This window comes from Mytilus trossulus, chromosome 6 (assembly GCF_036588685.1).
Source record: "Mytilus trossulus isolate FHL-02 chromosome 6, PNRI_Mtr1.1.1.hap1, whole genome shotgun sequence".
Taxonomy (NCBI): domain Eukaryota; kingdom Metazoa; phylum Mollusca; class Bivalvia; order Mytilida; family Mytilidae; genus Mytilus; species Mytilus trossulus.
The window spans coordinates 75,895,235-75,956,182 of record NC_086378.1 but is presented as its reverse complement, the minus strand read 5'-3'; the positions used below and the strand labels follow the sequence as shown (position 1 = coordinate 75,956,182).

The 60,948-nt window shown below is 31.8% G+C and overlaps 4 protein-coding genes across 7 annotated transcripts; 1 reads left to right on the top strand and 3 right to left on the bottom strand.

Annotated features, from left to right (window-relative positions):
* Positions 1-1,749: 1,749 nt before the first annotated feature.
* On the bottom strand, positions 1,750-6,408 carry LOC134721857 (uncharacterized). 2 transcript variants are annotated; one of them, XM_063585114.1, is made up of 2 exons: positions 3,951-4,318; positions 1,750-3,031 (listed from the first exon to the last, which is right to left on the bottom strand). In XM_063585114.1, the coding sequence occupies exon 2, from the start codon at positions 2,947-2,949 to the stop codon at positions 2,161-2,163; it is 789 nt and encodes a 262-aa protein (XP_063441184.1). In that variant the 5' UTR covers positions 2,950-3,031; positions 3,951-4,318; the 3' UTR covers positions 1,750-2,160. The 2 variants fall into 2 exon arrangements, with proteins under 2 accessions (XP_063441184.1, XP_063441183.1); XM_063585113.1 differs by lacking the exon at positions 3,951-4,318 and adding an exon at positions 6,075-6,408 and having other exon boundaries at positions 1,751-3,031.
* A 2,675-nt stretch (positions 6,409-9,083) lies between these two features.
* On the top strand, positions 9,084-13,446 carry LOC134723751 (uncharacterized). The gene is made up of 3 exons (XM_063587297.1): positions 9,084-9,201; positions 11,360-11,487; positions 12,685-13,446. Exons 2-3 carry the CDS (start codon positions 11,404-11,406, stop codon positions 13,402-13,404), a joined length of 804 nt encoding a protein of 267 aa, XP_063443367.1. The 5' UTR covers positions 9,084-9,201; positions 11,360-11,403; the 3' UTR covers positions 13,405-13,446.
* Positions 13,447-21,771: 8,325 nt separating this feature from the next.
* Positions 21,772-26,732, bottom strand: LOC134721856 (uncharacterized). The gene is made up of 6 exons (XM_063585112.1): positions 26,434-26,732; positions 25,918-26,182; positions 24,482-24,672; positions 23,251-23,343; positions 22,536-22,649; positions 21,772-22,026 (listed from the first exon to the last, which is right to left on the bottom strand). The coding sequence occupies exons 1-6, from the start codon at positions 26,679-26,681 to the stop codon at positions 21,885-21,887; spliced, it is 1,053 nt and encodes a 350-aa protein (XP_063441182.1). The 5' UTR covers positions 26,682-26,732; the 3' UTR covers positions 21,772-21,884.
* A 6,688-nt stretch (positions 26,733-33,420) lies between these two features.
* Positions 33,421-54,364, bottom strand: LOC134721851 (phosphoenolpyruvate carboxykinase [GTP]-like). 3 transcript variants are annotated; one of them, XM_063585104.1, is made up of 13 exons: positions 54,267-54,364; positions 46,804-46,971; positions 46,155-46,276; positions 43,843-44,027; positions 43,491-43,694; positions 42,828-43,015; positions 42,249-42,378; positions 39,156-39,367; positions 38,582-38,762; positions 36,783-36,878; positions 36,426-36,529; positions 35,354-35,519; positions 33,421-34,732 (listed from the first exon to the last, which is right to left on the bottom strand). In XM_063585104.1, the coding sequence occupies exons 2-13, from the start codon at positions 46,942-46,944 to the stop codon at positions 34,545-34,547; spliced, it is 1,917 nt and encodes a 638-aa protein (XP_063441174.1). In that variant the 5' UTR covers positions 46,945-46,971; positions 54,267-54,364; the 3' UTR covers positions 33,421-34,544. The 3 variants fall into 3 exon arrangements, with proteins under 3 accessions (XP_063441174.1, XP_063441175.1, XP_063441173.1); XM_063585105.1 differs by lacking the exon at positions 54,267-54,364 and adding an exon at positions 53,868-53,912; XM_063585103.1 differs by lacking the exon at positions 54,267-54,364 and adding an exon at positions 49,344-49,568.
* Between the last annotated feature and the right edge of the window lie 6,584 nt (positions 54,365-60,948).

The following is a 60,948-nucleotide window of genomic DNA, read 5'->3' as shown; positions in this document are numbered from 1 at the left end:
AATGTGATGATTTTTTTCTTAGTCGAAACCTACTATATGAGTATACTTTACATGATATTTTACTCTATAGTATACTTTACTTTACTGTATAGTATACTTTACTTTACTGTATAGTATACTTTACTTTACTATATAGTATACTTTACTTTACTATATAGTATACTTTACTTTACTGTATAGTATACTTTACTTTACTATATAGTATACTTTACTTTACTATATAGTATACTTTACTTTACTGTATAGTATACTTTACTTTACTATATAGTATACTTTACTTTACTATATAGTAGACTTTACTTTACTATATAGTAGACTTTACTTTACTATATAGTAGACTTTACTTTACTATATAGTATACTTTACTTTACTATATAGTAGACTTTACTTTACTATATAGTAGACTTTACTTTACTATATAGTAGACTTTACTTTACTATATAGTAGACTTTACTTTACTATATAGTAGACTTTACTTTACTATATAGTATACTTTACTTTACTATATAGTATACTTTACTTTACTATATAGTATACTTTACTTTACTATATAGTAGACTTTACTTTACTATATAGTAGACTTTACTTTACTATATAGTATACTTTACTTTACTATATAGTAGACTTTACTTTACTATATAGTAGACTTTACTTTACTATATAGTATACTTTACTTTACTATATAGTAGACTTTACTATATAGTATACTTTACATGATATTTTACTCTATAGTATAATTTACTTTACTATATAGTATACTTTACTTTACTGTATAGTATACTTTACTTTACTATATAGTATACTTTACTTTACTATATAATAGACTTTACTTTACTATATAGTAGACTTTACTTTACTATATAGTATACTTTACTTTACTATATAGTAGACTTTACTATATAGTATACTTTACTTTACTATATAGTAGACTTTACTTTACTGTATAGTAGACTTTACTTTACTGTATAGTATACTTTACTTTACTATTTAGTATACTTTACTTTACTGTATAGTATACTTTACTTTACTATATAGTAGACTTTACTTTACTGTATAGTATACTTTACTTTACTATATAGTAGACTTTACTTTACTATATAGTATACTTTACTTTACTATATAGTAGACTTTACTTTACTGTATAGTAGACTTTACTTTACTGTATAGTATACTTTACTTTACTATATAGTAGACTTTACTTTACTATATAGTAGACTTTACTGTATAGTATACTTTACTTTACTATATAGTATACTTTACTTTACTATATAGTATACTTTACTTTACTATATAGTAGACTTTACTATATAGTATACTTTACTTTACTATATAGTAGACTTTACTCTATAGTAGACTTTACTTTACTATATAGTAGACTTTACTTTACTATATAGTATACTTTACTTTACTATATAGTAGACTTTACTATATAGTATACTTTACATGATATTTGAGAATGATTTTCGGATATTATTTTATGATAATCTAGACGTGCATAGAACAACAGCTGCGGCTCAGTAATTCTAGCATTAGTCGATTTTAGTGTAATTCGGATTTCAGTTGGGGTTACTTTGTAAAAATCAATTAAAATATCGGCATAGGAAATCCTAATAAAAAAGTAATTCCATAATTGTGTTATGACACATGCGACTACTACTGTGTTATATGTGTTATAGTAGTCTCAGATGACAAATATAAAAAGATTTTCGCAATTATTTGCAGTAGTTAACAAATTTAATATAATAAATATTCAACAAATAAAACAATGACAAACAGTTTGATCAGTACCCTGCAGTTATATTACTGGCAAATATAAAAATATTTTAAAGCTAAAAATTCGAATCATCCAACGTCATCGATTGACGGATAAACAATCAAACGGATACAGTCAACAGTAGCCCTTTGGCTATTGAGGCGAATCCATCCATCTTTTCGTATGCAGCTACATAATTAGAATGTATATTGCAAGTTCACGACTATAAGATCAAGTTTTTACAAGAAACTGTACTTTTCCGAAACTAATATTAAGTACTCAGTTAACATCCTACGAATTCATCCATCTGTGTATATGCAACAGTTTCTTCATAATTAGACCGTAGATACATATTGCAAATTAGTGAACTTAGATCAAGTTTTTGCAATAAAATATTTAGTAAACTACTAGTACAGAACCTCTTCTACCGAGTTAAATATTGAACGAAAGTTTTCTTCCATGTTGTATTCTGTCCTTGGCGCTAACGGGGTTTCCCATTGATTTACATCGTTAAACTGACCTATGTCCATTTCATTATCAGGATAATTTTCTTCTAGTAACGACACTTTTTCCTCTGGTGCGGACGTCAAACTTGACGCACGCGTAAACGGTACTCTTTGTAAGATACTTTCAGTTTTATCTTTGGTTACTGCTTCAGAATTTGCAAATTTAGAAAAATAAATATCATTGTGTAAGCTAGAGAAATAATCTTCAATCTTTTGTCCTTCAAGTGCTGTAGATGTGTATAAATTTTGCATTGTTTTTGGAACATATCCATACATACTTTCAACATTATTTATGTCACTATGGGGTCTCTTAGGACGGTTATTGTCAATAAATAGACTAGGTACTTTCATGTGTGTGAAATTATCACTATGTTTATGATCATATGGATCTAAAGATGTGTGTTCACTGTCGCGAAGTGCCGGAGAATGTGGATCTGTATTGAAAATGTCCTGTATACGCCTTCTTTTGTTAGGAACATTATTTTGGGGCGGTTTCTCCGCAGGTTGTGTCGCTTCGTGGGCAGTGACGGATTGTGTATCTTGAAAATTTCCAGTATCGTCCAGTAACTTCCGCCTTTGTAACGTCACAACATTCCCTTTGTTACGCCGTCTTTGTCTTTGTTTGTTTTTAGATTGTCCAGAAGAGAATCTTCTTCGGGGAAAGCAAATCATGTTCCAGAAAGAAGACATCTTATGAGTTAACCTGGATTTTCACCGACAATTTCTTAAATCCAACTTTCAGAAACTTTATTTCAGCTGTTCCGTGCTCAACCTATTAATAAAATATATGAAATGTTTTAATAACAAACTAAAATAAAATCTGATATCGAAAAGATGACATTTATGTTATATACGGGTAAATATACATGCCATGCTTAATATTTAAACAAACCATGATATATAAAATGACTTTTAGGTTGTTGGGTTTTTTTTCTCTTTTTTTCGCGGTCCCGATTTCGTTTAACACACCTTTCCTTTTCTTCACCAAGGCCGTTTAAGTTGACATATGTATTGAATGACCTATGAATGTTTTTTTAGTTCTGCATGAGGGATGATTTGTAGTCAGCTGTCGGGTATGTGTTACATATAGGCAAAAAGACGTTAAGATATTCACTTTTTTCACAAAATATTTTTCTGACATATTAGTAGAAGGGTTTTCTTACTGGCAATCATACCACCGCTTCTTATCTTTATAGTATGTATATATTTGGAACCTATTGTATAAATAAAACAAATTCAAAGGAAAAAGGGATCAAATTTTGATCAAATCAAATTACATACAACAGAACTAAAAATAACACTGTTTGTTGTATTTTTATCACTGCACTTAGTTCATTGAACCCGGTATCCCCTTAATTTATTGTTATAACATTTTCTTTTTCTTTATTTGTATCTATGTTATAATTATTCGCTTTTTTACAAAACATGGTTATATTTTTTTCTCATATTCGTAATATCTTTCAAGAAACGTAATGCCTCTTCCACTTTATTGTTTACCGTATCTATGTAAAATTATAATATCATAATATATCATAAACCATAAATTAGCAGAAATGACGACTGTTTGTGAATCGAATATTCATCTCATGATCACCCGTACTAAAAAAAATAGTCCATTTAGCAGTGTGACTAAATTTTACTAGGTTTTTTTAACACAGCAACAAAAACAAAACCAAAGAATTCTGGCTTACCTTGTTTTACCTGATGAAATCCGCCATTTTGATGCTGATTTCAAGAGACAAATATCATGATCAACCGAAACATTATCGGAAAAGTGTTGTGTTGAATTATTAATTACTTGGCGCTCAATATTTCATACATCAATACACAAAAGTTGACAATAAATTCTATTTTATATCAATAATGTAAATATTCTGGAAATGAATTACTGATTGAGGTTTACATACCTATACCTGATACCAGGTATTGAATACTAATACACTGATATACATGTTATATAGACTATATGTTTATCAAAGATTTGATTCTTTTGTAGGCTCAAGGACTTTAGGATAAATAGACATTTAATTTTAAATATAAAGAAAAAAATACATAAAAATCCTTTCAAATATATTTGTATTTCTGATCGGCTCCTTTACGTCTACTTAATTGTTCGAATCAATTTTTAAGTGCTCCTTAGATCCTTATAATTCAATGACCGTTATATACTTTGTTCGTGGATTCTAATATCGAGCTTTTCAATGGACCAAACTATGCACAGTCTAACCCAAAAAACATCTATATTTGAGTTATGAAATACGAAATAGTGTTTTGGTCGATCATGATGATTGAAAATAGTGAGACAATTATCCACCAGAGACCAAAGACATAGACCTACCAAAGATGTAGAAGTTATTAAACAACTATTGGTCGTCGTTCGGTCAACAACCAAAACCCACACCGCCATAGTCAGAGCTATAAAAGGCCTAGAAATGACAAATGTAAGATAATCCAAACGAGAAAACTAACAGCCTGATTATTGTAAAAAAACTTCACAAGAGAAATGAATACGATATACAGCAACAAACAACATCCACGGAATTACTACTGAATCACACCCCTCCCCCTTTTCCTTACCAGTTACGAAGCAGTACATCATTAGAGAAAACTATAAAAATCAGTTGAAAATGCATAACTCATCGGAGTAAACGTTTATTTCAAGGCAATACTTCTGTAAAAAAAAATCTCACTAGCCCGATCTTATTTTGATAGACATGTCCTTAGTAAGGCTAGCACAGACTATAAGAGTTATGAATTGTTATAAAATCCGAAAAATGGGGGAAACAAATGATTGCTGTGTTTCCTTTAAGTCTTAATAAATTGTTATTTTAAAGAGAGGTGAAAATACCTAATTCTATCTCATACATCGAAATAAACTGAAAATGCCACGGTAAAAAACAAAAAGACACACACAAAAAAACAACAGTAAACAAAACATGCAAGTCCATAGAAAACTAAAAACTGACCAACAAGAACTACTAGTTCAGTTATTTACATTTTTTTTTAACTGATGTTAAATTGCTGTCCCATTAATATTTTATAAATAAAACGGGAAGATATCAAACAAACGACACTGTATGTCACCATTAACTGACCTCGTACGGGTCATCATACATAAAACAAGACTCATACAATTTGTTCAACTCTGTATAAAACTTACCCAAATATAGAAAATTTGTGAATAAAATAAAAAAATAACTGAAATTACCCAAAACAAACTATGACTAGAAATAAAGCAAACTAAGCCTTTGTCGTGTTGGTTTCCAAATTAATTATAATATATACTATGTTATTTTCATATACTATTACGGGGGCGTTTAACTACTACCCATGGGGGACTTGCGTGGACTGCTATGTTATTCACCTTTTTATTTAAAAAAAAAAAAATCAAAAGTTTCACACATTTTTTCGATCGGTCCCCAAGGCTGATAGATCAAATGAAGTTTTAATTTGTAGTTTGAAAAAATGTTACTGCTGCTTGATAACATTAATTAATTTTGAGAGATAAAATCAATTACAATGAGGTATAGGGTAAAAATGGTTTGTAGTTAAATACTTTATACGTATACTATTAATGAGAATTCTATAACTCATTCAATTTTTAGTAATACAAATTATTTGTTGTACATGTATATAAATTTTGACTTATTTTATCTATTCTGGTCGTAATTTAGGTATTTGTAAATATGAAATTCCCTTTTTTAATGTTTACACGTATATCCCTTTATTCGTTCAATAAAAACTCTGAAATGGTCAGTTTTTTAACCAATACTGGAAAAAATGAATATTTACCTATAGTTTGTAGAAAGACTCACCTTAATATTCAAACGACTGAATTTACTTTTAAAATATCCTTGTAAACATTTGGAATAAGATCGGTATAGCTTTTCTTAAATTTACAAATAATCAAAATGACGTCCTTCCAAGTAAACAGAATGTGTATCAAGATTTGATTGTTGATATAATACAGCTATATTTCTACACAAAGTTTGTATTATGACGACATTTTTATTCATGGATATTTATTAAATGTCTCGAGGGTTTCTATTCTTTTGAATAAATTCATTGATCCGTACCACACATAAAGAGGATTTAACTAGAAGTTATTTTGGTCATTGAAATTGTTTTTAACTTCATGGATCATGTTTCCTTTTTTTTAATTTATTTATATCACTTGTATATTGTGACGTCATATAACGGATTAACAATTTTTTGTGTTTTCGTCAAATCGTACTAAACAAAAAGTATATATATATATGACATAATTTAAAGTTTCATCTCTTAATGCTTCGATAACATTAACAACTGTGTGATTCTAAGCTGCTTAAAAATACAGTTAAATGATGAAGATTTATGTACATATATATCACCGCATTAAGTAACCGGGTTTAAAAAAGAAATATTTATATATGCATTTCAAAAAAAGGACAATTTACAGTCTTTAAATGTCTACTTGAATTACAGTATTGCAGCTTTATATGTGAACTTATTCGTTTTCTTACCTGATCGTATCGTCTGACTCTCAGTATGTCTGAATGTGTCTGTCTTTTTCCTTTTCTCCCCCTCTTTTTTTCTCTTCCGTTAACTTAAGGTTTTATTTATAATCTAACCAGAAAATTTCCTGGCTATCAAATAAAATTTCAAGTCGATATAAAGTTAAACTAATTTGATAAACGCTCCAACAAGATGATTTAAAAGATGTTATAATATTTGTGGCCGGTGTTGACGCACATTTTCAAAAACTGACTATAAATTATTTTAAAGTACAAATAAAACGTAATAATAAAATTAACATGTTGCTAGGGATTAAGTCATTAATATCCATTGTCATTAATTGTCGTTGACACGTAGCATGGAAACGAAATCAATTATTGGATTAGTAAAACATACATTTTTAAACCAAAAGACAATTAAATTGAAAACGAGTCTGTTTTATCATTGATAATTTATAACGCAGAGAACGTACATATTAATGGCCCCTTGTATAACCCCCTGTACAATAATGTGCATAAAATTGCACTAGGAACTGTTCCTTAAACTCTCTTTCTCCCTGTACAATAATGTGCATAAAATTGCACTATGAACTGTTCTTTAATCTCTCTTTATCTTTTCCAGATGGAATCAAGTGTAGATTCATCCTTATTTCTTATTTTGATGTAAGTTGTTGTTTGCCATACTATGAAAGCATCCATGATAGTCCTGGTCTTTCATAGATATAGGAAGATGTGGTATGAGTGTCAATGAGACACCTCTCCATACAAATAACTATTCAGTATATATTCTGTCTATCTTTTAACGGTACTGAGCCATCACATATTAGACTTGTCTTTTCTCTGTTTGTTTTAACAGCATTTATTTCCACGATTAACTAAAAATGTAAATGCAAACAACTTTAAACCTTTAGCTAGCATAAATTACTGTTCATTGTTATAGAATGGTTAGTTTTTAATTTCATTGTCATTTGGTCTCATGTAGAGAGTTATCCTATTTTTTATTTAAGTATATTATTCAACCAAGCAGGTTTTCGCTAAAAAGGGATATCGAAATTCAAAATGCGGGCGAACGAAGTAATACTGCTCTACAATGGATTCTAGTATCTGCGCTGAATTTTTCTCTTTTAGTTCATTTCCCCCCCTGCTAAAATGTCCAGCACCAGAGAGATGATTGTGACTAATCCAAATAATTGGCATATTTTTCGTATGATCATAGTACCAATACATCGACACGGGTGGATGTCGTAAACTTGATGCTAAATGCTCACCAAGAAACAGCAACAATTTGCGGTCTACAACGCATTCATTTATTTGGACGATATGTTGTATTTTTCACCTGGTTCACCATTTCGAATAATGTATAATAAACAATAAAACGATGTCACTAACCCTATCATTATTTTACATCATTCAAACGATGTTTTTTGTACCAACAACATATAGATTTTCAAATTAAATCTATATGTTTGAAATTTGCTGATTTAAAGACAACTTTTATAACGTTTTTCGCAGATTTGATATACTATGATCTATTTTAACAGAACTCGATTCACTGAGTATTTCTTTAGAAAAAAAATAGAAAATTATTTTTCTATTTTCAGTTAAAGTTCAACAAGGCAAGAAAATTTGTGGCTAAGTCCATTTACTGTAACCAGAGACATATATTATATGTTTCTGCTGTAACTTGACCGTAAACTAAAATGAGTTGAAATAATGATAAAAACAAAAAATGATTGTAAAAATGACTATGATCTTTCTGTTGCTATGAGAACATGTTTCAATTTTGTATCAGATACAGATATAATACTTCAATGATTGTAACAAATTCATGTTAGTTTTGTACTTGTTTCATAAATCAAAACATAAATTGCATTGACTTATATGATAAAGAAACAGAACCTGTTCCCGGCTTTTTGGATTTTGACACTATTCTTCGCCGGCGAAGCGGACTACTTTATACTGACATATATGTGCAATAACCAATCACACAAAGACTTGTATCCCACAAATCGAAAATCAATTTAAATGTGTGATAATTGAGACAATCACAAACAAAATGAGAATTGTTTCTACATTTTCACACCACATGAATGGAACAGAATAAACAATAGCAATTAACGGCTGGCAGTTAGAAATTTGTTGTATAAAAAAATACATGTCAAAGACATGATTTTTTGCCTTAAGGTAAATTATTTGTACCGGAAATATAATGACAAGTATTGAATTAGTGACACACTAATTGGTGAATCGATTGTAATTTTTTGGAATCTAAATTATTTGAAACACTGATTTGTATTCGGGACTTGGCAGGTTCGCGTTCAGTATTTTAGCATTCTCAATAAAACTGGTATCCTGTCTTCATACTATTTACCAGTTACAACCTTGTCCATGCGAAATTTATAAAAATATCTCACTGATTTTCTGTGATAACTCAGTTATTGCAACTAAGGTACTTAAAATAGAAATAGTTGTTTTCCCCTTATGATTGATGTACAAGACACACAAGATCTCTTGATTTAGTACCACTTATTTCAGGTTCAGTGTATTTTCAAATTTGAAGCGATTCAGTTTTTCCTTTCGTAGGTAGGTGGTTTTCTCAGTGCTCTTCGGCTTCCTCCGCCAATAAAAACTGGCCACCACGAAAAAGTCTTTATTAGTCTGGGTTCTACCATTCCTCAATAATATCAAATTGGAATATGGGATATTCTTTCAATTTTAAGGTTAAAGAAACATGGATAAAAACTGGGTCTCACTAATTAGCGACAACAAGCGTCAAGAAGCGACAACAAGCGTCAACAAGCGACAACAAGCGACAACAAGAATTATTTTAGCGACAACAAGCGACAAGAAGACTATTTAGCGACAAGAAAACTTTTTTTTTTATTAGATATAAAGAAATTTGTATTTTTAATTTTTTTTTGAATTTACGAGCAGATATGTCTTATTATATAGATAGACGAAGAAAAGAAACATTTGCGAGGAAGAAAGAGATTGTGAAGTCTATATTAGTATATTGGTAGATAAAGAAATTAAACATTTGTAAAGAAGAAATTTAAGAGATTGAGCTTCTTTTTTTAATTTTTAAATATGAAGTAATCTCATAATACAATAATTAAACGTAATACTGGCTGTTATACATAATAGATGATAAAATAAATATGTAAAATATAATGTTTCATTTTTTTCTACCAATTTTAACTTTCTTGTCACTAGAATTATTTTCTTTTGCATATTCTTTTAATATTTATTGCAATAATTAATTTTAATTAAAAAAGATATGTTTTCTTGTCGCTAAATAGTTTCTTGTCGCTTGTTGTCGCTAAAATAATTCTTGTTGTCGCTTCTTGTCGCTTGTTGTCGCTAAAATTCTTGTTGTCGCTAATTAGTGAGACCGTAAAAACTAATCCATGCATGTTTCATATTATTTATATTTTATTTATCTGTAAAGAGAAAGATTAAAGTTCGTGAAATGAATACACAGACAGGACTGTCCCCTTGCGATGGCCAGTACTTGATTTGTCAAAAGTTGGTGAAACAGAGAAATGAATAGGCAGACAGGACTGCCCCCTTCAGAAGATCAGTACTTGATTTGTCAGTCTACTAATCATTTTTGGATTGTACTAATGAAGTTATATGCAACACTCAGACTCTGTTCACAAAAATAGTTTACTAGAATTATTCCTTCTTTACCTTCAGTGTCGCTTTTCCTTTTTCTACAAGAGCCTGTTTTAAACTAGAGATCCATGATGATTATATCTTACCAGGTTGTTGTAATCGAGAAACATCACCTGTGGAGATGCTGAGTTATATCCAGGAAGAATAGTTTAAAAGGAATAATGACAAGTTATAGAAATAAAGGTTGAGACAGAACAACAAATGGCTATTATATTTATTTATTGGTCGTCCCACTGTCTATATCACTCTGTTCAGCTCTTAATATTATTCCGTATCATGTCTTTGTGACGTCAAATACGTTGACCCGGCCTTAATAACTTTGACCCGGACATATCAGCGACGTCATAATGTTTGAACCGACGTTAATAACTTTGACCCGAACTTATCAAGTCATCTTTTGTGTGCTTGTGAAACAAAGAAAACACTTCTGAATCACGCAAATAGAGCCCGATAAATCGATTATCAGATTATCTGCATATTGATATTGTAAAATATCAGCTGCTTGACATTATATGAAGGCTTTTTGATCTCGTTCGCTACGCTCACTCGACAAAAAGCTTCATATTATGTCTCGCAGCTGATATTTTACGATATCAACATGCTGATAACCTGATAATCGGTACATAATAAAGGAATAATGACAAGTTATAGAAATAAAGGTTGAGACAGAACAACAAATGGCTATTATATTTATATATATGTATAAAAAAAAAAATCTGTGTCGAAATTTTAGTGAGGCAATTGCCTCACTTGCCTCAAGGGTAGTTACGGCCTTGGCAATACCAGCAGAATTGTGTTTATTGACCCTAAAGAACTAAACTTAACCTTGACCATTCCTGTGGTGTTACTTTTGAAGATTGTCTTGATGATGTTAGGGAAATACAATATCTTTTCTTTCATTACATGTACATGTATGTATGTTCTTGTTTTAGGTATAAAAAATATAAAGAAGATATGGTATAATACTACAACCAATATGTCTGTGTCCCTGTTAAAGTGTATGAACAGATTGGGACCATTCAGATGGTGTGGCTACAATGGAAAACCAGCCCAAGCATTGGTATGTAAGGTCTATATATTTGCCTTTGTATTTATCTACAATCTAATAGTAAGCTGTTTCATACACAGCACAAACTTGAACCTGAATCTCTAACTGAGTTATCCATCCTAGATCTAATATGTTTCTTTCATAGCACACAAAGATGAACATAAATCTTAGGTGGTTTCACAGCAGCACAAAACATGAAAATGAATTTCAGACAGTTGTTTCTGAATTTTGTTCTGACACCTATAAAAGTTTCTAGGTACCAGGTATACTAAATTCAGAGACAACTGCCTCTAAGAGCGTAATCTATTTTTAAAGGTGTTTCATCTGCAGCACACACAAACATGAACCTGAATCATAGGTGTTTTATCCAGAGCACAAAAACATAAATCAAAGGCGTTTCATTTAAACATGAAACTGAATCTATGGCGTTTCAATTACAGCACAGAAACTTGAATCTAAGGTGTTTCGTTTACAGCACACAAACTTGAACCTGAATCTCAGGTATTTCTACCAAAATCTTAATTTAAACTGCTTCTTCTAAAGCTTATCAACATGAACCTTAATATGAGCTTGCACATACACATTAACTTAAATCATACACAAATGCATTACCTGAAATCTTTTTCTTGAAGCATATCAATACCAAGTCTGACAACAGTCATAGAGATATAGAATAGAATAGAATAGAATATTTTTATTTCCCAAATTACAGGGCCTATAAAGGGCATAAAATTAGATACAGATACAATTGATTGACATAATTGGCAACAACAACAACAACAATAATAGTCACATGTAAATATATATATTTAGTTTATTAGCATTGGTCAGAATCAGAGTCACAGATATATATATACATGTATTATATAATATTTTGAAAAAAATACATATGGACCAAATCAGCATGGAGTATAATGAATGATATAAAGATTAAAAAAAGATTTGTCAGTTATATTTATTGATCTATTGTAGTTTTCAAATACTGGTACTAATGAAATTCAAAATTTATAATCGTCTAAGTAGAAATGTTATATTATTTGCAAAAAAACCTCCCTAGATTAATCTGGTCTGAAAACCTGTTTTGGGGACTTAATCATGAACATTCTAATTTTCCACAAAACCGGTGGTTAATGTCAAAGAAATTTTATCACAATCAGACAATATCTTAAATAGAAAATTTATAAGAAATTGTCTTTTTTTCTTCTTCAGAAAACAATCAAGTGGCATCCTGTTCAGACAGTTACAGTGGTTCCGGGAAAACAATATGTAACCTTCAGGAATAAAATTCTATGTGAAAAAGACAAAATACTACTAATTAATTGTAAACATTTACATGTAATACCTGATGAACCAAGATCTAAGGGTCGTCAAGAAAAAGACAAGGTACCACATGACTTTGTTTTTATATTTCAAAGCTCTTATGAAAATTATATAAAGATAATTGGATTCATTGTACCATTATTGTCATATTTAGTAGGTATAACAATTTTTGATATTCAAAGTCGTTTTACTGATCCAGAAAAAGAAAAAGAAAAAGTATTCATTGACAAAAAGAATATTCCGTTCGTTATTGGATGTTCAGCTTTCACCATTATTTTGCTTACTTGCCTTACTAAAGTCTACAGATTTACAATGTTCAGAATGTATAAGCATATAGATTCTGATTTATTTATTGGTGTTGTTCCAAGATGGTTTCTTTGGACGAAGAACTTTACATTTCGTGCCGCAGATATAAAACGCTTCCCACCTTCAGGATATAGACGTTTTGTTAGAGGAGATGTACAGATTAAAGGAAGACCTTTTGTTTTAGACTTCGCTGAATTTGGACTACCAAAATATTATAATGAGATGCTAGGATATGATGTGGAGGCTAGTGGTAGAAAATTTGAAGAAGATGTAATAATTGAAAAATTTAAACGGAGAAAATAAACTTAAAAACATTTGAAAGTCTTTTGATTTTTGTTTGCCATGTGATGTTAATCATTGAATATGAATATATATCTAATGATTTTCAAATTCTATGCTGATATTTATTTGTTTTTACTATTATATAGATATAAGAAGAGGTGGTATGAGTGCCAATGAGACAACTATCCATCCAAGTCTCAATTTATAAAAGCAAATCATTAGAATTTAGAGGTCAATATATGGTTTCAACATCTAACAGCAAGCTATAAGGCAGCAACCATTTGATTTTCTGGGGGGGGGGGGGGCTATGGTTTTTTGTTTTTTTTGGAAAAGAAAGTGTGTTTCCAGTTTTTGGAGAAAAAAAATAATTTGTTTTTGATTCTGAGAAAAAAAAATTGTTTGTTTCACCCTCAGCTGCCACTATATGTAATGCTAAAATTGAAAGAAAAAAATTGTTTTCAACTTTTCGCGAAAAAAATAGATTGTTTTTCGCCACAGGCAGAAAAAAAAAGTTTGTCCAAGAAAAAAAAACAAAGCCCCCCCCAGAAAATCAAATGGTTGCTGCCTAAAGTGATTTTAAAATGACTAGTGGAAAACCCATTCAAACAGGGAAACCAACGGTCTAATCTATATGAAAAAATGAGAAACACTTATGAATCACACCAACAACTACAACGACTGGGTTAGGACAGGTGCAAACAAATGCAGAGGTCCAGATTCTTGGGGTATTAAAAAAAGGGGTAGGACCAATTTCCCCTGAATTTATTTCAAATTAGAGCCATTTCCAAAAAATCTCTATGAACTTAACTTGAATACACATTAGAAAGCTCCTGTGTGTATTTATAGGTTTTAACAGTATCATGGCCTTCCTAATAAGTATAACAATTTACAAAAAATGATAGCCTGAATCCAAGATTATAACAGATTTTGGCAATTTGGGGTATTTATACCAAATACTTAAAGATGGACATAGATATAAGAAGATGTGGTATGAGCCAATGACACAGCTTTCCATCCTAGTCAAAATTTATATAAAGTTATCCATTATAGATCAAAGTACAGCCTTCAACACAGAGCCTTGACTCAATCAAACAGCAAGCTATTTTGGGCCCAAAAAAATTACTAGTGGAAAACTATTCAAACAGGAAAAACTATATGAAAAACAAGAAATACTTATGTACCACATCAACAAACAGGTTACCGACATAGGACAACAAACAAATGTAAATACATTGTTATTAACCAAAACCAAATGCCTTTCCAGTATGACTTAAGGTGGATCATCAGTATAGCTTTCCTGTGATAGTATTTTCTAATACTAGTACATTTTCAAGATATAGATTTTACCGTGTCTTTTTCAAAAATATTATAAAAAGTAAAGTGAGGTGCTCATATTTGCCAGGGACACAATTTCGCCGTTTTATGATTTTTGAGGAGTAAAAAGTTCAAAGGGTGGGTGAAAAGGAAGAAATAAGCCGGTAAATTATATAATAACAAAAATGTATAACAAATATGATTATTTTTTTACCTTAGACAAAATTTAAGTGCTGCAAAGATCCGAAATACTGACAACGATTTCGGACAATTTCCTGCATGAAAAAATGATTTCAATGAGGTATTTCTTAGTAAAGCTTTGACTGATTGTCCTTAATTTTAGTTACACCTTTGAAATGTCTGCTCTTCATCTATAATGAAATTGATTTGATAAATATTGTTTAAAGCTGCAGTTATTTGGTTTTGAATAGATGTGAAAAACGGCAAATATGTGTCCCCCTTTGACAAAACATTAGGTAATTTCAAATATCCTTTAATCTAACTTTTCAGAACTTTTTTTTCCCGAAAACAGGTGGAAAGTTATGGCGAAAATGAGCACACCACTCTATGGGTCACCATGCTAATTTTTAAGCTACAAGTCTTGCCAAATTGCCCAAATTGCCCAAATTTGCATAGTTTTTTCATGAAAAAAACTCTTGTTTGTGAATAAGAAAGGAATCTAGACTTTGTCTATGAGAAAGATTGAACAAGATACAGGATGCAAAAAAGAGACTTCTCAATTTGTAAATCGTAGTGAAATCAGTTTTATATTTTTAATTGTGTAATGGAATACATTTAAATCACGTGTACTAGAAGATTACCTTTTGCCACAAAGAACATTTTATAACTTTTTCTGGCTTTTTTATCTTATTATTGTGCTGGTTTAATTTTACAGTTGTTGGCTTTTTTGAGTAAACTCATTGTATAAGTTACAGGCATTTGTTTCTATCCATGCATGCATGGGAAGGTCGACTATCTAGATTTTTATGGATAGTATACTTAGTTAGTGTAATTAGAATTAGATCGCCACAGTTGCTCCTAGTTCTCATTTTGTGGTTTTGAGATGTGAATTGAATTCGTTGGTTGTAAACATCCTTATGTCATATTAAAAGACAGCACGACCTTTGCTGCTTTTATAAATTTAAGACATATGTAAATCCATTTGAATCAAAATCTTTTGTCAGAATAAACTTGAAAAATCTATTCAATATTTAGTTTTTCTGATATTTAGTATTGCATGAGTATCAACCTGAGTTTTTTAGTCCAATTAATTCCAGCCTGGTACACAATGCTTCGAAACCAAAGACTTGAGAATTAATATTTGCTGCTTTTTCTCGGAGGACGTGGCATTACGGAGTAAGAGTAAAGACTGGTTTGCCTAGGCTACGAACTGTTACTTTGTAAATAGTATGTTTAAAGTTAAGCTCAGGGTGCCGGTCTTGTACAAAACAAGGTTAATACTTATATAGCAGTAATAGATTCTCGTCTTGAAATGCTTTAATTTGCCGCTGGACGTTAATTATGACGTTACGCACGTTATTGCGTCAATACCGTGTAATCAACCAGTCCACACTTATAAACAGATTTTCTATAAAATCATGACAGTTAAGTTATATAAAACATATATATCCATAGACTAGGCAGGTAAATACTATTCCGAAAAAAAGAACAAATTGTTTTGTCATATTTTACTTTAGTCTAAAATAAGGACAACATATTGACAAAACGTCAAAAATATGCGTGTCAGACGTAACAGTCCATACGCATAATCACTTTAGCAGGGGTGTTTGTGTTCTTCAAAATAGTGTTATATCCAAAAATTGGAATGAATGATATGCTTCATATATAAAGTATAACAATATCATGCCAAGAAATCCTCGCTAAAAATTCCGGTCGACCCCCTACGGCAGTCATTAGTAGATAAAGATTTGATTTCATTCAAGAAATTAATTTATGATCTTCATGTACGTGTCGCTCAGAACACGGCCATATACCAAATGGTCAATATTAATCATCCATGTAACTTTCTCTATGGTGTGTTTGCAGAATTTCAACGGAGGCAATTTCTTGGCATGACTGGATATGTGTTTCTGATACGACCAACGCTATTTTTTGGAGAAAAAAAAATAGTGTTCATATTGGTCAGATTTTGGAAGATGTTAAGTTATCAAAATTTATAGGTTTTAAAATATAAGATCATATGATATTTCGTTTGTGTAAATTCGGGTCACATATGTGCATACATAGACCATATCAAAATCGAATTTTGGAGCACTCACACTACATATAAAAATGCAACGGCTTCTCGCAAATGTCTTGCAAGAATTTGATGTCCAATGTCGGATTTCGCCTTTTTTTACAAATAAATTGTCATTTGCGACGTTATTTATTGAAAATTTAGATTAGTTGCATGCTAAATAGTGCTGTTCCTTAGTTGTGCTTTAACTTTACAAAACAGCTACACACTTTTTGATAACTTGCGTAGTCAAAACGACTTCGTTTTCAAAGAAATAAAATGTCTTGCAAGTTTGTCCACTGGACGATTTTCGTACGTTTTTAACGTTGTCGATTCGGGGTACGCTATTTATGGTGGATCATCTGTATATACTAGTTCCTCAGATAGAATTTTCTTGATATTCAAATACTATCAACAAGACCACAAAGTATCATAAAAAAATCCGTTGACTGGGTTTGTTCGTTTAGATGAGGTTCTTAAATTTTGAAAAAGTTTTGTATCACAAGAGGATAACAAATCATCTTTATCAAATTTTCAAATTTGGGAAGCGTGAGCTGACTGCGATTTTTTTGTATTTCTCTGCAATAAGATTCATGTGTATAGAATTGAAAGTGAAAATAAAATTGGGCATCAAGCGTGGCTATATACCTCTCCACATCATACAAAGCTTGTAAACATATGAGATGAATTATAATTTTTTTTTTCTTTTTTTTTTGGATGAATTATAATTAACCTTTTTTTTCTGACAATCATTTCATTTCATAATCTAATTGAACCGCTATTAAAGAAAGTATTGTGAATTTTAGAAGCAAGACCCGTTTAACTTGTTATTCTCGACAAACTTTTTATATTAAAGCAAAATATATATCCTCCTCCTTTTCGGATCTAAATGGGAAAACATTGCACTTTAATACGTTTTATGTCAATTGATCTCTGGTAGAGAGTTGTCTCATTGGCACTCAACATTAAGTGATCATCATCTTATCCATACCTTATTCTACAACTAGCTTTAACCCATTCTAAAATAAAACATAATTATAAACCATAGAGAACACTGAACTATAACTCTAAGTAAGGGGCCAATGAAGCATTGAAAGCCTAACTATTTTGACTTTATGACCTTATTCGGTTTGGCCTTCTAGCTGTTTCGATCCGAGAGCTACTGATAAATTGTATGTCATAGAAATTCGCAAAAAAATAAAATTCTGATTTCGTTGAATAGCTTTACCAGAGATGTATATATGTCTCTGGTTTTACTCGTCAGCACGAAAGACATATCACACTAATGACTTTAATATTATATTTTATTGATTGACCGACTAGTCTTAAGTTTATTTAAATGCACACTACATGGCAGCCATCTTTGATTGTGGTCAATTCAGTTTGTAAATTGAATACTAACGTTTAAATATAGATCGGCCGTATTTCGTTTTTTGAATACGTACAATAATCAGTTCCCAATGGAGAACCTCCAAGGTGTATATCCATGGTAGTTTCCGGGCTCATTCAAATCAAAGACTGCCCCCCCATTGTTTTCATCAACCTTTTCTATTGTAGTCAGTCTGCGAGCCGCTCGGAACATAAACTGTAAATCGTCAGGTATATTTATATAATGACAACAGACAAGTCGCAACTTCGTTATGTGAGAAAACACATCCTTGTTTTTCCGAAGAAAAGTTATTATTTCACTACATTCCGAAACAACCAAATCCTTCTCTACTTTAGATTTCCATTCTACTGAATTACTCAGATGGCAATGTGGATAACAAGGGTCTTCGAACGTTTCTCTCTTTATCGAAGTAAAACTGCTGTCGTATTTGTGAGCAATAAGTTCCTGCTTCAGTGGCGCACAATTTCTGTCGTATAGTAATATTGTCAAGGTCACAACATTTTCCAGGACTAAGTTGTTCCGTAACTTCCATACTATTTTGTTTACGTTACTTTTGGGGTTTTCCGTCTCTCTAGCAACATTTCCACACACAAAGGAAATGGACACACCAGTGCCTATCTCAGAACTAGTATCACACGGTAAAAGGTGGACAAAACTTCCATTCATCATTTTGAAAATATCTTTAGTTCAAAGTTTGTTTTCTGTGCAATGCCAAGACGTCGAAACGACGTCACAGTTCTACAATCATACCAGAATTTGGAATAACAAGCAAGCCATGTACAACCGTGACAACTAGGGTCTACTTGTATTTTAAGTAAAACATTTTTGGGTTAAGATTACATGAAATATTATCAAAACCTGATGGCACTGACTTCATATCTAAATCTTCCAAGGTTTCGTCCAAAAAGGGGGGGGGGGTTCAAACCCAGGACCCCCTTCTGGATCCGCGCCTGGGCAGATGTTCGATTTTGATAATTTTCTTCTCAATTTCTTGTTAACGATTTAAAACTTGGGATATTAGTAAATTATACCTGTCTCTTGTTGACGTTTTTATGTTGCACACAACATAGAATCATATTCAAAACAGTGTGGTCCTGGCCATTGATTGACGACCTAAATTGTCCCATCGACTGGGACAGATTAGATGAACGTTTGTCGGTAACAATCACTGCTCACTATGTACTTGTAAAAGACACTGAATCTGTGGGGTCACCAAAGGTTCTCAACACCTAAAAAAAGCAATTCGAAAAACGAATCCGGAATAATACGATGTGTTGATTTATATCAATAATATAAATCAAAACATAAAGGTTATTCCTGAAAATTTTTTCGAATTATTTTATTATTAAAGGCGTTAAGAACCTTTGGTGATCCCACAGTTTAAATTCTATAATAAGTAAGAAGTGTGCAATGGTCGTTACAGACAAACGTTCACCTAATCTGTCCCAGTCAATGGGATAATTTAGGTCGTCAATCAATGGCCAAGACCACACTGTTTTGAATATGATTCTATCTTTTTGTTACTAATATTTTTTTTCCGTTGCAGTCTCACCAACATTATATACCCCATATCTTTGTATCCATCCTGAAATCAGTTCACTTAACCATCAAATTTTAACCGTAAAGGGGAACTGCGCAATCAGAAATTCTGTTCTTTGAAAGTTATTCAGCGAGAGACTAGTATGTTTTTATTAGTACAAATGAAGATTGTCTTTAATGCTTACTACTGTTTATAAATAATTGCTACTATTAAGAGACACACCACCATCATTGTGACTCAGCTGCGGCATGTTCGGTAGTTAGGATATAAAACAAGAAAAAATTAAGGTCACGATTGTAAACTTTTAAATTTTAAATTTTAAATAGCAATGACCTTCTTAATACTACACAGTCAGGTTTCAGACCTAAGCATTCGTGTACTACTGCACTTACTAAATTAGTAGATGAATGGTTAGCAAATATAGATAATGGAGAGATAAACGGAGTTATATTTTTAGATTTAAAGAAAGCTTTTGATCTGGTTAATCATATAATTTTATTGAAAAAACTTGAATATTATAATGTTTCAAGTAGTACACTAGACTGGTTTAAGTCATACTTGTTTGAACGAAATCAACAAGTTAAGGTCAATAACGTCATGTCTAATACTAAATGCATAAAAACGGGTGTACCACAAGGTTCTATCCTGGGCCCTCTGTTATTTATTTTATATATCAATGATTTACCACTTAATATAGAACATTCATTAATAGATTTATATGCAGACGATTCTACATTACATTGTAGAGGTAATGATGTAATTCAGATAGCTTCTAACCTTCAAAATGATATTCATGTTATTGAAAACTGGTGTTTGCAAAATTGTATGAAATTAAATGCCAAAAAGTCAACGGTAAATCAATGATTATTGGTTCAAAACAAAGGCTTTGTTTAACTGGAAACAGTTTAGATATAAATATTTCAAATGAACAAATAGAAAATGTAGATTGTGAAAAACTACTTGGTTTATATATTGACAAAAACTTAAATTGGAATCAGCAAATAGATAAAATGTCAATTACTATATCAAATAGAATCAACTTATTACAAAAAATAAGAAAATATTTACCTATGCATATACGTATTATCTATTTTAATGCTTATATTCTGCCATTATTTGATTATTGTTGCAATATATGGGGAAGTTGTTGTGAAAGTGGAATAAATAAACTTAATAAATTATTAAAGAAATCTGCTAGGGTTATAGTAGAAGCTGACATAATGACATCATCCAGTTTATTGTTTAAAAGTTTACACTGGTTAAATGTTGAAAAACGAATTCAATACCAAAAGGCAATACTTGTATTTAAATCAGTTAATGGCATGGTTCCTAACTATTTAGAAGAAAATTTTCATTTTACTAATAATCAAAACTATAACTTACGTTCAGCTGATGAAAAACTATTAAATCTTCCAAAACCAAAAACAAATTTTTTAAAGAAAACATTTACATATTCAGGTTCTCAAATATGGAACAGTTTACCAAATGAAATCAAAATGAGTGATACACTTGTATCTTTTAAAACAAAATGTTACAAATTTTTCATCAATTGTGCAAATTAATATGCATTTTCATTATTATTTCAATACAATGGTATATTGTGTATAATATAACTTTATTATACTGTTTGTACTTATAACTATGTTATTATTATTTTGAGGACTCTCAGGAAGATTAGTTTTAACTAATGGGATCATCCTCTTGAAATAAAGATTATTTATTTATTTATTTATTTATTTTAAACTAATTGCAGTTTCTTTATTTTTAAGTTGTACTATATAAAATGTATAAAGAACCCCTGACTTAGCGTACACCTAACCAATAAATTAAGTAGTGCATATAGTCAATACTTTTGTTTTAAATGAAAAAAGAATAATAGAAACTAAATATAAAGAAAATAAGTCAATATAACATTTATGAATTTAATGTAACACAATACTTTGGAACTTTGTCAATAAATGGAAATGAATGATTTTTTTTCTGTATTTATTTTCGTTTTTACACTCCGCCATCATATATAATCATGGTTGGTATGATTTCACTAACACTGGTTCACACGTGACTTTGTTGAATGGATTGAACGGATAAGTAAGTGTAACAGTCTTAGACATTGGTCCTTTCCTCGCAAAATTCTGTGGTCTATACTCCTTACCAGGCAATTCTCTGCAAGAAAATAAATTACATGTTTTACACGTAGCTGTTAATTTTTTCGTCATATAATTGATATTTATTTAACACAGCAGTATATAACGAAAGACTTGTATATCTAGGATAGCATTCAAATGTATCAGTTTAAATTATCGATGCAGATTTTGTTTTTCCCCTTCTGATTTAGGGAGGGGATTTGCATGTTTTGTAATTAAATTTTTTGACGGACGATCATACCGTGTTTGTGATTTTGATCCAAGCCTACTTCGCATTGCTTTCGATTCGAAACTCTAAACTGTAAACATCTATAATTATATATATTAACACTATCTCCTAAATTAACCAGAAGCTGCCTTTGATAAGAACTAATCAATCAGCTATCATGCATGTGATCGTCCTGAATATGCATGAAATATTTGCCACTGGACTTAAAGTAAAAAAATCAATCAATTATGCCAAGGACGATAATCCACGTGTCTAAATAGTGCCTAATATTTCAATATCTTTTAAAAGAAGATACGAACCTATACGAAGCCTTCATGACACTGGTCATATGTGTCCGCTCTGGTTCCCGTTCCATTTCTATTTTAGGTGGCTGTCGAGGAACAAAACCAGCATATCCAGGACATTGACGCACGCTGCAATTTTCAAAACAAAAAAACCAATTGATACTTAGTTGCCAATTCGGATATCAGTTTACAAACCCAGAATTTTGTTTACTTATATGTCTGATTAAATGCTTATATATGTACGTATAAAGTTCAGTATTCTACCTTAATTACAGCAAAATGCATTGAGTGTAAAATTGAGAATGGAAATGGGGAATGTGTCAAAGAGACAACAACCCGAACATAGTGTGTATGTTAAGGTCTTGCTTATTAGCTGAACCGTGAAGTTATCAATCAAAGATTAGGTATACTACCCTCCTTTAAGTGTAGACTTGGTCGATATATAACTAATCTATCTGTCTGTCTATAGGACTAGAACGATCGGAATGGAGGGTAGTATAGCTAACCTTCGCTAAGCTAGAAGGCAAGCAAACAAAATATATTACTTTTACCTACACACTCAATGCATGTTGGTGTAATTTGGTTCGAAGTAAAGTTATCATTGAAAGTGTTCTTTGACCATGTTTGCACATTTGAATTCCTGTTAACTAAGTTGATAGTTTTTGGTGAAATTGTGGACATATGTTACACAGTGATTCCACAGTGTGTATGTTGTGTGGTTTATACTTACTAGATTTTGTGAATTTTGTTATCTTCTAAAAGTTTCCTAATTTTTGGAGAATTAATTCTTGGTCTTTTCTCTGCAAGTTTCCCTTCGTTTATCCTAAAATGAAATGATGAATTATGGATCGCGCCTAACATCGAAATAAACCACAAGGTTTTTTTTAATTTTTATTTATGTCGTTCAGTTGCTGTCTCATTGACGGCCATTCGTCTATTATTCATATACAACATTTGAGTAAATATGTTATAAAATAAAACTATTATACAATGTGGATTCATTTATTTTCGTTCGGACCAATTTTCGTAAATTAAGGAAAACTTGCATGCTCGTGGATATTTAATTTCGTGGTTTTGCTAAAGTCTGAATACAACCCCATAGTAAAGTTGTAATTCTTTAAACATTAATTTGGTGGTTCATCTGTACCCACTAAATCCACGAAAACTGATATCCGCCGAATAATAGCGAATCCACAGTATAAGAAATCTAAATATATCACTAACCTGGAATACATGCTAAATTTTCCCTAAAATCAAAATATAAACACGCGTAAATTGTATCTTTAAATGTTTGATATACTAAAATTCCACTTGACAAGGTCAGTAGTTAAATGTACAACTTTTAAATAGCATAATACGACCTGACCTTCTTTAATCTCAAACCTTAAATACTACAATCTGTATTAATTATGATTAAATTTTAAAATGATTAGTATGTGTAATATCTTGATTCGAGTTTTGGAAAGCACCCAGTCTGGGTCAAAAGACAAAATGCAAAAGGTCCGCTACATATATTGTAAACGTCCATCAATCATACCTGCAATAAAAAAAAGTTTCAAAATATGTTATTAATGATACGAAATGTGTTCTCTTGAAATTGTAAAACTTTAAAAAGCGCTTTATAGCTTGCTGTTCGGTGTGAGCTAAGGCTCCCTGTTGAAGGCTGCACTTTGAGCTATAATTGTTTGCTTTTTCCAAATTGTAACTTGGATGGAAGGTTATCTCATTGGTACTCGTACTACATCTTATTATTCATATATAGACTGGTGAAAATTGTCTAATGGGTTACTCTAGATCTGGTATATGAAAAAAGAATTTCTAACAAAGCAAAGGTTTCTACCACATAGAACTGATAATGTATTGATTTTGCCACCTTAAGTTTTCCAAGTTGCAACAAAACGATTTTTATTTTCTAAGGTCTGAAAATCAGGGTCACGTTATTTATTAAATCAGTTTTTTACCTTTTCAGTAAGATTTTTTCTGGCATACCAATTGACTTCTCCTTAAGATCTGCATGAAGCACATGACCTCTCAGTTGTATCCTGTCCCACAACACAGCATTTTGCCAGTCTCCGACTGACGACTCGTATCGCTGTCCACTCAGACGTATCATATCTGCCTTCTTCTCTATAACAGACGTAGGCGGGGCAACCTGTATAACAAGAAACAGTTGTGACTTGTCTTGCATTAACTATGCCCCATTTATGGGCAGTATCTTTTTTTTCGGTTTGTGCGTCCGTTCGCCAGTCAGTCTGTCCCGCTTTAGGTTATTTTTTTGTCCTTGAAGTTAAAGTTTTGAGTCGAGGTAGCTTTCGATAAGTTGAAGTCCAATCAACTTGAAACTTAGTACACATACAACTCAGTTATTAAAACAATATTTTTAAAAAACTAAACAAAAGCAACACAAATCCACTATAAACCACCGATGTGACTTCTCCGGTGTTTAAGATCAACGGGTGACAAATGTCATGTTCCCCAATCAATTAAGCGCAAATTTCCAATATATTTTGTAAAGTTATATTTTAACAATTTATGAAGAGGAAACAGGGAAACTAGTGTTGCATAGAAAATAAACTTAAAATATGTTGTAAATTCAGAAATTATAGCGAGGATTTTATTATTGCGAAAAATGCGACAGAGTTGTAAACGCAATAATGTAAACTCGCATTTTGAAATATTTAATATGAATCAGTAAACAGGATTTTTCTCAAAATCATAAATTTTTATTCGCATTTAAGTCAAAATTGACAAAATCGCAATAAGAAATGCATGCAATAATTTCTGAATTTACAAAAAGGGGGGGGGGGTGTCTTGACAGTATTCGTTTATTATATTTTACAAGGACACGATGACGCCAGTAAGCTTTCAAAGGTTAACTTTTGAAAAAAATGGTTGAGTACATGAAGCGTATAGCATGATGAAAGATATAATTTTATCTGATTGGATGCAAACGTCGGGAATACTCACTCAATCAACTGCAAGACTGAAAGTCTACCACGAAAACAAGTGTATTTTCAGTAATTTTTATAAGACTCCCGTAATGTAGAAGCGTTTTTAAAACAAAATAGCTTGTTTTAGACCATTGATGTGCTGATATGGGAGGCAAGTGAGCATAGTCCTAATACTAATAGTATTAAAATAGCTTTCTAGATGTATAACAGTTGAACTGCTAGAAATTGATGAGCAGCTTAAAATGTGCAGAGGAAACGAAGTATTTTGCCTTTATTATTGAAAGTCACTTAGTTTATACTTTGTTCCTCTCCTTATGCATTGATTGATTTTCCGTAATATATATCAGAACAACGCTTTGCATACTTGATATTGTAACATTTGACATTTCATTTTGTTTTATTTATTAGTTTGTTTTGTCACTAAAACTGATTTTTAAGACGCTTACTTTTGTGACTGGTAGACAAGCTTCTCCGTTAGCTTGTTTGGTGGCAGACGTCCATTGATACTTGTGCAGCAGTGAATTAACATAATTAGAATCCAAATGACCAAAGTTTGTTTGAAAAAGACTTGTTTTCTTTGAACCAGCTGTAGTTAACCTCTCATTACGAATTTTTCTGCCATTTTGTTTTGTTTTGTCAGAGCTTTTTGGTCTGACTGAAGATATGTTCTGTGGTGCAGGAGTTTGTGTTATAGTTTTCGGTTCTAAATATCTACAAATACAATAGAAAAAAATTAATTCGTTGACATGACAGTATACCGATATCTGTAATTAAATCAGCATGAAATGTTTTCAGTTTATGAATTGCGGCTTTTTTTGGAGTAGTCAAAAACACATTAGTTGCATTTTCTTTAAAGTAAAACAAAAAGAAAAGATCGAGACCAACAGTTACCTACAAAGTTGATTAAAAGAAAGCCATAAAAAGTACTCATCCGAACGGCAAAGATGCTTCAGAATCCTTACTGTTGTGTATTTGAACCCTTCGTTCCTAATCCCAGAGCTGGTCCTTTTTCATCCTGAAGAATTCTATGTGGTGTAATTGGTTCTATAGGGAAGTGTCTCGGTGGTTGTTGTCTAGCATACCGATGAACGATAGACTTAAGCTGGTAGTACTTAATTGGTGGTAGAGTTTTTTTGTCGCCTTTATAACTATATCTGTACGTTGATGTCGGAATCTGATGAAGAGTTTCCACTACCGTGGACTCCACCATCGTACTGCTCCTATCCGACGTCGCCGTTTCTAGGGTGTACTATGACGTGTTCCCACTAACGTTGCAATCATAATCAGTATGAATACACTAATGTAAGTTATTCAATATTTGATTAAAATAGTTGTACTCAGTCTTTTTCATCTAGTTCTCAAAGACAGATGTTTTACTGGTCGACTGCAAATCTTTTTATCCTCTTTGTTAATAAAAAAAATGTCCATCAACACCGAAAAGTAGAAACTATTGCTCAGTATTAATTTTGTCTCCGTTATGAACCATATTCGAAAATGTGTAATCAGATTGCTTTTAATGCTTATGTTATTTAAAAAAAAATGCTTTATCAAAATAAAAGAAATTTAAATAAAACATCTCGTTCGGATTTTATTTAAACAGAACTGCATGTACTGATCACCACTGACAGTCGTATGTGTTTTATGTAGTCTTCATATAAAGTAATTTCGATAAATTTGAAATAATTATATTTGACATCTTTCACTTTTATTGCAAGAGATTAGTTAAACAAATATTTAAGGTTAAGTTGAACACATTTCATTTGAAAGATAAATATGTATGACAGTTGTACTATCTGCAACTCTATATACCGAGTTATTTATGAACAATCTATAATACCAAACGGGAACGAATTTGTCGGATTTTCAAGAAAACGTCAAATTGAATAAATATAGGAAGATGTGGTGTGAGTGTCAATGAGACAACACTCCATCCAAATAACAATTTATAAAAGTAATCCATTATAGGCCAATGTACGGCCTTCAACACGGAGTCTTGTCTCACACCGAACAACAAGCTATAAAGGGCCCCAAAATTACTAGTGTAAAACCATTCAAACGGGAAACCAACGGGCTAATTTATATTAAAAAAAAACGAGAAACGAGAAACATGTATAAATTACATAAACAAACGACAAAAACTGTACACCAGATTCCTGACTTAGGACTGGTGCAAACATTTGCAGCGGGGTTAAACGTTTTAATGGTACTGAACCTTCTCCCCTTTTCTGTAGCATAACATCACAACATAGAAAAACACACGATAAAATATCAATTAGCAGGCTTAACTCAATCAAAAAACGTAAATTAACACACTATGATCGAGTAAATTTGATCTGCGATATCTGAATGGAAATGCTCAGTTAATAAAATATTAAGGACATACATTGAAGGCCAAAAAGCAAACAAACATATCCAAACAAATCCATGGCAAGACAAAACTGCGAAATATTCATGACTTAGGACAGGTGCAAACATTTGCAGCGGGGTTAAACGTTTTAATGGTACTGAACCTTCTCCCCTTTTCTGTAGCATAACATCACAACATAGAAAAACACACGATAAAATATCAATTAGCAGGCTTAACTCAATCAAAAAACGTAAATTAACACACTATGAACGAGTAAATTTGATCTGCGATATCTGAATGGAAATGCTCAGTTAATAAAATATTAAGGACAAACATCATGTGAAGGCCAAAAAGCAAACAAACATATCCAAACAAAGCCATGGCAAGACAAAACTGCGAAATATTTTACCCTTCGAAAATAATCACTTTTGAAAAAAAACGGTTCTAATAATACAGGTAAATCTTGAAGTTTATACAAATGTAGTACGAATAAGTGAAAATTAGAAGATATTCCAAATAATCAAAGCTGGTATTTAGACCAGATCCATATTAATATAAAATAACAAAAAAGAATTATAGACAGTATCAACAGGTCGAATTAACAAGAAAATACGATCTGAGAGTACTCGCAGTTACTGACATCTAGTAAAAGCCAAAAACAATTAATAATAAAAAATCATGCATCAGAGAATAAAATCAACGAAAACACATCCCAAGGATTTAGCATGATAGCTGTAATAGTTAAAATTGAATGATTGGGAAAGTTATTTTCGTAATCAACGAAAACACATCCCAAGGATTTAGCAATAGCTGTAATAGTTAAAATTGAATGATTGGGAAAGTTATTTTCGTAATGACATACACATTATTACAAGTATAAACTTCTTGTATGTATTACTGTGACTTTAATATAAAAAAAGAAGATGTGGTATGATTGCAAATGAATGTTAGTGTTGCTCTCCACCTATTGCAACTATCTCAAAATTCTAACCAAATTGCATTTTTTTTCATAATCCAACTAATTCACATACTTTACTGAAATGAAATGTTTTAATTCAAATGATGTCTAGTTTTTCCAAGTAAAATTATATGAATGCTTAGTTTGAACATTTGTATAGCAAATCAAAATTACTACCCGTCACCTTTAGCATGACAATTACTATAAAATTTCTGTACAAACTGTTAGACTGAATTTTCACAATAACTTAAAAGTAGCATTAAAGTCTAAAAGTCTGCTTTATTATATCACCTTGCACGTTCACCACTTGACTGTAGTATTCTACAGCAGTTTGTACAAAGTTCTGACCATTTGAAAAGTTTGGTTTAATAAAACAAATTGGAATTTGGTTAGATTTTTTTTATAAGTTGCAAATGGCGAAGAGCAAATCTCCACCAGTCAAGTCACAATAATAAGTGCAATTAGTTTGCGTAAGAGAATTGTCCAGATCTGCTTTACTGCATAATATTCATACTAGGTACTCTAGTGTAAATTCGTATTCATTTGGGTTTGTTTTAACCTTTGTTTACTCTGCAAACTACACCAACCTTGGTCCTTTGGTATTCATAACTACTGTCAATGTCAGGTGTTTTCCAATACATAATGCTATCCATTTTGCATGGTATTACCAAACTTACTTCATTACATCTTGATTTTTTCCTCGACGCCCAGTGGCAAATATTCACCATGCATATTTCAATACAAAATAAAAATACATGTCCAAGTGAATTGATTAAAACCATCGGCAGAACAAGTTGTATGGCATAAAAAACATGATGCCAACTTTGTAAAAGGTGAGGGATACATCAAATAACTTTGAATCAGAAGAATGCAAAGCTTACGCTGTGACAGATATTGATACAAAACGGTAACTTTTTTTCAAGAAGAAGGATTAAAAGGTTACTTTTTAACCGGAGAGGGATGCCAGGATAATTTTGGTGACAGGAGAGATATGTTACAGTTGGACGTGTGGTTGGATGGAAAATGACACTTCACCACCTATTCCATTAATGGAGGTAAATTGAAATAGCTATTGTTATGACATAAGCTTTATATAGACATGAATTTAGTTCATTTCAATCATCAGATCCTAAACTAGAATACCATGTATTTACTGGTAATGGGCTAATTAAGTGTCCAATGTAAAACAACCCCACCATAGAGCAGACAACAGCTATAGGCCACCAATGGGTCTTCAATATAGGGAGAATCTCCAGCACCCTGATTCGTCCTTCAGCTGGTCCCTTAACAAAATGAAATATGTATGCTTTAAAGTGATTTTTGATAAACAGTCATACAAATCTTTTTTGGCAGCTTTTTGTTGGTACATTGTAGAAGGAACTTAAAGTTACTAGCATATATTTCAGATAACCACCTCTGTAAAGCAATCAGAAAAAGTAATCTATTTCTTTAGCCTTTCAATTTTTTTTATGAGCATCATTTTTTTTTTATTAAACTGAAATACCAAACATGCCAAATAGGAGAATGTGAAGTACAAATAAATTCTTGTCAATGTATGAGCAGAATGATATTTTTTATTTCCTAGTTGCAAGGAGTTATCCTAAAAAAATTTATCCTAGCTGTTAACCAGGTGCTCCACAGGGCGCAGCTTTATACGACCCCAGTGGTTGAACCCTGAACAGTTGGGGCAAATTTGGTCACAATGTTCAAGCTTGATGCTGTCTGAATTTGGATAGTGATCAATTTTTTTACATGATATAGGTTTTTGTCACAAAATAATGTGATCAAAGATCTAACAAATCTATTGCACAATACTGTGCAATTGAAAATTTCTTCTTGAAACTTTTCAAAATTCAAAATTTGAAAATTTTTGAAACAAGAGGCTCTCAAGAGCCTGAATCGCTCACCTTATTTTTTTGGGTTAAATCTCTCATCAATGATTATTTTGGCTTTTCAATTTATTTAAATGTTCTTTGAATCGTCCTATTTTCTTCAAAAGCAAAAAAAAAATCATTTTCTCCTATGTTCTATTTTAGCCATAGGAGCTATGTTTCTTGACATACAAGGAAATGAAATATAAAATTCATACTAGATACTGTGAAACTCATTTAGCCTAAGTTTGGCTGAAATTGATACTACAGTTTCAAAGGAGAAGATTTTTTAAAGTAAGTCAACATGATGAACAAATTGTGAAAAAAAGTCTTTAAAGGGCAATAACTCCTTAAGGGGTCAATTGACAATTTTGGTCAAATTGACTTATTTGTAGATCTTACTTTGCTTAACATTTTTGTTATTAACAGTTTATCTGTATCTATAATAGTATTCAAGATAATAACCAAAAACTGCAAAATTTCTTTAAAATCATCAATTCAGGGGCATTATACCTGTAAAACCAGTAACCCAATTCGGCTGAAAATTACAGGACAGGTAACCTTGAGCTAATAAATACTTTAACATCTTGTCTTATTTGCTCTAAATGCTGGAGTTTTTGAGATATAAGCCAAAAAATGCATTTTACCCTGTGATCTATTTTTAGCCATGACGGCCATGTTTTTTGACGAAATAAAAAATAAAGCACAAGCTTTATTTTATACACCCTACTGACATGACTGATCATTCAGTTGAAGTTTGGTTGAATTTAGTAGAGTAGTTTTAGAGGAGAAGATTTTTTAAAGTTAGCAAATATGATGAACAAATTGTGAAAAATTGTCATTAAAGGACAATAACCCCTTAAGGGGTCAATTGACAATTTTGGTCATTTTAACTTATTTGTAGATCTTACTTTGCTGATCATTTTTGCTGTTTACAGTTTATCTTTATAATAATATTCAAGATAATGACCAAAACTGCAAAATTTCCTTAAAATAACCAATGAAGTGGCAGCAACCCAACAATTGGTTGTTTGATTCATCTGAAAATTTCAGGGCTGATAGATGTTGACCTAATGAACATTTTTACTCCATGTCAGATTTGCTCTAAATGCTTTCGTTTTTGAGAATTAAGCCAAAAACTGCATTTGACCCCTATGTTCTATTTTAAGTAACGGCGGCCATGTTTTTTGACGGATCAAAAATCAAAGCACACACTTTGTGCAGGATAATCTAAGGAACAATCATGCTAAGTTTTAACCAAATCCATTCAGTAGTTTCAGAGGAGAAGATTTTTTAAAGTTAGCAAATATGATGAACAAATTGTGAAAAATTGTCATTAAAGGACAATAACCCCTTAAGGGGTCAATTGACAATTTTGGTCATATTTAACTTATTTGGTAGATCTTACTTTGCTGATCATTTTTGCTGTTTACAGTTTATCTTTATCTATAATAATATTCAAGATAATGACCAAAACTGCAAAATTTCCTTAAAATTACCAATTAAGTGGCAGCAACCCAACAATTGGTTGTTTGATTCATCTGAAAATTTCAGGGCTGATAGATGTTGACCTAATGAACATTTTTACTCCATGTCAGATTTGCTCTAAATGCTTTCGTTTTTGAGAATTAAGCCAAAAACTGCATTTGACCCCTATATTCTATTTTAAGTAACGGCGGCCATGTTTTTTGACGGATCAAAAATCAAAGCACACACTTTGTGCAGGATAATCTAAGGAACAATCACGCTAAGTTTCATTCAAATCCATTCAGTCGTTTCAGAGGAGAAGATGTTTGAAAAATTGTTAACGACGACAGATGACAACGACGACGTCGACGGAGACGGATGCCAAGTGATGAGAAAAGCTCACATGGCCTTGTAGGCCAGGTGAGCTAAAAAAGGAAGCCCTTCAAAAAATGGTAAACAACCCCCCCCCCCCCATTTTTTTAAACACCCTTGGAGCAATAAACCCTTTAACTCAATCCCATGCTTTCCATTGCAGTATTGAACCTTGTAGTACAATTTCAGAGAGATCCATACACTTAAACACAAGTTAATGTCATGATTGTTTGGAAACTAGAAACATCCTTTTTTGGCCCCTTATTCCTACATATTTTGGGCAATTAACCCAAAACTTAATCCCAGCCTCTGCTTTGTTATATTGTACATTGTGGTACAATTTCAGAGAGATCCATGCATACAATTACACACAAGTTATTGTCTTGAAACTAGAAAAATGCTTGTTTTGACCCCTTTTTTGGCCCTTAAATCCTCAATTTTGGCCCCATCACCCCTCAAATGAATCCAAACCTTCTACTTGTGGTTTTAAATATTGCGGTATGATTTCAGAGCAATTGAAATACTTCTACACAAGTGAGTATCCTAAAACTAGAAAAATGCTTGTTTTGGGCCCCTTTTTCCTAATCGGTTGGGATAATCAACCCCAAAATAAATCCCAACCTTCCTTTTCTGGTATTGAACCTTCTGAAAAAATTTCATGAAGATCTATTCACTTCATCTAAAGTTATTATCCGGAAACCAATATGCGGATGACGATGCAGAAGACAACATCATACCATAAAAAATTTTGGGGTCTTATAAAAAATAACTGTTTTTCTGTTGAGTGTTTTGTCGCTCTAGATTTGTATGTATTCTACCACTGCTTTTGTTTTCTCAATCAACTCCATAAGTAATGTTTTAATCCATTTAAATGTTTATGAAACATTTCTATATAGTAAAAATACAGAACTATTTAAAATAAAACAAAAAGAAATTCAGAGAATATTTTTAATATTTTCAGATATATGGATTGGATTTGAAAAACATAATACTATTTTGAATGGCAACTTCAAACACATCAGAATATTTGCACCAATTTGCCATGAAAACATGAATAAGTAGGAGAAATGCATCTCTTAAACTTAACAAAAGATAATGGAATTCACTAATATATATAGATAACATAAAAATGTAAAACAATTAAAAACTAATCTAAATGCTAGCACTATTCTGACAAGGGAATTAAAAAAATGTTTGACTTAAATAAATATTCAGTGTGCATAAACAGGCATAGCATTTACAAAACAAATGTAACGCATTGCAGAGCAATCATTATGTCTGTGTAAAAAAACAGTTAACAAATCTTATAAGAATGGAAAAATTACAGCGAGATCTGAATCATCTCTTAATTTACATGCTAAGAACAGAATGCTTAACTCACAGAATGGAGATTCTTAAATCTTATGCCTGAGATTTATTCAAACAAATGCTTTCCACAAATCAAACTAGATAAAGCCTGAAAAGTGTTCTTAATTTGTCTTTTACTTTCACATGCATCCTTTCTGGGAACAACAAAATAGTTTAAATAAAGAAATCAGTGTTTCACAAACAATTTCAGAGATTGTTTTTAAAATAATCCAGAAAAACCTGACATAAATAAAACATATACATGATATTTATTGCATATGAATATAAAGATGTTGTCATACAACAGACTGTATTGCTCAATATCTACTTTGCAAACTTTCAAACTCCAACTAAAATTGTACTAACTCTATAAGTTGACTTTAGGAAAAATGTTTTAGCAGCTCCAAACCTTTCCATAGAAAATATTATATCTGGAAATGATATTAAAATAAAACTGAATCATAACTGTAAAAATTGTTTTCACAAAGGAACAAACAACCCTCACAAATAACTTTTAAACTTCACAACAAAGAATTTTTGACTCCATGTGCATTGCACATTGTGCATAAGATGACATTATTATATAATGCAAATATTAATTTAAATGTTTCTCTAACATGCTACAACAATAAAACAAGCTGTCTGTGACATTATCACTACGTTCTGCCACAAAGCTCTTCAGTAACTATGACCTCAAACACTTGAAAGAATCTAATCGGCCATTGCTTGTATTCTCTTCTCTTGATCTTCAATCTCCTTCCAGATAGCCTTGGGTACATCTGTACCAACTTGATCCTCTAAGAATCTTTTGCTTTCTCTAATGTCATCTAACCAATAGGGTTTTGGAAGACTGAACAGTTCATCCCATTTAAGATCAATGTTTGTCAGATTAAATGATGCTGAAAAGACAAAATTAAAGTGTAATTACAACAAATATTTTTTCTTCTTCTATTTTTACATAAAATGATAGCAAACAAGGTATTACATTAAATAGTGCTGTTGTTAAATCAATAAAGGTTGTAAGACTTGACCTCAATTTTGTTATTAGGAACAGCATATTAAAATTTGAAAAGCATTTGTTTAAAGGTTCATAAGTTAAGCTATTGGACAGAAACAACTAAAAGTGCAATTGTCAGATCAAGGACCATAACTCTTAGACAGAAAACATGGAAATAGTCCATGTTGAACTTGATCTACAATTTGTAATCATTTACAACAGACAAAAATTGTGAAAAAGCATCAGTTGTTAAACAGTCTATTAGTTTATGCATGTACATAGAAATAGCTAGCTGAACCCATCTATCGGTCTGCCCAACCACCTGCTGTACACCTCCAAATCAATAACATCTAGAAAACCTGGATAAAAACCTAGGTGTTTTTTAAGTTGCCATTTAATCATTCAAATGCTAGAAGGAGTACAGAGCCCTTCGCTTTTGAAATATGAAGCTAATTCATAGTTTTATTACCATACTTATGTCTCACCATCTACTTCATTTCAAGCAGGTTAATAATATACTAACCTTTAGTTGGAACATAACCTATGGCTGACTTCTCAGCAATGCCTTGTTCTCCAGCACATCTTCTTAATACCCAGTCTAGAACTCGGATATTATCTCCAAAACCTGGCCAAAGGAAGGAACCTTCATTATCTACTCGGAACCAGTTCACATGGAAGATTTTAGGAAGCTGAAAAAACAATGATAAAATTAATTTATTATACTGCAATATATAAGAATTTCTCAACCTTCTAGTTTCCTTCAGCTTATACAAGTCATTTCATTAGAAACCATGAAACATTTTAAATTAACATAAGACTGAAGTGAAAATTATATGGCATCAGACAAGTACATCTAAAACTATATGCATGTATATATTTTATTATTCTGTCGATTTGAAGAGCTCACTAGAGCATATATTCATAATTGACTTTCAATAAAACGTTGAATCGAAAAGAATATCATCAATGTATTAGCACTGATTGAAAGAATAAGCTTTCTAAAAGGATCTCCTAACCATTATTCCTTTAAAATTGAAAAGGATTATTTAGTTTTGTAGTTTATAAGAAAATGTTTATAGAATTACCAATCTGACAGGATAGAGAATTATGTCTTTTTTATTACTGGAACAAAATGATGAGGTTTTTAAAGGTACCGGAATATATAACTTATACATCATTTTATCTCAGTGGAGATTCATCTCTTTGGCAATTATATTACATCTTCTGTTATTTATATAAATTTGAAAATTAAGTTACAGAGCTGGGAAGATGAATTGCCTGGCCTTAAAACTACAATCCCCCTGTTGATGAAAGGGAAATTTGATAATTCCAAGCAAGGATGTCAAATCAATTATATTTATAACTGTTCTGTTGCATTTTTTTTTCAAAATATAAGATTTTATATCAAAAGCATGTAAGTTCTTGTATGTTTTGAAATCTAGATGTGAGTTTTGAAATCTGGACCTGAATACATGTATTCCCCAAGTAATGTGCACAGCAACTTCATACTAATTCTCAAAGGTAAACTAATAGCATTGAAAGATTCTTGTTTGTTTCTTCTTGTTGAAAATGATAAAACTTGTAAATATTATTACCTTGTGTGGTTTTGCATTCAGGCTTAACCAATGCTGTAAATAATTTCCAAAGTTATATCCCATAAATGGCCTCATAGCCATAGGATCGTGCATTATCATCTTTCCTAAATTAGAAAAAAATCTTTAAAGCTATTTCAGTATTTTTACTAATCAAAGTTGAAACACTTAATTTCAACACAAAATTTTACAAACATACATTCATATTTCTTTGAAGTAACATATTAATTACAGACCTTTTCCAACCAATAGATTTTATCAATTCATGTGAAATAATTATCCCAATAATATTTTCTACATAATATATATTACAGCATTTTAAACCAATTTATGTGTTTATCTTTGGCTTAGATAACAAACCTTTGAATTCAGCAGCAGCAGTGGCCTCTGACTTAACACAAGCACCAACCATAACTCCATGTTCCCAACTGAAGGTCTCGAACACCAGTGGTACACCTGTAAAAATATATCAAATATACACTGTGAGTTCCTGGCTAACTATCTCTTATAGATATAAGAAGATGTGGTATGAGTGCCAATGAGACAACTGATCAAGTCACAATTTGTAAAAGTAAACCATTACAGGTGAATGTACAGCCATAGAGAATGGTTTTCAAAAAGCACATCAGAGCACCTGAGAAGGACATTATTTACATTTGATTGAAGAGGTACATTTTTATTTTGATAGCCTAGTTTTTGTCTAAGTTTTAATCATTAATAAGCATATTTGTTTTTCTCAAATCTTTAAAATAAGGTATTTTTATTTATTGAGATTAATATTTTTATTATATTTATTTCTATTTTAGAAGAGAATTGATAACTGTTTAATAAGAACTCTTATAGTGTTTTTCATATAATTAGTATAAACATATAATATTTTTACAAATGGTATTTTTGAAAGCGATTTTGAAAAAATAATTTATTAGATTATAACTCTAGAAATATTTTACAAATTTAACATGCAGTTTATTGTAAATATGTACATAATCATACGTTTTTTGATTGAGTTAAGTCTGCCAATTGATATTTTATCGTATGTTTTTCTATGTTGTGATGTTATGCTATTGTTTCAGAAAAAGGGAGAAGGTTTGGGCCCATTAAAACATTTAATCCCGCTGCAAATGTTTGCACCTGTCCTAAGTCAGGAATCTGATGTACAGTAGTTGTCGTTTGTTTATGTAATATATACGTGTTTCTCGTTTCTCGTTTTGTTTATATAGATTAGACCGTTGGTTTTCCCGTTTGAATGGTTTTACACTAGTAATTTTGGGGCCCTTTATAGCTTGTTGTTCGGTGTGAGCCAAGGCTCCGTGTTGAAGGCCGTACTTTAACCTATAATGGTTTAATTTTTAAATTGTTATTTGGATGGAGAGTTGTCTCATTGGCACTCACACCACATCTTCCTATATCTATGAATGTTTTAAAAGTGTCTCATAAGTCAAATGTTTGGCTGGGCATTGATTGAACTTTAAAGATGTTACTTAATTTACTTGTATATGTACTGTATCAATCCATGTGTGACACTCAAATAAAATATTTATTTATTTATTATTATTTATAGTATTTTGAGGTTTGTTTTGCTGTCTTTGGTTTTGTGTTTTGTGTTCTGTTGTTTGTCTTTTCATCTTTATATCTTTTTGCCACAACATTGTTAGTTTGTTTTTGATCAATGTTTGAATATCCCATTTGTATCTTTCTCCTTTCTTTTTAAAACTATATCTCCCATAGCATTTTCTGAAAAAACTGACCTCCCAGTATGGAATCATTGTCCCTTACATGTCAATTTTTTTTTAAGCATTTCAACAATAAAATTAGTAATGGAATAGAATCCTTTATTTAATGTGCCTTTCAAAACATAGGTTTTATGCTGCAACATATAATTACAACTGTATTGAATTGACTATATTTTTCTCCAAAAATTCATCTGTTAGTCTGAGATACAAAACTCCCTCTAAAGCCTTAAAACATTTGCAAGTGTATTTCACAACTCCACCCATATTAAACTTGATAAGTCACTCAAAGAACCTTCCTGTTGGTCTATGCAGACTAAATGTAAGTGCTGATATAGGAATTATCTCTGTTTTTCTTATAGCAAGATCTCCTCCCACCAAGGATAAATGCAAAGATAAGAAAGCCCTCTGTTGCCTCTTAGCACTAACCTGTAGGTCTCCTTCCACCAAAGATAATTGCTGAGATAGGTACTCCCTCAGGTTTCTCCCAATCAGGATGTATAATGGGACACTGACTAGCAGGGGCAGTAAATCTAGAGTTGGGATGTGCTGCCTTTCCTGGAGCTCCAATGTGCCATTTCTTATTTAACCACGTTGTTATAGCCATGTTCTAAAAAAAAGTATGAAGTGATAAATGACACATGCCTTAAAGTTATTTTTTTCTCAAACTGAACAAGTATGATAACTTCTTGTGCACCCAGATGATTCTTAATATTTATTCACAAGATCAAATGTTTTATTATCATATGCAGGTTGCCATTTTTTGAAGATGTCTTTGCTATCCATTATTCCATGAAAACTTGGCCTACACTTGTCAACTGAAAACCATTATGTGTAAAAATATATAAATATTTGGTAAATTGGAAGTTGTTTTTGAGTGGGGAATCTGAATGCATCCAACTGTTTAAGCATGCTCACATGAAGCTTATACCAAATTTCAGAAATTTGTAGAACCAAAATTTTCATGAGATGGACATAAACATGAACCAGGATATAACAATACCTTGTCTACTTCATCTTCCATGCCTTCCCAGAAGAATCCTCCATCGGCAGTCTCGGCTACATTGGTAAATATAGAGTTTTTCTGGAATGACTTCATGGCATTAGGGTTGGTTTTGAAGTTTGTACCCGGTGCTACACCAAAGAATCCAGCCTCAGGATTGATGGCTCTCAGGGTACCCTCTTTGTCAAACTTTAACCATGCAATATCATCACCTGTAATGAAAGATTATAAAGTTTGAACCCGGTGCTACACCAAAGAATCCAGCCTCAGGATTGATGGCTCTCAGGGTACCCTCTTTGTCAAACTTTAACCATGCTATATCATCACCTGTAATAGAAGATTATAAAGTTTGTACCGGGTGCTACACCAAAGAATCCAGCCTCAGGATTGATGGCTCTCAGGGTTCCCTCTTTGTCAAACTTTAACCATGCTATATCATCACCTGTAATAGAAGATTATAAAGTTTGTACCGGGTGCTACACCAAAGAATCCAGCCTCAGGATTGATGGCTCTCAGGGTACCCTCTTTGTCAAACTTTAACCATGCTATATCATCACCTGTAATAGAAGATTATAAAGTTTGTACCGGGTGCTACACCAAAGAATCCAGCCTCAGGATTGATGGCTCTCAGGGTTCCCTCTTTGTCAAACTTTAACCATGCTATATCATCACCTGTAATAGAAGATTATAAAGTTTGTACCGGGTGCTACACCAAAGAATCCAGCATCAGGATTGATGGCTCTCAGGGTACCCTCTTTGTCAAACTTTAACCATGCTATATCATCACCTGTAATAGAAGATTATAAAGTTTGTACCGGGTGCTACACCAAAGAATCCAGCCTCAGGATTGATGGCTCTCAGGGTTCCCTCTTTGTCAAACTTTAACCATGCTATATCATCACCTGTAATAACAAACATTTTTCACTGATACAAAACAATTTTTCCTATATCAAAACTGGCAATAGGTTTTGATTACTGTAACAGAATTTCTCATAATTACACCTGATGGTTATGGGATGATTCCTGCTTTTAATAGCCATCAACAATGTTGGAGCCATAATTTTAGACTTTTTTTCATGCGACAGGTTGCTCAAAAATGTCAGATGTTGTACAGATAATGCATGGAAAATCAAAATTTCTGCGATAAAAAAAAAAATACACAATAGGATTTTAAGATAAAATGTGAGAAGATAGCTCTTATAACATGCTTTCAGATAAAAAAATAAATAAAGAGGTCACCAGACTTGTTTTCTTGCTGCATACTAAATTAGGTAAACACTTTCTGTTATATACTACCTTATCTGAGTTTTCTCCCCTTATTTGACAAAGTGGGAAAATAATAAAATAAACTCAAATATTGTGTTTTTAGAAAATACAGCATAAAATATGATAAAACTCACAATTTTCTATATTTAGACTAAAAGTCTTTCACATGAATTACATACTTCTCTCAAAATTTTCACATTTCATTAAAGATCTAGACCAATTGTTATCTGCTACTTCAAAATCCAAGATAGAGGAAGACACTTGCTACTATTTTCATCTGTTTGCGACCATAGTAAATGGAATTTTTCATATTTTGTCTTCTGGTTTGTCATTATATAAAGATTCAAATTCATGAATTTTTTATGCAATATATATTTTACCTTAAATTATCTCCATTTCCTTTTTTAATCAATGTGTTCTTAACCTCCAGTGGCATTCAGACAGTGAAACCTACCTACAACTCTGACTACAACTCTAACTTTATACCCTGGAACTGATGGTTCTAACATGGCAAGGTTTGTTTTACCACAAGCACTGGGAAATATATAGACAGTAAAACCTACCTACAACTCTGACTTTGTACCCTGGAACTGATGGTACTAACATGGCAAGGTTTGTTTTACCACAAGCACTGGGAAATATATAGACAGTAAAACCTACCTACAACTCTGACTTTGTACCCTGGAACTGATGGTTCTAACATGGCAAGGTTTGTTTTACCACAAGCACTGGGAAATATATAGACAGTAAAACCTACCTACAACTCTGACTTTGTACCCTGGAACTGATGGTTCTAACATGGCAAGGTTTGTTTTACCACAAGCACTGGGAAATATATAGACAGTAAAACCTACCTACAACTCTGACTTTGTACCCTGGAACTGATGGTTCTAACATGGCAAGGTTTGTTTTACCACAAGCACTGGGAAATATATAGACAGTAAAACCTACCTACAACTCTGAATTTGTACCCTGGAACTGATGGTTCTAACATGGCAAGGTTTGTTTTACCACAAGCACTGGGAAATATATAGACAGTAAAACCTACCTACAACTCTGACTTTGTACCCTGGAACTGATGGTTCTAACATGGCAAGGTTTGTTTTACCACAAGCACTGGGAAATATATAGACAGTAAAACCTACCTACAACTCTGACTTTGTACCCTGGAACTGATGGTTCTAACATGGCAAGGTTTGTTTTACCACAAGCACTGGGAAATATATAGACAGTAAAACCTACCTACAACTCTGACTTTGTACCCTGGAACTGATGGTTCTAACATGGCAAGGTTTGTTTTACCACAAGCACTGGGAAATATATAGACAGTAAAACCTACCTACAACTCTGACTTTGTACCCTGGAACTGATGGTTCTAACATGGCAAGGTTTGTTTTACCACAAGCACTGGGAAATATATAGACAGTAAAACCTACCTACAACTCTGACTTTGTACCCTGGAACTGATGGTTCTAACATGGCAAGGTTTGTTTTACCACAAGCACTGGGAAATATATAGACAGTAAAACCTACCTACAACTCTGACTTTGTACCCTGGAACTGATGGTTCTAACATGGCAAGGTTTGTTTTACCACAAGCACTGGGAAATATATAGACAGTAAAACCTACCTACAACTCTGACTTTGTACCCTGGAACTGATGGTTCTAACATGGCAAGGTTTGTTTTACCACAAGCACTGGGAAATATATAGACAGTAAAACCTACCTACATTTACTCGGACTTTGTACCCTGGAACTGATGGTTCTAACATGGCAAGGTTTGTTTTACCACAAGCACTGGGAAATATATAGACAGTAAAACCTACCTACAACTCTGACTTTGTACCCTGGAACTGATGGTTCTAACATGGCAAGATTTGTTTTACCACAAGCACTAGGGAAAGCTGCACATATAAATTTTTCTTCTCCCGTCTTCTCATTTTGAAGTCCCATAATCTGAAAAGAACATTATGATACAATTTTCATATTTTAATAATAAGTGCATGTGCAAACATTAAAATTCTTCACCTGCTTTACTAATCATGATTGAATTTACATCGTTAATATAAACTGGATGATTACAAATGATCAAATTAAATGATGTCATGTTCAGATGAACCATATCGGACAACATGCACATCATGCAATCATTCCATAGACCAAATATAGTTACAGACTTGATGAGGAAAACTTTACATATCTTTGAAATGAGGCTGAGGTCAAAAGGACTCTCTGATAGATATGTTGACCGTGCAAGGATCCCATATACCAAATATAGTTATCCTGTTACTCATAACATTGTGTTACGTCACCATTATATAATATCTCTCAGTTTTCTGTTTAAACAAGGAGCCTTGGCTCACACCAAACCATTCTATATCAAATTGGCTGTTTTGAGGACTTACCAACATATGTTCTGCAAGCCACCCTTCATCTCTAGCTATAACACTGGCTATTCTTAGGGCAAAACATTTCTTTCCCAGAAGAGAGTTTCCACCATACCCACTACCATATGACATAATTTCTCTCTGTTCAGGTCTGTGGGCTATCATGATTCTCTCTGGGTTACATGGCCAGTGGTTTATAACCTTTCCTTTAGAATAGAATTATACTTAAAACATACACATTCAAATGAAATATTACTTTCCAATATAAGACAAACCATCTTCAAAACATTTACTATATTTGACTTCCTAAGAGCTCTCTAATTCACAATAACTAGTTGATAATGATGTATCTTCTAAACTTACTATGAATATTATTTATTGATTGTTGTTTGCTAAACATTTAGTGGTAAATATTTCGTTAATATTCAGAACTAGATTGAATTAAATATATTTATTTAGGAGGCTCTGCAAAGTTGGTCGGCCTGGTCATCATAAATGAAAGGCACGATATTTTTAGTCACTGGAAAATATGTTGGATAGTGACAGAAGGGTAAAGGTAGGATAGAAAACATATGTTGAAGTTGATGTACTTTACCTACAAATGGCTATTTAACACATAGTTTTAATACCAATCAGATATTTAGCAAAGGCCTTACCTAAAAATATATTTACAATACTTACTCTGGACAGGTCTAGGACAACCAACAGAATGAACACACTTGACAAAATCTTTATCTCCCAATGTCTCCCAAACTTTTGGTGATACACGAGTCATAATCTTCATACATAGTAATACATAGTTTGAATCGGTCAGCTGTATACCAATCTTACTGATTGGACCTCCAATAGGTCCCATACTGAATGGAATAACAAACATGGTCCTGCCTGAAAATAATAAACACATAGTTAGAAAACAACCAATAACTGCTGAGTCACATGATCTATCATGTCATCTGGTTAATATCAAGGTGAAGGTTAATCGATGACAGTTGTTACTTGTTGCAGTAAACTTCTATTTAGTTTATAAATTTACCTGCCATACAGCCAGGGTATCTGTCATTCATCTCTTTTTCCATGTCTGGCTCTGAAATCCACTGTCCCAAAATACCTTTGACACCTTCCCTAACATGAGGGACTGTGTCATACTTTTCTTTTGTTGATATCCATGTCTTGGCCTCGACTCTAGCAACATCAGCAGGGTCAGTTCTACACAAAAAGCTGTAATATAACAATAAATATAGTCCATGTAGTCATTGCCATAATTCTCAAAATGATGTAAAATTGCTAATAAGGAGGTAGCATCTACAGTGAACTGTATAAATTTCTATGCAAGAGGCTTTTGTGTGTTCACTTCTGAAATTCAAAGAAGGAACATTTTTTTATAAAATATCTTTCTAGCTTATGAGATAATACAAAAAACAGCATGAGAATGAAAAAATTTTCTTCTTTTAATATTAGATGCAAGCATAAAAATTTTGCACAGCAATTAAAACTTCAATATACATTTGTTGGGGGGTCTTTTAAACATTGAAATAAATACAAGAAATGTAGACATATATACTTTCGGCAGTTGTCTGCTCTATGGTCGGGTTGTTGTCTCTTTGACACCTTCACCATTACCATCTCAATTTTATTTATATTAAACATCGATGAAAATGTTATTTCCAGCATGATTTCTTTAAAGAGCTTATTTTTTACTATTTTAGAAATGACTAACATTTTTTCTGTCTATGAAGAAATAACAAAAAAAATTTGGTGCACATTGAATAACACATGTAGCGGGTTATTTAACAGTGTGCACCACATTTTTTATGTTATTTCCAATAGACTGAAAAAATATCAGAGTCATTTCTTATAATTTAATTCTAAATTCCATTTTAAATCGTAGAAAACCATGAAACAAACATTGATAACGTCACGGTTACATGACTAAATTATGTCTATGGGCTCATAACAAAATAACGTCAGCCAATCAGAAGATGTGTTACATCCAAAATTAAATTATTCAAAGTTAACAGGGCAACAAACAATCATCATTTAGAAATTTCAACATATATTATTTACCATTTATATGTATATCTGTTTAATTTTTTATAATTTTAGATACACTAAAGTCTTGTTTTAGTTTCTCTTCCGTTAAAATAACAAGGTCAAGAAAAAAACATTTTTTAACTAAAAAAGTTTATATGAAAACTTCAACCACAAAAGAATGTGTACAGGAAATCAGAACAGGATGAAGATAAAAGACTTTGTCCTTGGCTTAAAATTGAATGTATGTTAATAATTGTATACATGTTCACCAATAATAAATGTATTCAAAAGAAAAAAGAAAATGTGTTAATTATTCATTACAACATCTATATATGTTGTTTTTAAATCAGTTGGTGGTGCCTCCATTATGTAAAATGCTTTACCGCTAATAAACAAGTTGTTCTACCTCATAACACATTTCTAATTGGAAAACTTAATAAAATAATTGAAGAAAAATCTATTTTGTTATACCTGCATGATAACATAATCAACTTTTAATACATAATCAAGACATGCAAGTTTTTACAAATAGGTCAGACCTAGTCTTAACATTCTAATTGCTATCATTTCAAAGTCAACACTGTATGAGTTATTTCCCTTTTAAAATTCTCTGATTTACTCAAATCATACAAAATGCGAGTTAAAATTTATTACTGCGTTTGTACTTGTGCTACATGTGGAATGGGCTATTTTCACCATAATTTTTTTAACATGGTTTGTGTTGCTCATAGTTTTAGTTTTATATGATGCATTTTGTGTACTGTCACATTTGACATTCATTTTTTTGTGTTTTTTGCCAGGCATTGTCAGTTTGTTTTCCACTATTGAATTTAACTATCCCTTTTGCATCTTTCACCTCTTATTTAAAAGTAACAACTCTAAACAAAGTTTTAACAAACAATCATGCAAATTTATGGTTATTTTGTGAAATGGCATTTTCTTTACATTAGATTATATGTTATTGAGATAGTTATCATTTGAAAAATTTAAGGCATTGGATTTGGGGATGCAACTTGAATCCTTTTTTTTTAAATAATGTTTTCATTTTTTTTTAATATAAAATCAATAATCTAATAATAAAACCAAAATTGAATACTATCTGAAAAAGAAATATATTTGCGAACATGGAAAGAAATCTGTATTTTTTTTATTATTGTGAGTAAACTTCTAAACTCTTGTAATAATAAATAGATAGCAAAACATCCAATACTCAAAAGAGGAAAGTTCTTTGGATGTTTTTTCCTATAATCATCTATGTTATTCCGTTATACTAGCAGGGGGATCAAAGTCAAGGGAAAAGGGTCATAACCTTACTTGTTCTCATATTTAGGGAGTGAAGTAAGAACTCCTCTTTCTACCAATTTGTGTATGATCTCATCAGCCTCTCCTTGTGAACCATCGCAGATGTACAATGCTCTAGGTGCACAAATGTCAACCTAAAAATAAACATATTTTTCATTTATAAGGAAAATTTACTTTTTTATGACAAATAAGAGGGCACAAATATAAATTTCAAACTCAGGTGTAGTCTACAAATAAAGAGATTGAAGTGAAAATGTCAAGAAAATTCTACAATACACCAAACATAGACAGTCAAGAAGTTGTTATAAATCTTTACAATAATATTTTGTATCAACTCGTTCTTTCCTGCCAACTGTCACTATTTGCTGGGGACTTCCCCCATTGGAAGCTTCCAATTGGAAATTTTTAATGTAAAAGTATGAAGAAGCAAATAAACATCATTAAAAGAAATTTGAAGACGCCTTTTAAAGTTTTGCAGGACTGTCACTATGAGAGCCATCTTGCACAGGAAACCCTGATTGGGATTTTAAAATGTTGGCAGGTATGCTTATGTATATCAACCTTTAACTTCAATTATACTATATAATTGTTTTCCAAAAAGCAAAATTCCAATAATAATTTCCTCACAATACTTTCGGTCCCTTCATGTTACTGAACTTACCCATTTTGCAATGAACTTCTGACATTTCTTGGGAAGTTTATGGAAGTCTCCCTTGGCGATTGGTATGGGTCCAATATGCTGGACTACTATGTTATGGACCTCATAAAACTGGGTTTCCTCTTTACCAAACACACTGGTCATTTTGTGTTCTCTGCGTTCTCTGCTTGTCTACAAAATAACAAAAAACACTTTTTTTATTTTCAATTAAACACAAATAAAAATCTACCATAAAGTGATTGTCAAGCATTTCAAATATCTAAAATTTATTTTTCAAATTTTAAGTCTGAAACTTTCTGGTTTTGTCCTTCACTTACTTGTGACACAAGTCAGATTTTTCTCTTACAACTATATCCTTGTATGGCTGACTATGCGGTTTGGGTTTTACTCATTGTTGGAGGCAGTAAAGTGACAAATGTGTAGTTATTAATTTCTGTGTCATCTGTTCTGTTGTGGATAGTTGTCTCATTGGCAATTATACCACATCTTTTTAATTTTTTTATATCAATCTCACAAACATAACTTAACAAGAGTTTTTCAGTTTGGAGATCACCAACAAATGTTCCTTAAAACAATGGTTTGATAATGTAGAAGTCAGAAAGTCAGACAGGAGTCATTAACAAATTTAAATTGAGTCATAAACAATGTATAAAAAAGATAAAAAGATATCAAGGGGCAGTAAAGTAAATCATAAGTCAAGAAGAAAGAAAGAAAGAAAGAGCTAGCCAGCATCATCAGCAATACAAAAAGTCTCTGCAATAATAACCCCACAAAAAGGATGTGTCAACTAACAGGCTGTAGAAGGGTAAGGAGCTCCTGACTAGCCTGTTGTGTTGCTTGTGTCAAGCCTAATCGGGAGATGTCACAAATGAGGCAAGGAGCACAGGGTACAAGTGCCTACAAAAAAGGAACATGTCACTACTAGGGGATGGACAACAGACCTCTGGTAATCTTAAATATGGACGGATGAAAAAAAGGGCAATATCAAAACAGTTTTCTGTGGTCAACAAAATCAAATTAAATCACACAAAGTTTTACAAATATATTTTCAATTTCAAAATTTAAATACATGTACATCTACAATTAGGGTTTTTTCAAAACAGTATTTGTTTGAATGTAAAAATAGTTGATGGTTTGTCTATTAACAATAGCATGACTTAGATGCTTCAGTGAATCAGTTACAAGGGATATTGCAAATGTTGATATGAAGCAGATTATTTCTTAACATTTATATGAATGATTACAACTAAGGACAAGTCTAGAAATCATTTAAAATATTCCAGACCTATGTTGTACAATAAACTTGCAATGTACTGTTACTATGACAAAGCCCATAATCAATAAGTCAACATAAAATTTACCCTCTGGTGACTCAATTTAATATAAATTTGTATTCTACAAAATATCAATTCCTAGAACTATCTGAGCTAAGGATCTAAATGCAAAGGTTTACCGTAAGTCACTGGAGTACATAAAGTATGAAAATAAGAATATATGGTATCATTTGATTGCCAAAAACATGTACAACACAATAAAACTTAGGTTAAGGTGATCATAATGTTACTGAACTGTGTTTGGATTGTATGTCATCTATTGTATGTAAGAGGTTCTGCAATATTACTGAAATATTATTCCAAACTAAATATTTTCTAAGAAATTACCTTCAGCTTAAGACTTGACCATTGAAGCTATTCAATTGTTAAATTTTTGAAAATTTATTGTACTGAACAAAGCAAATGCATCGTTGCTATTGGATTGTTTAGAAATAAACACCAGCATAAAACTTTATTTATCTCTTTCAAACAAAAATACAACTCCCACTCTGAAATATTGGTATTCTATCTATGGTTTCTGACAGATATTGAGCTTAACCTAACCACTTTACAACTCAAACTGTCAGACAAGAAAGAAATTCAGTACATGTTTCAGATTTGACAACCAGGACAAAAGAAATAGAAGCATTTAATACAGATCTCTGGTACCCCCTTTTTTCAGTTGCAAATAAACTGCTTTGTATGCTTGCCAGTTCATTAGTTCTAAGTTTGTGTACATTCCATGCTAGAGAGGATATGAATTATGATGTATACAGATAAGTCATAAGTTCTCTGTTAATTAACTTCTATAATTATCCAATGCAATTTCTGATAATTCTTGTTCTAATTCATCATAAATATTATAAACATGATAAGAAAAAGTGCATAATGTTTAAAGAATAAGTACCGACAGTTTAAAAATGGATAGTTTTTTCAGCAATACACACTTGCTTTAAATTAAGCCTCACCTAAAATGCTTTAAAAGTTACACTTAAAGAAAACTAAAACTGAAAACCAATTACCAAAAATTAAAAATTAAGTAGCCCCAAATAACCTGTAAATTCTTTTGATCTACCTTGAACGGAATTCTTCCTTTAAAAATTTATCTAATGAAAACACTATTTTTGTTTTGTTTGAAATCTTAGATCCCCAATAAAGATATCAAAATAACAGAGAACTTTAAAATCAACTTATTTTTAGTTTACATGACCCACAGTACAGTTACTCTACCGTGTCAATTCTCTCTGCTAGATTTTCAAGCATATCTGCTCCAAGCCATGGCATATATCCATACTGAGAACCCATGTCCCACGTATCTTCAGGAGCATGTCCATATTGTTGCTTGAATAAATCCATTGTGTTGCTTTTATAAACTATTCATAGCAAGGACTGCTGGTCAAAATGGCTGAAAATGGATCAGGACTTACACGATTTGTCAATATAGGATTTGACACTCTGACTTTTGGGGTATATTTGGAAACTGTCATTCAATAAAATACAACGCAAAAACCGTCACATACTCCATTGTCAATACAAAATATATAAGTCATCACCTATCACAAAATAACAAAACATCTTTCTTCCACAAAACAATCTTGAACTTAACCCAAGAGAAAACATTGTCCGCAATATAGTGTAGAACTTAACCAAGTAGATTGTACAACAGAAGTATACCAAACACAATAAGGAGGAAGATATATAATGTATAGGTGTTTCACAAGTACTAAAAGAAAACATAAATAATATACATTGCATCTATAGGTTGTGAAGGGTACATCTATCATGCACTTCATTCATAAATCGATGACTGTATTCTTGATATGCAAAACGTAGTACACACTACTTTATTTTGCCTTACTTATAGTGGAGTTGCAATCAAATAGTTTATAATTGACAGAGGCGGATTTAGAAGGGGGCCCAGGTCCCCCTTTTTTGGAAAAATTTGGTTGCTTATATAGGGAATCACTGAGGTATGACTCTTACGCAGTCAGTGGGCCCCCACTTATGAAAATTTCTTGATCTGCCACTGATTGACCAGGTTCATACTTAAAAGATATTATTTTTTCAGATTATTTAAGAAAATATATATACCATTATACATATGAAAATGTAAACTAAAGTGTCTTGTCTACATTATTAGCTGTGTATAAACCATATATTCAAAGTCTTATTCATATAAGGCACAAAATGTGCACCATATTTCAGTTACCTTATTTTGTAACCCCTATTGACATAATATAGTCTTAATACAGTGTTAGAAAGTTGTGAAAATTCTTAAAAGGCTGACTGAGTATGGGACAGGAAATACTACTGTGCGGCTGCCACCTTAATATAGTAACATATAGTTGTTAACTTTTATGTCATTTACTTTAAGTCCTTGAAGCAGAGTTGCCTAATTGGCAATCTTACCACATCTCATTCTAAAAGACACGCTAAGAGTATGCACAACATGGACATTCATATTATAAACAAATAATAACAGAACATATCTTAATCAATAATGTACTGGTACTGGTTTATCATTTTGTTATGATTCATCTTTCTCCTAACAGACAGTTCTAAAGATATATATATCCTTTATTAGGTTATTTAAATTGAAAAGATTACTGGAATGGAAATATATTTATTTTGTAACCTCACAAGCCAGGTGAACTAAAAGTAGTATCAGATGTACCAGTAATGAGATAATGTAAGTTCAAGGTTACTTCAAGGACAAATGATAACAACAGGATAAGTGAAGTTGACAGTATGATACATGTTGTTTGTACAATTCTTTACATTGCTACTACTTAAATTGGTTTTTTTTCTTTTCTTATTATAATAAGTATGAAATAGACAGTTGATATATATTTAACAGTCACTCTTCATTTTTTATACAATTTAGGTCTAAACAAGGTTTTTTTAAAACTAACGGTGCTGATTTTTTTCTTTTCATATGGATCAACATTACTTTTAAGGTTATATCCTAATATTTGTAGAATGAGTTTTCCAATTCACCCTTCTATCATAATTATCTGGTATAACATCCAGTTTAAAGTGGTGTTTAATTCTCATTTAAGCTGTTAAATTAAATGTATATTGATTGTTTTGAAAGGTTTATAGTGAAAATGTAGTTCAACTGTCTATGATACAATGCATATTTTTTAAAAGTTTCATTTTTTTTAAGTTCAAAAGTTCCTTTATCTTTATCAGTTTATTCTATTCATTCTCTTACATGTAATTTTCACTTTTAATTTTATAGGTTCAATTCGAAATGCATTAATTTGTTTTCATAACACACAGTATTCATGGTAGTAACTATAACCAGAGTATATAAAAATAAAATAAAAGATGTGATATGATTGCCAATGAGAAAACTTTCCAGCAGAGACCAAAATAATGTAGAGGTATCAACTATAGGTCACTGTATGGCCTTCAACAATGATCACAATCCATACCTCATAACTAGCTATTAAAGACCTGGACATGACAAATGAAAAATAATTAAAAGAGAAAACTTACTGTCTGATTTATGTAAAAAAAATAATACCAACAATAAACGAGAAAAAAAATATATACCCAGTAGTCATAAAAGAAAACTACTGAAAGACTGGCTCCTGACAAGCACAAACAGAATGCAAAGGGGGTAACGAATGTTTGCAGGTGCCCAACCATCCCCAGAATTGTAAAATTTCAAGTTTTAATGCTCCTAAAGAAATCATTTTTGGCTAACCTTGAGCATTATACTTATAAAGGTTATTCAAGAAACACTTGCTGTGAGCAACAAAATTAATCTCATATGTTTTTCAAACTCTTAGCCCTCATCCCTTCAGAATTAGGCTTCTTCATCCAAATTATTTTTATAAGTAAGTTTGGTCCGATTATTTGGTCAAATCATAAGGGTTAAACACTACAAATACAGGTAAATGATGTAGGTGGTCAACAATATCAGGTGCCTCATCATGTCATGGTGTAAAAAAGATTCTGTAATAAGAAGCCAATGGTAATGGTTAAGGACAAGTTTGGTGAACAAGATATCATTTTAGTTCTTTTGTTACTACATGTATTAGAACCCTAAAATTATTTAGAAATCTTCAAAATATGGAGGTGCATTTATAATGAGAATCTTGTTAAGTTTAGAAAAGCCCCTGGTTTATTGTTTATTCAAGAGTACAAAATGCTGAGGGATGCATAATCAAACTGAATAACAAACTCTTAAAAGTCATGACCATTTACCTCATTCTCATTTATATAATATAAAAACTTACTACACATATATATATTAAACATGCACTTGAACACAGAATATTTGGAAGCGTCAAGTGTTTTCTAAAATGTCAGAGTTATAAAAGTCAGGTTTTGTTATCATATGCATAGCTATCTAAATTCATGGAACACATTTGTGTTTTACATCATTTACATGTGTATCACATCACATTCCTTCCCAAATATAACTACAGAGGACACTTTACTTCTGATACTTTGACATATACTGTGCATATTTCCTTTCACTATACATTTTGTACCTATTGGCTTAAGTATTTTTCCAAATCAATGCAGTGTGAATAGTTTTACTGCTAAATACTGGTAGCTCATTGCTAGTAAAAGTTGTCTGAATTAAACAATGACAGTGTACAAATGGTGTAAAAAAGAAGAATTCTTAAGAATAACAAGTATGTTTGTGAAGGCCCAGTTGATTTGACCATGCTTAACAAAGCATAGGCTACTATTCTTAAACTTTCTCAACCGAGAATACATCAGAAAAGTTACCCAAGTTGTTTCCCCTACTAACTTAATGAAGTTACAAGAGTTGGGAGATATAATTATTATAATATATTCTGGGAGATATAATTATTATAATATATTCTGAGTGATAAGGCTTAGTTCAAATATAGGTGAAAGGTCTTATCTTCTTCAGCTGAACACACTCATTGGACTAGCTGTACTTAGACAGTCAAAGCACTAACAGAGAAACAATCAAAATGTTCATGTTCTGACTTATGAAATTCAGAATACAACAAATGTATTCTTGTTTGAATTGTTATACATTTGACATTTCAGGTCCTTTAGTAGCTGATTACAAGGTATGGGCTTTGCTCATTTTTGAAGGCTGTATAGTGACCAATAGTTGTTAATTCTGTGCCATTTGGACACTTGTGGAGAGTTGTCTCATTGGCAATCATACCCCATCTTCATTTTTAGGTTGAACAGAAACTGAGTTGAATCAGCCAAGCACACATTTTATGAAGAGAACTGACTGATAGAATTGTTTAGGGACTAACAATATAAATCTGGTTATATTAGATTTTAAAGTGAGTATTATGATGGGCTAATCATAGTTATGTAGGAGGGTGACCACAATATAATTGGTGCTTTAAATTTAGAAGTCAAGTTTACAATGTATCAATTTTTTATGCCTGTACAGTTAATTACAAAATGTAGATCACTTTAGAATTTTTTTTTTTTAAATACAACCATTAAAATCTTTATAAAAATCAGGTTATTATTAAATCATCATTGGTTCGAAAGAAAAGAAATTGAAGTTTGATGCAACCCACACTTGAGATTTTTCCATATTCTGTTCTCAGTATAAATATTTCATAATGAAGCCACATAAAAAATGGGGTTAAAAACTGTATACAAAAATTATATCTGAACATTCATGAATGTGTGTTACTGAATAGAGGTATAGGTGACACCTTCACAGTACTGGTCCTAGAAGCAGATACAGATCAGAAGGCATTATCTGCATTCAAATTTAACATTTCAAAATACCTGAATCAGCTGTTTCAGTAGACATGTACTAATAATAGACGCATTCACCTGGCCTTGAACTTTCCGAAGGTTATTTTATACGCATCGTATTATTGTTTGCAGAAATGCAGAAAACAATAATTTTAACTTTGAATTTCTGAAGTGACAATGCATTTCCCTCAAAACATATGATAGCAAAGTTAATTTGAGAACTAGTTCGCATAACTAAGTTTTCACCAAAGTAACAAAATCAGCAAAATGGTAAAAAGTGCCGGTATCAACATAATGCATTGCACAAGGAAGAACTTCAACTTGCATTTGGCAAGGTTTTCACTCAACTGTTGAAAGTCATTTTCATATGCAGATGATTTGCATCAATGTTATAAACTTCTTATCACAAAAATGTAAATTGTGCCTTACCTGTTAGATATATATATTTTTGGATGAAATGATGACCTGAAATGACACTTCACCGGCTTTTTCGATATGATAAATCTAGAGAGGAATGAAATGGACGCTATCAATTGTTAACTCCCCTGATTTTCCCGCCATATATTGAAACTCAAAATGTGTTCGTATTATATTTTTTTTATTTTGTACTACGAAAAAATCGGGAAACATAATAATCTATTTGTGACTCTGTGTCTGTCTGTATTTTAAGAATTGAATGCTTCTTTTTGTAAATTTATTGGGGTGTAAAAGCGTTGACCGAAGTACATTTTGTATGAAGCACGGAAGCGCTTCATTCAAAAAATGTACGCACGGTCAGAGACATATAATACAACCCTATAAAGTTACAAAAAGAAGCATTCAATACTTATAATTATATTGTTTAGCTAGGATCACGAAAACACTATTTTTATCCAGTTTTATTTAATTGACCTGTGCACTTTGTTGTGGGACCTCGTGTCATCATGCATGATAAATGTTATTGTCTCATGCAATTGTTTACGGAATAACATGTGATGTGCTGTTAGCCAATCAGAATAACGTATTATAATGAAACATATATCTAATGTAAGTATTGTAATATATAATTGGTCGCGTGCATCAACATCCGATACGTTAGTCGGGGACAGGGAAACTCGAGGTGGATGCCCCAAAATTTCTATATATTGAGCTCTGAATGGATCGAGTACACCTATTTTATTTTCATCGCTTATGCAGAGACTTTGTAATGTTTTATTATTGAGATTAAATAGCGGTCCCAAAAGCAAAGACTAGCTTTTTAAATTGGATTTTTTTTAAGAATATGTCAATAGGACTACATTGTATATGTATGCCTTTTTTTTTTAAACCACAGTCATTTAACGCTGGCATATTTGCCCCTGTCCAAGCTCATTTTTTTTTACAGTACCTGCATTTTGTATATATATGTATTGTCGACCTGTTTTTAGTGTTGTTTATACACCTAGCTGTCATGTTAGTGTTGTTTGTTCACATGCATGTTGTATTCGAAATTATTTCATGATACAGGTACATATCTCAGTGTATTGTCTGCATGTCACCTGTTTTGTTATTGTTGTTTGAACACATATTTTAACCCTAAAGTTTTCACTTTGCCCATTTGTCTCATTGTCCATCTGTCCGTCAGTCAACATTTTTATCGAGCGCAAAACCTCCAAAAATATAGGTAGAAAACATATGAAATTAGCACAGTCGTTGTAAATAATATGAAGATGTGCGTGTTATGTTTTGGTGAAATTGCTCATTTAATTTTGGGGGAAATACAAAAAATGTATTTCGGTTTAACAAAAATTTCGAAATGGAGAAATATCTTTTACAAACGCAAAAAAAACAAGCCCAAAAGCAATGTTAGTGTCTGTTAGAAGCTTAAGGCTACTTGAAATTTGCATAGTTGATGTGCATAATAAGTAGATTTGACTATATTCTTGGTAAAATTCAGACCATTCATTTTGCGTTTAGAAATAGTTTTTGTTTAAAAAGCATGAGCAATGTCTTCTTATAATAGGATTTAAAAAATAACTGACGGAAAGGTTACGTTATTTCAAAGTGATAAAAAATGTAAAGCTTACTTTTTGTTATAAACCACACACTTTGAGAAGCATTTTGTTATGGAAGAATGTCATAAAGAATTGATACATAAGATATTGGCATAATATGCATTTCACAATAATTCTTCAGGTCAAAATCGTCTAAAAAGATTGTTTTTGTTAAAAAAAAAATGACAAATTCTGTGAATGATACATTTTTTTTCGGATTGAAAGATAAATTGCTATTTAGAGATGATTCTCGATGTCAAATTTATTGGTTACTCATCATTTACGAAAATGCTCACAAAAAATAAATAGTAATTGGGTTTTAATAAAAAATATACTAATCAAGAAGATAAAAAATAAAAAAAACTTATAAGATTGACAAGTTATGAATATTTTCTTGGTATGCATCAGTCTCTTTGCATCATGCAAACATGAGCAAACCGGGCCATTGCTTGCTGACGTACCAAATTTCTAACTTTTGGTTTTATCTGTACACCTGTCATGTTTTTTGTTGTTTGTAAAAATCTTGTTTTCGGTGATCTTTGTACACCCGTTTTGTCAATGGTGTCTGTACACCTCAGTGCCATGTAGGTGTTGTCAAAACACATTTTTTAAAGGGATGTTTTACACCTACTTTATACGTGTTGTTTGTGCACGTATTTTGTCGCTGTTGTCTATTCCCCAGTTCTGGATGTATCAGTGTTATTTGCATAGCTGTATGGCAGTGTCTGTTCACCTATCTTGTTATCCGTGTTATCTGTATATCTGTGTGTCAGTGTATGTATACTTATCTTATTACCAATGTTATATGTATAGCTGTGTGTATGTATACCTCTTTTATTACCAGTGTTATTTGTATATCTGTGTGTCAGTGTTTGTATACTTATCTTTTTACCAATGTAATGTGTATAGCTGTGTATCTGTATACCCTTTTTTTTTAAATTTTAATACCAATGATTTTTGTATACCTTTTTATTACCAGTGTTATTCGTATATTTGTGTGTCAGTGTCTGTATACCTTTCTTATTCCAGTGTTATTTGTATAGCAGTGTGTCTGTTTACCTTTTTTTAATTACCAGTGTTATTTGTATAGCGGTGTGTCTGTTTACCTTTTTTAAATTACCAGTGTTATTTGTATAGCAGTGTGTCTGTTTACCTTTTTTTATTACCAGTGTTATTTGTATAGCGGTGTGTCTGTTTACCTTTTATAAATGACCAGTGTTATTTGTATAGCAGTGTGTCTGTTTACCTTTTTTTATTACCAGTGTTATTTGTATAGTGGTGTGTCTGTTTACCTTTTTTAAATGACCAGTGTTATTTGTATAGCGGTGTGTCTGTTTACCTTTTTTAAATGACCAGTGTTATTTGTATAGCAGTGTGTCTGTTTACCTTTTTTTATTACCAGTGTTATTTGTATAGCGGTGTGTCTGTTTACCTTTTATAAATGACCAGTGTTATTTGTATAGCAGTGTGTCTGTTTACCTTTTTTTATTACCAGTGTTATTTGTATAGTGGTGTGTCTGTTTACCTTTTATAAATGACTAGTGTTATTTGTATAGCAGTGTGTCTGTTTACCTTTTTTTATTACCAGTGTTATTTGTATAGCGGTGTGTCTGTTTACCTTTATAAATGACCAGTGTTATTTGTATAGCAGTGTATCTGTTTACCTTTTTTTATTACCAGTGTTATTTGTATAGTGGTGTGTCTGTTTACCTTTTTTAAATGACCAGTGTTATTTGTATAGCGGTGTGTCTGTTTACCTTTTTTAAATGACCAGTGTTATTTGTATAGCAGTGTGTCTGTTTACCTTTTTTTATTACCAGTGTTATTTGTATAGCGGTGTGTCTGTTTACCTTTTTTAAATGACCAGTGTTATTTGTATAGCAGTGTGTCTGTTTACCTTTTTTTATTTCCAGTGTTATTTGTATAGCGGTGTGTCTGTTTACCTTTTTTTAATTACCAGTGTTATTTGTATAGCCGTGTGTCTGTTTACCTTTTTTTTTATTACCAGTGTTATTTGTATAGCGGTGTGTCTGTTTATCTTTTTTAAATGACCAGTGTTATTTGTGTAGCCGTGTGTCTGTTTACCTTTTTCAAATGACCGGTGTTATTTGTATAGCGGTGTGTCTGTTTACCTTTTTTAAATGACCAGTGTTATTTGTATAGCAGTGTGTCTGTTTACCTTTTTTTATTTCCAGTGTTATTTGTATAGCGGTGTGTCTGTTTACCTTTTTTTAATTACCAGTGTTATTTGTATAGCCGTGTGTCTGTTTACCTTTTTTTTTTATTACCAGTGTTATTTGTATAGCGGTGTGTCTGTTTATCTTTTTTAAATGACCAGTGTTATTTGTATAGCCGTGTGTCTGTTTACCTTTTTCAAATGACCGGTGTTATTTGTATAGCGGTGTGTCTGTTTACCTTTTTTTATTACCAGTGTTATTTGTATAGTGGTGTGTCTGTTTACCTTTTTTAAATGACCAGTGTTATTTGTATAGCGGTGTGTCTGTTTACCTTTTTTAAATGACCAGTGTTATTTGTATAGCAGTGTGTCTGTTTACCTTTTTTAAATGACCAGTGTTATTTGTATAGCGGTGTGTCTGTTTACCTTTTTTAAATGACCAGTGTTATTTGTATAGCAGTGTGTCTGTTTACCTTTTTTTTATTACCAGTGTTATTTGTATAGCGGTGTGTCTGTTTATCTTTTTTAAATGACCAGTGTTATTTGTATAGCCGTGTGTCTGTTTACCTTTTTCAAATGACCGGTGTTATTTGTATAGCGGTGTGTCTGTTTACCTTTTTCAAATGACCGGTGTTATTTGTATAGCCGTGTGTCTGTTTACCTTTTTTTATTACCAGTGTTATTTGTATAGCCGTGTGTCTGTTTATCTTTTTTTTTTATTACCAGTGTTATTTGTATAGCGGTTTGTCTGTTTACCTTTTTCAAATGACCGGTGTTATTTGTATAGCCGTGTGTCTGTTTACCTTTTTCAAATGGCCGGTGTTATTTGTATAGCGGTGTGTCTGTTTATCTTTTTGTTTATTATCAGTGTTATTTGTATATCTGTAAAAATAGCTATATTGTTTTCCATATTTTTTGTATACTTCTGTGTCATTGTCTGTACGCATAGTTTGTTAATAGTGTTATTTGTATAGTTGTGTGTCAGTGTCTATGTACATACATTGTTATACGTATTATATGTATACCTATGTGTCAGTGTCTGTATACTTATCATAATACCAGTGCTATTTGAATACCTATAAGTCAGATTCTGTTCACTTGTCTTGATGATAATGTCATTTGTATAGCTGTGTTCAGTGTCAGTATACTTGTCTTATTGCCAGTGTTATTTGTAAACCTTTAAGTCTGATTATTTTTACTATCTTGTTACTAATGGTATTTTTATAACTGTAAGCAAGTGTATTCTTATCGTGTTACTAAGTTTGTTTTTATAGTTGTGTGCCTGTCAGTGTCAGTGTCTGTATACGTATCTTGTTACTAGTGTTATTTGTATAGTTGTGTGTCAGTGTCTGTAAACGTATCTTATTACTAGTGTTGTTTGTATAGCTGTGCGTCAATGTCTGTATACGTATTTTGCTACTAGTGTTATTTGTATAGCTGTGTTTCAGTGTCTGTATACGTATCTTGCTACTATTGTTATTTGTATAGTTTTGTGTCAATGTCTGTAAACGTATCTCGTTACTAGTGTTATTTGTATAAGTGTGTGTCAGTGTCTGTATACTAATTTTGTTACTAATGTTATTTGTATAGTTTTGTGTCAGTGTCTATACTTATATTGTTACTAGTGTTATTTGGATAGTTGTGTGTCAGAGTCTGTATACTTATTTTGTTACGAGTGTTATTCGTAAAGTTGTGTGTAAGTGTCTGTATACGTTTCTTGCTACTAGTGTTATTTGGATAGTAGTGTGTTAGTGTCTGTATACGTATCTTGCTATGAGTATTATTTGTATAGTTATGTGTCAGTGTCTGTATACGTATCTTGTTACTAGTGTTTTTTGTATATATGTGTGTCAGTGTCTATACGTATCTTGATTCAAAGTGTTATTTCTATACTTGTGTGTCAGTGTCTGTATATGTATCGTGTTACTAGTAGAATTTGTATAGGTGTGTGTCAGTGTCTGTATACGTATCGTGTTACTAGTGGCATTTGTATAGTTGTGTGTCAGTGTCTGTATACTTATCTTGTAACTAGTGTTATTTGTATAGTTGTGTGTCACTGTCTGTATGTATATCTTGTTACGAGTGTTATTTGTATAGTTGTGTGCCAGTGTCTGTATGTATATCTTGTTACTAGTGCTATTTGTATAAATGTGTGTCAGTGTCTGCAATACGTATCTTGTTACTTTTGTTATTTAGATAGTTGTGTGACATTGTCTGTATAAGTATCTTGTTTCTAAGTGTTATTTCTATATTTGTGTGTCAGTTTCTGCATACTTATCGTGTTACTAGTGTTATTTGTATAAATGTGTGTCAGTGTTTGTATACATATCTTGTTACTAGTGGTATTTGTATAGTTGTGTGTCAGTGTCTGTATACTTATCTTGTTACTAGTGTTATTTGTATAGTAGTGTGTCAGTGTCTGTATACGTTTCTTGCTACTAGTGTTATTTGTATAGTTGTGTGTCAGTGTCTGTATACGTATCTTGTTACTAGTGTTATTTGTTTATATGTGGGTCCGTGTCTGTATAAGTATCTTGTTTCTAAGTTTTATTTCTATACTTGTGTGTCAGTGTCTGTATACGTATCGTGTTACTAGTGTTATTTGTATAGGTATGTGTCAGTGTAGTGTTATTTGTATAGGTGTGTGTCAGTGTCTGTATATGTATCTTGTTACTAGTGTTATTTGTATAGTAGTGTGTTAGTGTCTGTTTACGTATCTTGCTACTAGTGTTATTTGTATAGTTGTGTGTCAGTGTCTGTATACGTATATTGCTACTAGTGTTATTTGTATTGTTGTGTGTCAGTGTCTGTATAAGTATCTTGTTACTGGTGTTATTTGTGTATATGTGGGTCCGTGTCTGTATACTTATCTTGTTTCTAAGTTTTATTTCTATACTTGTGTGTCAGTGTCTGTATGCGTATC

What these genes read in the sequence shown, in the direction of transcription:
- LOC134721851 (XM_063585103.1), bottom strand. Translation starts at nt 49,469, where the DNA reads ATGGATTTATTCAAGCAACAATATGGACATGCTCCTGAAGATACGTGG. An exon ending in AGAAGTTCATTGCAAAATGG is followed by an intron (nt 46,277 to 46,803) that starts GTAAGTTCAGTA and finishes GTTTATTTTTAG; the next exon opens with GTTGACATTTGTGCACCTAG. An exon ending in ATACCCTGGCTGTATGGCAG is followed by an intron (nt 43,695 to 43,842) that starts GTAAATTTATAA and finishes TATTATTTTCAG; the next exon opens with GCAGGACCATGTTTGTTATT.
- LOC134721856 (XM_063585112.1), bottom strand. Translation starts at nt 26,681, where the DNA reads ATGGTGGAGTCCACGGTAGTGGAAACTCTTCATCAGATTCCGACATCA. An exon ending in CTTGTCTACCAGTCACAAAA is followed by an intron (nt 24,673 to 25,917) that starts GTAAGCGTCTTA and finishes CTTGTTATACAG; the next exon opens with GTTGCCCCGCCTACGTCTGT. An exon ending in GTCATGAAGGCTTCGTATAG is followed by an intron (nt 22,027 to 22,535) that starts GTTCGTATCTTC and finishes ATTTTCTTGCAG; the next exon opens with AGAATTGCCTGGTAAGGAGT.
- LOC134721857 (XM_063585113.1), bottom strand. Translation starts at nt 2,949, where the DNA reads ATGTCTTCTTTCTGGAACATGATTTGCTTTCCCCGAAGAAGATTCTCT.
- LOC134723751 (XM_063587297.1), top strand. Translation starts at nt 11,404, where the DNA reads ATGTCTGTGTCCCTGTTAAAGTGTATGAACAGATTGGGACCATTCAGA. An exon ending in GAAAACCAGCCCAAGCATTG is followed by an intron (nt 11,488 to 12,684) that starts GTATGTAAGGTC and finishes TTTCTTCTTCAG; the next exon opens with AAAACAATCAAGTGGCATCC.